This window comes from Miscanthus floridulus, chromosome 12, assembly GCF_019320115.1.
Source record: "Miscanthus floridulus cultivar M001 chromosome 12, ASM1932011v1, whole genome shotgun sequence".
Lineage (NCBI taxonomy): Eukaryota > Viridiplantae > Streptophyta > Magnoliopsida > Poales > Poaceae > Miscanthus > Miscanthus floridulus.
This window is the reverse complement of record NC_089591.1, coordinates 18,254,312-18,326,400: the sequence shown is the minus strand read 5'-3', so window position 1 is coordinate 18,326,400 and position 72,089 is coordinate 18,254,312. Positions and strand designations below refer to the sequence as shown.

Below are 72,089 nucleotides of genomic sequence, written 5' to 3'. Positions count from 1 at the left end.
TTTGCCATAAGTATGTAGCATCCGGTTTTAAGAACAAAACCAGATACACACCATATGTGAGCCCATGAAGTCAAATATCACATATAGCGACAAATAAGGGTAATATCAATAGACAATGCTCATTATATAACATACTTAGTATAAAGAATATAATCTTAGACAGCAAACAGTGGAAAGACAACCCCGATCTTCGGGTGAAGACTCCAATTCCACAAGGACAACTGACCGGTTGATCACAAGCCTAATTCCTCTAAACTCTAGCAATCTGGTACACATCCGAGATTTTTCCAAAAATTTAAAAAGTAAAGCAAGCGTAAGTATATGTCATAATCAACAAATATAGCATAGGGTTTATAAGGCTTAACATGCTGACACTGGTTTAACTACGATTAGCTTTTAATGAGTCATGATTTTAGCAATTGAGTAGCAACAAGTTTATCGCAAGCCATATAAACACATGATTAGGTAAACATGAATAATAAATAGCATAAACAATAATCATTAATGAGCATATTCATCATCAGTATCATCCATGTTCATCATCATTAACCATTAGTGATCGTCTATTCCGTAAGGGTTCCAAGGCTGCTCGTGACCATGAGCATAGCTAATATACTAGTTTTACACTCTACAGAGGTTGTACACTTTCACTGTGAGTCGTGATTTACCCTTTCACCTAAGACGGCCAACCTCTTGACCCACTACCAAGGAAGGTCGGCAGGGTTCACTATGAAGCCTTTCAAAGTGTCGACAGAATATCGTCGGCAGTCCTCCGAGGGGTATCCCACAAAGTTAGATTGATCGGCAGAGGAGCGTGAGATCAAAAACAAGAAGGCAACAGAGACACATGAGTTAGACAGGTTCAGGCCGTCAGTATGACGTAATACCTTACTCATGTGGTCTATTAGTTTGTATTAGCTATCGTATGATATTGCGTGTGTTTGGTTGGGGTCCCTACCCGCCTTATATAGTCCGAGGAGCAGGGTTATAAGTCGGTTAGATCTAAGAGATAACTGAAAGGATCTAACAATGCCTAGAGGGGGGTGAATAGGCGTATCTAAAAATTTACTGCAAAGGCTAAGTTCAATTCTGTCAGTCACTGTCGGAAGTCCCGACGTTTGGGTCGGAACTCCCGACGTTGTCAGAAGTTCCGGCGCAAACGTCAGCAGTTCCGACGCCTACGTGAACTACAAAAGCAGTGCCAAATTTAACTTTGCGGATAAATGAACTTACAACCTCACTTCCTAGTGGTTTGGTGAAGATGTTGGGTCACTCCCTTGACGCCGTAATGCCTCCAAACCGTAGATCGAGTCCAAACCCTAAAATGGAAATTTGGGAGAGAGAGAGACAAACACATACAAGTAATATCTAGCAATCACAACAACAAGCACACGGGACACAAAGATTTATCCCGAGGTTCGGAACCCCACTAAGGAGCTCCTACGTCCTCGTTGTTGAGGTGACCACAAAGGTCGGAGTCTTTTCCACCTCCTTGCCTCTCTCTAAGCGACCACAAAGGTCACTTGAGCTTTCCACTAAGAAATCGAGGGGTAATACAAACTTCCCGAGGCTCTTCCACAAGATGGAAGCTCTTGGGCGACGCCTAGCCGGCTAGGGGTAAAACCCCAAGAGTAATAGACGCAAAATCAACCGGCTTGATGAAGAAATCAAGTGCTCAAGCTTTCCAAAGTGATGCTCTCACTTAATCCACTCTCCTTTCAATCAAACCCTAAGGGAATCGAAGATTGGAGCAAAGGGGGAAGGAGAGGGGCGCTTTCAGTTGCTTGGAGCTGTTGAGCACGAAGTGGGTCGCTGTAAGTGAGTCCGTAACGGTTAGAAGTGAAGAGAGGAGTATTTATACTCCAAGTGAAAATCTAACCGTTCAGATCTACGTCGGGAGTCCCGACGCAGATCCCGGGACTTCCGACGTTAGCATAAAATACTGTTCCCAAAGGGTCAGAAGTCCACGGGTGAAAGTCAGTGTCGGAACTCCCGGCAAACGTCGGGACTTCCGACGGTCGGAACTTCCGACGATCGTCGGGACTTCCGACGTGCACAGTTAATCAAACAGCCAGCACTGCTGAGGCCGGGAGTCCCGGCTTGGGTCAGGTCAGTGTCGGAACTCCCGGCGAACGTCGGGACTTCCGACGGTCGGAACTCCCGGCGAACGTCGGGACTTCCGACGTGCACAGACAGCGAGCAGTCAGAAACACAGGTGCCGGGACCCCTGGCTTAGGTCGGGACTTCCGACTGTCGGGAGTTCCGACTTACGTCGGGACTTCCGACACCGAAAGTCACAGAAAATTATTCTATGTGCTCGTGAAGTGCTAGAGTGACACAATTTTGATTTTATTTAAATGCTTGAGCACTCTATCTTCTTCAGACCAATTAAATTTGCATCCCTCTTAATAGTGCGGCGGATCCTAAACTCAAACTTAAAATTAAAACCTTTGAAGATCGTTTTGAGTTCGCCCGCCTTTGCAACTTGAATAATTGAGGGATACCATTACATCTTTATCAACTCTTTGATTCTTTCACGGGACTAATAGCTGTAACATATCTCATTAAGATCACATTAGTCCCTAATTTGGATGTCATCAATACACCAAAACCCACGTAGGGGGCAAATGCACTTTCAATCTCCCCCTTTTTGGTAATTGATGACAACCAACTTAGGCTTTTATAGGAATGAAAGAATTAAAGCTTTTGAACCCCAAAATTTATGAAGAGCTCCCCCTTGATGTATGCAAGAATTTGAATTTCATTTAGAGTCATCTATACATGATTTGCATACATCAAGACAAAAGCTCCCCCTAAATTTTGCAATCCGTGGGGTGCAACAAGTGTATGTGAACAAATAGATACGTGTGAAGAGAATGCAATATGACATGTTATTTCACTCAACAAATAAAAAGAATACGATGGCCACGATTTCAAAGTAGAAATGTGAAACAACACATGGCCATGTAGATTTCATTCACCATCATAAGTAGAGACAAGTAGAAGCTAATTAGATAAATAGATGACCATAACTTTGTCCTACAAACATCCATCAAACACATATAGATAATTGTCCATCATAAGGTTGCCACCACACGACATAGTTCATACACGCTAAAGTTTTAAAGTTCCAAAACATAAAGACCAACTAACTTATTACAATAAATCAAAGCCTAACACTCCCCCTTTGTCAACAAGTGCCAAAAGGGGTAGGCCGCATGAGAAACCAACTACTCGTCGTCGTAGTCATCATCGTCGCCTTGGTCACCTTCGTCACCATCGTCGTCGTCTTCATCATCTTCTTCCTCTTGATACTCGTCATCATCTTCAGTTGCTTTCCCTTTGCCATGCGGGCGAGAAGTGGCATCATCTGCGTACGCCGCACAAGCCTCATCATATAGAGCTAACGGATCACGAGGAGGCACAAACGGCGGCGGAGGAGAAGATACAATCCCGGCGTGCTGCTCCAAACGATATAGCCTCTCTTGCATGTCGTGCTCACGCTGAGCACTAGCACAACACTGTCCAAACATGTAAGTCATCAGAAACTTGAACTTGTTGGGCTTCTTTCCGGAGGAGGACGAAGAGAGGGGCTCGTCACTAGATGAGCGAGCAGCAGTGGTGGCAGCTCCACGGCGAGAGCGAGAACCCGAAGGACCTTTCCCTTTACCTTTGACTGCCTCAGCTTTTTCTTTTAGTTCTCTAGCAGCAACGATGGAGGTCTTGTTGGATATCTTGAGTAGCTTATGCTCAGAGTCAGAGGGAAACCGGATGCCTGATACATGCTCAATGATATGCATGATGTACAGAGCATAGGGAAGATGCTTTACCGGATCCTCGGTAGCATCATGAATCTTGTTCCAAATGTATCTGCTGATGGAAAATTTCTGGAACTCATCTCCAAACCGCTGAAGCACCTTCTGTGAATCATCTCGAAGGAAGGTGGAGTCACCGACCTTGGGATACAAGATCTGTCTCAAGATGTTGTTTAGAACATAATAGTAGGGCTTCAGAAAGGTGGTCTGTCCATCAGCTCTGTGGCCCTCAAGATACATGTGTTGGTATTCCTCTAAAGCAAGATCCTCATACTCAGTCAACTCAGTGGCAGTCCGGTCGCTGTGACCCAAACCTAGAAGGCGAGAGAAATTGACGAAGTCTACCTTATAGTGCGGTGAATGGAACAAGCTGAATTGTCCCTAGCAGACCTCGAGTCGGGGTGCGATGCGGTGGAACAGCAAGGGTGCGTCCGGCACGGTCCAGCGCTTCCTCTTCTTCATCAACCACGGGCTCAGCCCCAACAGGAGCAGGAGCAGGAGCCGGAGGAGGGGCAGCAGCAGAAGACCCCTGGTCGCCACGGCCACGGCCACGGGAACCACCAGCACCACCACGCGAGTAAGACGCCTTGGTGCGGCCGGGCGGCTTAGGAACAGCAGCACGATCTTGATTCTTCTTGGAACGCTTTTCCCGATGGCGCGAGGGACTGCCACCACCCTCCATGGCTGCGAAGAATACGAAGGGGAACTAAGAAACAATACACGGAGACACGAACGAGCATTGAGAAGTGAAGAAACATGAATGGAGAGGTCATCCTAGGGTCGGGAGTTCCGGCTAAGGTTGGGACTTCCGACAGTCGGAAGTCCCGGCCTGACGTCGGGAGTACCGACGGTCAGAACCACCGACGGCCACCGGAACCTCCGACGCCCAAATTGACCATCCCATTCATGAGGCTTCAAAGCACAACACACATCCAAACAAGGGAGATAGAGGAGTAGAGAGGAAGAAAGAATAGAGGCAAAACAAGAGGTACATTGGAGTTAGGGTTCGACGCCACGGTAGTACCTTTGATCGAGAACGGAGGAGACGCAAAAGAACGAAATCGCAGGCGAGGAACCAATCCACAAGCGCAAACACCTCCACCAAGGGAATCTTCTCCACAGCAACTTCAAGTCCACAGCCGATCCGAGGAAACACAAGGGCACAGGGCGGTGGAGAGGGGTAGGGGCGGGTGGAGAGCGGAGCGGGACAGGGGGCGGACGGGACTACTAGCAGGAGGACCGGCAGGGCAGAGCGGGGAGGAGCGAGGGCGATGGTGCAATGGCGGCGGTGCGAGGAGTGATGGCGGCGGTGAAAGAGGGCGACGGGGTGAATGAGAGGATAAGTGACCGGGCCGGGTAAAAAGGAAACGGGCAACCAACAGGCGTGGTCAAAAAAACGCAGATCTGCTCGGCGTCGGAACTCCCGGTGAACGTCGGGACTTCTGGAGGTCGGGACTTCCGGCCGTCGGGACTTCCGGCGTAAGTCGGGACTTCCGACGCAGGAGAAACAGAAAAACCCTCAGCCTGCACTCACACTGCTATGTGGGGCAAAAATACGATGGACACACACATTTTCATAAGGGACTAGATTTCATTCAACCATCACAAAGCAATAGTCACTTATGAAAATTACAAAAATAGATTTTGAAAATGACACACAATGTTTTCTAAGTCTTTTCGCCTAACTAGATGAAACAAAATGTGTGTGCAAGGAATCAAGCCACGTTACAAGAATTAATGATATTTAGTTCACTCCTCAAAGCACAAAATCTTGACTCATCTAGAGGCTTGGTGAAGATATCGGCTAATTGTTTTTCGGTGCTCACATGATGAATGGCGATATCTCCTTTGGCTTCGTGGTCTCTCAAAAAATGATGACGGATGTCTATGTGCTTTGTTCGAGAGTGGTTTACAGGGTTGTTTGCCAACTTAATGGCACTCTCGTTGTCACACAAAAGTGGAATCTTGGTTAACTCACATCCAAAGTCCTTTAGTGTTTGCTTCATCCAAAGTAATTGGGCACAGCAAGCGCCGGCCGCCACATACTCGGCTTCGGCGGTGGACAAAGCAACGGAATTTTGCTTCTTAGAGCTCCAAGACACCAAGGAACGACCAATAAATTGGCAAGTTCCGGTAGTACTCTTTCGGGTTACTTTGCAACCAGCATAATCCGAATCGGAATAGCCAAGTAACTCAAAAGTGGAGCCCTTAGGATACCACAAGCCAAGATTAGGAGTGTGCACTAAATACCGAAAAATTCTCTTAACGGCCATCAAATGACATTCTTTCGGATTAGCTTGAAATCTTGCACACATGCACACGCTAAGCATAATATCGGGCCTAGATGCACAAAGGTAAAGGAGTGATCCAATCATGGAGCGATATACCTTTTGATCGACGTCCTTTCCTCCTTGATCAAGATCAAGATGTCCATTTGTTGGCATGGGTGTCTTGATGGGCTTGGCCTTGTCCAAGTTAAACTTGTTCAACATGTCATTGGTGTACTTGGTTTGACTTATGAACGTGCCATCCTTGAGTTGCTTGATTTGAAATCCAAGAAAGAACTTCAACTCTCCCATCATGGACATCTCGAACCTATTTGTCATAATCCTACTAAATTCCTCACAAAAAGCCACATTAGTACTACCAAATATTATGTCATCGACATATATTTGGCAAACAAAGATATCATTATTGACTTTGCGAGTAAACAAAGTAGCATCGGCCTTTCCTATCTCAAAACCTTGTTTGAGTAGGAAATCCTTTAAATAATCATACCAAGCTCTAGGGGCTTGTTTGAGCCCATAGAGCGCCTTGTCGAGCTTGTAGGCGTGGTTTGGATACTTGGGGTCTTCAAAGCCCGGTGGTTGCTCCACATACACCAACTCGGATAGGGGGCCATTGAGAAATGCACTCTTCACGTCCATTTGATATAACTTGAAATCATGATGGGCGGCATAGGCAAGTAAAATACGAATTGATTCTAGCCTAGCCACCGGTGCATAGGTCTCCCCAAAATCCAAGCCTTCAATTTGAGTGAATCCTTGAGCCACCAACCTTGCCTTGTTCCTTGTTACCACGCCATGCTCATCTTGCTTGTTGCGGAAAACCCACTTGGTTCCAATCACATTTTGCTTGGGCCTTTCCACCAAGGACCAGACTTCATTCCGAGTGAAGTTATTCAACTCCTCTTGCATAGCTATCATCCAATCTGGATCATCAAGTGCCTCTTCCACCCTACGAGGTTCCAAAGGAGAAACAAACGAGTAATATTCACAAAAACTTGCTAAACGAGAACGTGTAGTTACCCCTCGTCGAATGCTCCCCAATATGTTATCAACGGGATGATCCCGTTGAATGGATTGATGCACTCTAGGATGTGGCACTTGTGTTGATCTTTGGATAGGGCCATCATCATCATCATCACGGTCATGATCGATTGGAAGATTACAATCATGAGCTAGTGGAGGGTTGACTTCACTTCTTTCTTCATTGTTGAGTTGTGGTTGAGCTCGCTCATTGTTGACACCATCTTCACGAGAATGATCTTGTGCTTCATTTGATCTCCCATCTTGATTATTTCTTGTTGCGGAAGCTTCACCATGTTCATTGGATGAAACATGATGAATGGTTGGATCAAGATCATCATGCACAACATGGTCTTCATCTTCGTCTTCAACGGGCTTTACTTCACCAATAGCAAGCTTCTTGATTGCTTCGTGTGGAGCTTCTTCATTACCTACATTCTCAATATTGACTTGCTCTTTTTGAGAGCCGTCGGTTTCATCAAAAGTCACGTCTACCGCGATTTCAATCAAACCGGTGGTTTTATTGAAAACACGATATCCATGTTCATTAGTACCATAACCAAGCATGAAACCTTCATCAACCTTTGGTGCAAACTTAGAGCTTTTGGATTTCTTGTTAAGTATGAAACACTTGGATCCAAAGACTCTAAAGTAATGCACCTTAGGCTTTTTACCGGTTAGAAGTTCGTAGGCGGTCTTTTCTCTTTTCTTGTGAAGATATAAGCGGTTGATAGCATGGCATGCCGTGTTGACCGCTTCCGCCCAATAGTTGGTAGGAGTCTTGTATTCATCCAACATTGCTCTTGCGGCTTCTATGAGTGTTCGGTTCTTCCTCTCCACAACACCATTTTGTTGTGGAGTGTATGGAACCGAAAACTCATGCTTGATCCCTTCTTCATCAAGAAACTCTTCAATGTTGGTGTTCTTGAACTCCGTCCCATTGTCACTTCTAACTCTCTTGATTTTGACATCAAACTCATTTTGGGCTCTTCTTGCAAATTTCTTGAAGATACCTTGGACTTTACTCTTTTCACGCAAAAAGAATACCCAAGTGAAACGAGAATAATCATCAACAATTACAAAACCATATTTGTTACCACCAATGCTTATATAAGCGACGGGTCCAAATATATCCATGTGAAGCAACTCTAATGGCCTTTCCGTTGTCACAACATTCTTGACGGGATGTTTAGCTCCAACTTGTTTTCCCGCTTGACATGCGCTACAAATCCTATCTTTCTCAAAAGAAACATTTGTTAGTCCAAGGATGTGTTCGCCTTTTTGAAGTTTGGCCAAGTTCCTCATCCCAACATGGGCAAGTCGACGATGCCATAACCAACCCATGCTAGATTTTGCCATTAAACAAGTCTCGGGATTTACTCTATTTGATGTGAAATCAACTAGATAGAGTTTCCCTTTTAAATGACCCGTAAATGCAATAGAGGAATCCTCCCTTCTATAGACTTCCACACCCTTATCCGTAAAAAGACAATTGTAACCCATCTCACAAAGTTGTGAAACGGACAACAAATTGTATTTCAACGAATTCACAAGTAAAACATTGGAAATTGAATTATCATTTGATATAGCAATTTTACCCAAACCTAGGACTTCTCCTTTTCCATTGTCACCAAACACAACGTTTCCACTTTGATCATGACTTGGTTGAAATGATGTGAACATGTCCTTCTCTCCGGTCATATGATTGGTGCATCCGCTATCCAACACCCAACTTGTTCCACCGGAGGAATATTCCTACAAAGACAAATTAGGCTTTTGTTTTAGGTACCCAAAGTGATTTGGGTCCTAGAGGGTTAGTCACATAAAACTTGGGCACCCAAACACTCCTCATTATTTCCTTTCTCTTTTGGGCACCAACATATTTAACCACAATTTTGCCATCCTTGCCCCAACAACACATGTAGTCACTAGCATAGCACCGTGGAAGTGGTGCTTGTGGCTTGGGGACATCGGATTGCTTCGTCTTAATTGTCTTGTTGCTTGTAGGTTGTATCTTTGGGATGTAGATCTTGTTGTTGGCCTTGCTTATTAGCTCATCAAGAGCAACGCCCTTGTTGAACTTCACACAAGGCACACCATTTATCATGTTCCTTCCATTGGCCTTTCCATCATACCTATTGTAGCCAATGCCTTCCTTAATTGATGGGTGCCTTGATGACTTGTATATTGTCTTGTTGGATTGCTCTTGACACTTGCACCCATTCTTCAATATTATCTTCAACCTATGAATCTCCTTGTCTTTCTTCTCTATCTCAACAAGGTTAGTTGTATATGCATTCACATCAATTTTATAGCATCTTTTACAACCATCACTAGTGGAGACATTAGAGTCTTTGGTTGCCTTAGGAGAAGTTGAAGTGCTAGCCCAAAGAGTACTATAGTTTAGCTCAAGATTTCGATATTTTTCTTCCAAGCTTGTGAGGCTTTCTTGAGCTATACTCTTTTCATTTTTTAGGCTAGCTACTTGATCATTAATCGAAGAATGTTCTTTAGTCAATTTCCCAAATGAGTTATTGGCTAAAGATAATTCAACGGTTAACTTTTCAACCTTCATCTTTTCCTCGGCGATAGATGCTTCAAGAGCAAGATTTTTCTCTCTTTCTTTTGTGATTATGTCTCCTTGCATCTCTAAGCATCTATCCCTCTTCTCTAATTTCTTCATTAGTATTTTTATTTTAGTGAAGGCCTTTTTACCAAATTTCTTTATCATAGTTGCTTCAATTTCTTCTATGTTCTCATCACAACTATCATCATCATCACTAGAGGAAACGGGTGTAGTATGTACCTTCTCCCCTTTTGCCATGAGACAAGTTGGGGTGTAGTAGTCGTCGTCGATGAGGTTGGAGAAGAGCCTCGGTGGTGAAGATAGGTTGGGGAAGAGTTTTGGTGGTGAAGTTGAGTCGGGGAAGATCATGGTCGGTGAAGAAGAGTGGTGGATGGCGATGTTTGCGGTTCCCTTCTTCTTCTTCTCATCATCACTTGAGTTACTATCACTTGACTCCCATTCTTCCCCAAGATGAGCTTCACCTCTCTTCTTGCCTTTGTTCTTCTTGTCTTCATCCTTGTCATACTTGTGCTTCTTTTTCTCATTAGGACAATCGGCTATGAAGTGACCGGTTTGACCACATCCATAGCAAAATCTCTTTTTGAACCTTCTCTTTCCATCACCATAGGTCTTGCGGTTGCTTTTCTTCTTCATAAACTTTCTAAGATTTCTAATCACAAATGCAACCTCCGCATCGGAATCTTCTTCTCCACTTGAGGAATCATCCTTCACTTTCTTCTTCTTTTCTTGACTTGAACATTGAACTTCATGTTGTTGAGTTGCTTTAAGGGCGGCACTTTTGTTGAATCCCATTGCATTAGGATTTTGATTGTGAGCATTGATTGCATCTTCATCTAGACACTCATGATGCTTGAGCTTTGAAAGGACTTCTTGAGGTGTCATCTCATCATAACCGGGCCTTTCCATGATCACGGATGCTAGCATGTTATTCTTGGCTCTATAGGTTCTCAACATCTTTCTAGCAACTTTGTTGTCATCCCATTCGGTGCTTCCAAGAGCTCTTATGCGGTTGACCAATGCCATGAGCCTATCAAACATAGATTGTGTTGTTTCATTTTGCAAGAATACAAATCTTTCCAATTCACCATGAAGTAACTCTATGTTGCCTTTTCTCACACTTTTATCTCCTTCAAATGATACTTTCAAAGTATCCCAAATTTGTTTAGCACTTTCCATTCCATTCACTTTTCTAAACTCATCCGGAGCTAGGCTTGACACAAGCAATGCTACGGCTTGTGCATTTTGATGGAGGTTGTGCACTTCTTCCGGAGTTATCTCTCTATCTTCATCGGTAGGAATCATCACACCAACATCCACAACTTCCCAAAGTCTTGCGGCAATGAGATGCATCTTCATCTTGTATGACCAATCGGTGTATCTTGTTCCATCAAAGTGAGGTGGCTTGCCAATGTTGACGGACGGTGTATGTAGTGTTGAGCCCTTCATGAGTTGTCCATAGTCAAAACTCATGTTTGAATAAACTCCTTTTCCATGAGCATGCTCATCCGGCTCCAATATCACTAGCGGCATCTTTGTTTGCTTCATTCTTGTCACGAGTATCATTCTTGCCACTTATTGCATCTTCTACTTTCTTGCTCAATTCTTCCTTCATTTTGCTCATCTCATCTTGCACCTTTTTCATTTCATCTTGAAAGATCTTGGCTTGAGTACTCATCAACTCTTCAGCTATTTTCTTGGCCATTTCGATGGCAATGGCTTGCATCTTATCGGACTCCGACATTGTTTCTTCTCACGCGGTGAAGCGCAAAGAGAAGACCTTGCTCTGATACCAATTGAAAGGATCTAACAATGCCTAGAGGGGGGGTGAATAGGTGTATCTAAAAATTTACTGCAAAGGCTAAGTTCAATTCTGTCAGTCACTGTCGGAAGTCCCGACGTTTGGGTCGGAACTCCCGACGTTGTCAGAAGTTCCAGCGCAAACCTCAGCAGTTCCGACGCCTACGTGAACTACAAAAGCAGTGCCAAATTTAACTTTGCGGATAAATGAACTTACAACCTCACTTCCTAGTGGTTTGGTGAAGATGTTGGGTCACTCCCTTGACACCGTAATGCCTCCAAACCGTAGATCGAGTCCAAACCCTAAAATGGAAATTTGGGAGAGAGAGAGACAAACACATACAAGTAATATCTAGCAATCACAACAACAAGCACACGGGACACAAAGATTTATCCCGAGGTTTGGAACCCCACTAAGGAGCTCCTACGTCCTCGTTGTTGAGGTGACCACAAAGGTCGGAGTCTTTTCCACCTCCTTGCCTCTCTCTAAGCGACCACAAAGGTCACTTGAGCTTTCCACTAAGAAATCGAGGGGTAATACAAACTTCCCGAGGCTCTTCCACAAGATGGAAGCTCTTGGGCGACGCCTAGCCGGCTAGGGGTAAAACCCCAAGAGTAATAGACGCAAAATCAACCGGCTTGACGAAGAAATCAAGTGCTCAAGCTTTCCAAAGTGATGCTCTCACTTAATCCACTCTCCTTTCAATCAAACCCTAAGGGAATCGAAGATTGGAGCAAAGGGGGAAGGAGAGGGGCGCTTTCAGTTGCTTGGAGCTGTTGAGCATGAAGTGGGTCGCTGTAAGTGAGTCCGTAACGGTTAGAAGTGAAGAGAGGAGTATTTATACTCCAAGTGAAAATCCAACCGTTCAGATCTACGTCGGGAGTCCCGACGCAGATCCCGGGACTTCCGACGTTAGCATAAAATACTGTTCCCAAAGGGTCAGAAGTCCACGGGTGAAAGTCAGTGTCGGAACTCCCGGCAAACGTCGGGACTTCCGACGGTCGGAACTCCCGACGATCGTCGGGACTTCCGACGTGCACAGTTAATCAAACAGCCAGCACTGCTGAGGCCGGGACTCCCGGCTTGGGTCAGGTCAGTGTCGGAACTCCCGGCGAACGTCGGGACTTCCGATGGTCGGAACTCCCGGCGAACGTCGGGACTTCCGACGTGCACAGACAGCGAGCAGTCAGAAACACAGGTGCCGGGACCCCTGGCTTAGGTCGGGACTTCCGACTGTCGGGAGTTCCGACTTACGTCGGGACTTCCGACACTGAAAGTCACAGAAAATTATTCTATGTGCTCGTGAAGTGCTAGAGTGACACAATTTTGATTTTATTTAAATGCTTGAGCACTCTATCTTCCTCAGACCAATTAAATTTGCATCCCTCTTAATAGTGCGGCGGATCCTAAACTCAAACTTAAAATTAAAACCTTTGAAGATCGTTTTGAGTTCGTCCGCCTTTGCAACTTGAATAATTGAGGGATACCATTACATCTTTATCAACTCTTTGATTCTTTCACGGGACTAATAGCTGTAACATATCTCATTAAGATCACATTAGTCCCTAATTTGGATGTCATCAATACACCAAAACCCACATAGGGGGCAAATGCACTTTCAATAACCGGAAAGTAATATCTGATTACAGAAAACTTAAGATCATACATATCCTAACAGATCTCGTAGTATCTTCAGGATATCCCCCCGGTGTCTTGCAAGAGGCGCCGAGCAGAGTCGTGCCCACAAGGCTTCGTCTTGTGGGCTGGGCCACCCCTGGGGGCGTAGCCCATGTGGTCTGCCATGGGTATCTGAGGTTGTACCCCCCACAGCTAGTTCCAGAGCGCCTTGTACTCATTATGCCACGACGTCTTGAGCTCGTCCGAGCAGGTGCGAATAAAGCCGAGCAGCGTGAACCGTTGCCGAGCAGCATGACCTATCGCTGCGCCGTATGAACCGTCGCCGAGCAGTGTGACCCAAGTACGACTTGCCATAAGGGTGTAAGGAGTTTAAGTCCAGAATCGAAAATATCTTCGTAGTGGACCAAGTGTGCCCACTTAGAGTCCGACCATGGAAGTAGGAGTCAATCTTCTTCCATAGTCATGTAGTCTTCAAGAAAAAATCTCACACAGTCACCGCAAGGTGAAGTGTGCCCACTTAGTCTCTAAGCCTGACAGTAGATGATGTAATCATATGGTGCCAGGGTCAGAAAATAGAAGAATAGTAGAAAACCAGCCGAGCAGACAGCCAGTCCCTGGGCATGGCCCAAGAAGAGACAAAGCACATTCACTGCAAGGTGAAGTGTGCCCATTTAGTCCTCGAGCCTAACAATAGGTGACGTAGTCACGTGGTGCCAGGGTTAGAAACAGAAAAACAACCAAAGTCCAATCGAGCAGGCAGCTAGTCCCAGAGCTACAAGCGAAGGTATCGGAGAAATCAAACCATGGAGAAAAAACCAAAGTAATGGCTGTATAGTGTCGGTTACTGAGCCTCAATAAATGGCGAAGGAGTCGGTAATTATTCGGTGAGTAGCAACTGACGACGGTGTTAAATGGGCTATGTGGGCTGCATTTGCGCAAAAGCCCACGTTAAGACCAGCCGAGCAGGCAACCAGTCCCCGGGCGTAGCCTCGAGATGAGAACAAGCACATTCACCGCAAGGTGAAGTGTGCCCACTTAGTCCCCGAGCCTACTAGAAGATGAAGAATGAATCTTGTAGCAGGGTCAAAGAAGTCTGAAAGCTTGCCGATGTTGTCTGACATGCGCGTATCAAGACCCTAGACGTGCTGCCCAAGATCAGCACCCTAATCCAAACAGCATAGAGCAGCTTCATAGCACACCGACGAGATGCAGCAAGATCCGAGCACTGAGGAGTCCCCAGCGTCGCCCGCGATGACCGAGCACCGAGGAGTCCTCGGCGAAGCGGGCGATGTTCGAGCACCGAGGAGCAAGGAGTCTTCGGCGTAGGCGGCGATGTCCGAGCACCGAGGAGCGAGGAGTCCCCGGCGTCGCTGGCGATGACTGAGCACCGAGGAGCGAGGAGTCCCCGGCGTAGCTGGCGATGACCGAGCACCGAGGAGCGAGGAGTCCCCGACGTAGCTGGCGATGTTTGAGCACCAAAGAGCAAGGAGTCCCCAGCGTCGCTGGCGATGACCGAACACCGAGGAGCGAGAAGTCCCCGATGTCGCTGGGGATGACCGAGCACCGAGGAGTCCCCGGCGTCACTGGCGATGACCGAGCACCGAGGAGCAAGGAGTCCCAACAACACTGGCGATGTCCGAGCACCGAGGAGCGAGGAGTCCCCGACGTCGCTGGCGATGATCGAGCACCAAGGAGCGAGGAGTCCCCGGCGTCGCTGGCAATGTCCGAGCACCAAGGAGCAAGGAGTCCCCCGGTGTAGCTAGCGATGACTGAGCACCGAGGAGCGAGGAGTCCCCGGCGTCGCTGGCGATGACTAAGCACCGAGGAGCGAGGAGTCCCCGGCGTTGCTGGCGATGACTGAGCACCGAGGAACGAGGAGTCCCCGGTGTCGCTGGCGATGACCGAGCACCGAGGACCGAGGAGTCCCCAGCGTCGCTGGCGATGACTGAGCACCGAGGAGCGAGGAGTCCCTGACGTCGCTGGCGATGTCTAAACATCGAGGAGCAAGGAGTCCCCAACATCGCTGGTGATAATCGAGCATTAAGGAGCGAGGAGTCCCCAGCGTCACTGGTGATGTCCGAACACTGAGGAGCAAGGAGTCCCCGACATCACAGGCGATGACCGAGCACCGAGGAGTCCCCGGCGTCGCTGGTGATGGCTGAGCACCGAGGAGCGAGGAGTCCTCGGCGTCGCTGGCGATGACCGAGCACCGAGGAGCGAGGAGTCCCCGATGTCGCTGGCGATGACCTAACATCGAGGAGCGAGGAGTCCCCGACGTCGCTAGCGATGACCGAGCACCGAGGAGCAAGGAGTCCTCAGCGTCACTGGTGATGTCCGAGCACCCAGGAGCGAGGAGTCCCCGATGTCACTGGCGATGATCGAGCACCGAGGAGCGAGGAGTCCCTAGCATCACTGGCAATGTCCAAGCACCAAGGAGCGAGGAGTCCCCGGCGTTGCTGGCGATGTCCGAGCACCGAGGAGCGAGGAGTCCCTAACATCGCTGGTGATGATCAAGCACCAAGGAGCGAGGAGTCCCCGGCGTCGCTGGCGATGACCAAGCACCAAGGAGCGAGGAGTCCCCGGCGTCGCTGGCGATGACCAAGCACCGAGGAGCGAGGAGTCCCCAGCGTCACTAGCGATGACCGAGCACCAAGGAGCGAGGAGTCCCTGGTGTTGCTGGCGATGACTGAGCACCGAGGAGCGAGGAGTCCCTGGCATCGCTAGCAATGTCCGACCACCGAGGAGCGAGGAGTCCCTAGTGTCACTGGCGATGACCGAGCATCGAGGAGTGAGGAGTCCCCGGCGTTGCTGGCAATGACCGAGCACCGAGGAGCAAGTAGTCCTTGGCGTAGCTGGCAATGACCGAGCACAGAGAAGCGAGGAGTCCTCAGCATCGCTGGCGATGTCAGAGCATCGAGGAGCGAGGAGTCCTGGTGTCGCTAGCGATGACCAAGCACCAAGGAGTCTCCGGCGTAGCTGGCGATATCCGAGCACCGACGTAGCTGGCGATGTCTGTGCCGTGAAGTGTGCCCACTTAGTCCTCGAGCACGAAGAATCCGAGGGCCAAGGAGTAACCGACGTAGCTGGCGATGAAGCACGAGCGACGAATAGTTTGGTCAACTGGTCAATGATGAAGTGAGCATTGAATAGAAGCGACCAGCAAACAGTCCAATCAATTGGTCGGCGATGAAGTCCATGAACCTAGCGGTCTGACCAGTTGATCGGTGGAGAAGTCCGAGCACCAGGTGATCTGACCACCTTGACGAAGATCCTGCAATACAAACATGTAGAACGGGTAGTACATGATGTAAAAATATATGAACTTCGGAGAAAAATAGTGTATATAGCTTGGCGATCAGTTAGCATGAAGATATATTTATATTTAATATAAACCACTCGAACAATTAGTGTGTAGCTAAGTCTCTAGCCCTAGCTAGCCCATAGTCCATAATGTCGAGCGCGGAGCCCGTGCACGTGTAGGAGGAACAGGCGTGACCAAGGAGCCGCTGCCGACCACCCATAACGCAGAGCAGTGGAGCCCGTAGCACGTGTAGGGAGGAGCCAGAGACAGGGCCGTCTCTAGAGGCATCCGAGCATCAACATGACTGTTCAGGGGTTTGAAAAATCATTTGGAGAGCAAATATGGAGAAAACAGCTCGAAGAAACATTATAGCGATTAATGAAGATTGAAGAATATTTAAAAGAATATTAAAGCATGACTCAACTTTAAGCAAAAAGTCTGGTCAGCGACGTATGGCATTATCTGGTCAACGAGAGGATGGACGTCTTTAACTTGGTCGGCGAATCTACCCCTGTGGGCATGTTGATAAGCGGTGGCGGCGTTGGTGAACCTGAAGTATAGAGCTACAACTCCCAGAGTCTTCCGAGCAGGCTTAGGGAGATCTAGATTGGTGGGAGGTCAGTGCTGAACAAGGGTGTCTAGAGTCGACTCGGCGATGGAGAGGCAATCGGCGAGCTTGTGACCAACCTGATCGATAGATGCGATCAGATCATTACTGTTGATCTGCCTCCTCTGGTAGCGAGGAAGCAGGCAGTGGGTTGTTGACGAAGGCGACCTCAGAAGTGGTTCCGAGATCGGATCTGCAGTCGTAGGTGCAGGGGGTGATCGGCGTAGAATCGATCTACACCGGCTCGAGGAGCTCTCCGACTCCATCAGCATTGATGATCCACGAGATCGATTCGACCGTGAAGATCTGGCCTAGGCTGTGGGAGGGACGAAGAGTCTATGGAAAAAACCATCTTGTTCGACAAGGAAAACAGCACGCACAGCCTCTACCTGGCACGCCAAATGTTCGACAGAATATCGTCAGCTAGTCCTTCAAGGGATATCCCACGAAGGTAGATTGATCAGCAGAGGAGCATGAGATCAAGAACAAGAAGGCAACAGAGACACACGAGTTAGACATATTTAGGCTATCAGTATGATGTAATACCTTACTCCTATGGTCTGTTGGTTTATATTAGCTATCGTATGATATTTGGTGTGTTTGGTTGGGGTCCCTGCCTGCCTTATATAGTCCTAGGGAGCAGGGTTATAAGTCGGTTAGATCTAAGAGATAACAGGAAAGTAATAAATGATTACAGGAAACTTCGGATCATATATATCCTAACAGATCTCGTAGTATCTTCAGGATATCCCCCCGATGTCTTGTGAGAGGCGCTGAGCAGAGTCGTGCCCCGCAAGAGCTTCGTCTTGTGGGCTAGGCCACCCCTAGGGACATAGCCCATGTGGTCTGCCGTGGGTATCTAGGGTCGTACCCCTCACACAAAGGTTCATCTAATAAGTTAGGGCCACTAAGGTTTCCCCATCAGTAAGCATGAATCCCCCTCCAAGGAGTGACTAACAAAATACAAAGAAACCAAAGTGCACCTTCTTGGCAGGCCGAGATCATACAAACCGGAGCCCCTCTTACGCCATAAAGGTAACCTCTAACAAGCTAGAAAAAGGTCCTCATACTGAGCTAAAGCCAGAGTCATATAGCCCTCACAGCTGTATTGTAAGTCCTGGATAATCACTTACAGATAAGTCCTTAGAGAGATGAATCTAAGCACCATAAATAGTCCTAATGCTCTAGCCCTCTTGTTTATATTGCTAAAAAGCATCTTTTAATGTTTATTGCATATTACATTAGTCAAGTTATAAGATCATGATTCTAGTTGAGCATTAGCATCATACTACCCACTGCAATAACCCAAAGGTATCAAGGTACAAGGTAACAAAGTACTAGGAAATCCTTAGCGGTAGTCAAGGTAGACACATGCAATATGAATTAAATGATTAAAGGTGTATAGGACAACAAGGAAGATCACATACTATACTTGCCTTAAACTTAGATCCTTCTTCAAGTCCAAAACTTCAAAGATCTGCTTCTTGATTCACCACGTATGACTCACCGACTGGACAAGATCATAAAGCACCACACAAGCATCCATGTAATCATACACGAAGCAAATAATAGATCTAAATTAGAACAGTACACCAAACATAAAATCAAGATGAAAAGTTTATAAAACGGAATCTATGTCTCACTACGAATACACAGACTGCGAGACCACGCTAATCGAAGCTACGGTTAAAAAGATACTTCTACCGATAGATTTACTTTATACGCGGAAAAAGAAAACTATAGACTTAATTTATTTTAACTGTATAGAAGCTTATATAATTTGAATTAAGTCAAATTTAGATTTGAATTATAAAACTAAAATAAAACAAAGTCATATTTTATTTATAAAATCCAGTTGCATAATTATTAATCAAGATATAATTTAAACCATGAAATTCTAGAAATAGTAATATGATAAGCATTGTTACTAATGCGTAGATCTTATCGCTATGAATCTAACGCAACTTGAATGGGTCAAAACGGAGTTAAAACGTAGAAGATATGAAATAAATAAGATTTCCTTTAATAATATAATATATTAAATCTAACCTTGAATTTTAAAGTTCAAAACATACTTAACAGTAGTATGAACATGTAGATTATGAAATTACGAACCTAACACAAGTTGAACGGGTCAAATCGGAGTTAAAACGAAGAAGTTATGGCTATAACAAAATCAGTGGCAAATCTGTAAATAATTGAAAACGTATTTTAGATCTAAACCGAAACAAAGTACGCTTCCAAAAGAAGATAATGGAATCGGGAAAGACGTTTTGGATTGCGGGTTAAGTCTGAAGTATTTGTAAGGGCTCTTTTACAAATCTAGCAGCGAAGGGGTATGAGGAGATCTGGACCGTTAGATTAGAGAGGAGCGGCTCAGATTGGATTGGCAGGGGGAGAGAGAGAGATGGCCGCCGAAAAGAGAAGACGGCGACGGTGGTGGCCATTGCCGACGATAGAGCTTCACGCGGAAACAGTGATTCTGGCGTCGGTTGCTTCAACAAAAGGATTTGGGAGGTGGAGAAGAGAACGGCGAGCTCACCTAATTGCTTCCCGCGGAGGAGTGCGGGTCCATGGTGGCGTGGAGAGGACCGAGGTAGCTTCGGCGGCATCAAGCTTCACGCGGCGGCAGACGGCGGACGCGATCCCCTTCGGCGGCTAGCGGGCGCTCGGGCGATGTGGATGCAGCGTTGGTGCGGGATAGGGAGGCGGTGCAATGTGCGGCTCGGCTTATATGGGGCCGGGAAGCGTAGGGTGCACGACACGCGCGGCGTAGTGGAGCCGAACACGGCGGCGTCGGCGTGATCGTGTTCGGAGCGGACACGGCGCGGAGAGGAAGAAGGCGCCCTGACGGGCGGGCCAGCGCTGTCAGCAGGATGGAGAGAAGGCGTGCGTGCGGCGCGACCTGGGCCGTGCGGGAGGAGCGGCGGCGACGCTGGACCGGTGCACACAGCTGGGCCAACGAGGGAAAATCAAGGCCGCGCGGAAAAAAACAAACACGCGGATTGGGCCTGCGATGGAGAAGGGAGAAAGGGAAGGTTGCGCTGGACCGGCGACAAGAGGCCCACGCGGGTGAGAGAGAGTTGGAGGCGAGCGGGCTATGGCCCTGGGCCAGCAGGCCGAATAGAGGGAGAGGGTGAGTTTCCATTTTCCCACTTTCAATTTTTTTCCTATTTCGTTTTCAAAACCAAATTCAAACATGACCAAGTCAAATTCAAATGAGATTTCAAATATACCTTTTCAACTCAAGTAAAAATGAGGAAATTTTAGTAAGTTTTCCAAAAATAAATTTTACAACTTTTTAAATGCTCTTATTTTTCTGATTTTTTTCTTTTATTTTAAAGCCAATTTCAAATTTACTTTTAAAAAACATTCCAAATTACTTTGGAGTTTTGAATCAACACCACTCATCACAATAAACTTTATGCACCAACATGTATGCACAACTAGTTACTAAACCTTATGATAAATTTTAATTTAATGAAAAAAAATTATTTTTCTAGATTTTTATGAGCACAAAATTCATAAATAAATCATTTTAATCCTATTTTTAAAAGTGCAAATTTTAGGGTGTTATAAAGCAGCTTATAAGCTGTACCAAACAGGCCTACGAGTGATAATAGGCGCATCTCTTGTAAACATATGCTTTTCCTTTTGAGATTGTGGGATATTAACCATGAAATGATATAAACGATTTGCACGAGATATAGCTAGCAAACATTAGTTTTTTAATAGGGGTGGAACAATCTATTTGACATTAGCCCTCGGACAATACGCCTGGACGTCAATTACACCGTAGAGTAAAATACGATCATAATTAATAAAGATACGTCGTGCACGATATATAAAATGGGCTTTCTATCGAGTGTACATGAGACAGAAACTTCTATGGTTCCGGTTCGCTTCGCTGAAAAAAATACGAAACACTATTCCGACAGATTTGTTGTGAGAGAAAAATATTATTTCGGCTTAAAAAAATAAACTGAAAAAAAACAGATTACAAAACAGGCCCCATGTGATAACATAATTTGGAAACAAACAAGCCGCATCACATGCACTCGCGCTGCCTGTTTGCTTGCATCCGAAGGAAAAAAACCCTCTTTCCTTCCGTCCTTCTGGAACAGCTCAACACGCATTCGGCCTTCCTCCGTTCAACTTTTCAACCGCGCTTCTCTTCTGGAACCATTCGAGCACCCCACCCCGTCCATCACACGAAGATCTAGGCCTCAATGACGCGTGGGTCTAGAAACCTAACAGCGCGTCGCGGTCCCATCTGCCATAGACCCACTCAAAACCCCACACCACACGACTACTCCCGTCTGGTCGTCAATGGAGAAAACTGGTCGAGCAGATTCCTTGTCCTTGTTACTGTAGTACCCCGTCCAACCCCCACAGCGGCGGCAACCACTGCCCGTAAATTCCATTCCTCCGCGTTCGGCCTCCCTCACCGCGCGACCATTCACCATTCCCTCCGCTCGAATCGGCAAGCCCGCATTTCGAGTCCCGGAGGCGGCCGCGAACCCTAACCCTACAGCGAGGGCTCGCCGGCGAGGAGTGGGGGCTCCGTTGGCCATGTCGATGGACTCGGACAGCTCGTCGCACAGCGTCGCCGACTACAGGAGCTTCCGCCAGATCACCCGAGACCGTAAGTCCGGTTCCCATTCTCAGCTTGTCACTAATCCTTGGCTAGCGGGGATGAGGTGGTCACTGTCGCTGCGCTTGTGTCTGGACTGAGGGAGGGGACGGAGATTGGTTTTGATTCCTGGGAAATGTTGATACGATGTTGGTATTTTTTTTATGTGCTTGCTTGGACAATTAGTTGGCGTGACGGACAGTATTTTTTTGTTGCTGCTAGGACTAGGACTTCGTGTCCGTATCACAACGGAGGCATATTTAGTGTGAAAAACTGCAGTGGAATTGAACTAGCGCTGTGGGCGACACAACACCACTGTTGTAGTTCAATAGAGTTTGTATGCATCTTCCATGCCCAAGACTGAGCTCATATTTATGACTTTATTTTCCACTTCATGCATGCACTGGATGAAAGGAAATACTTCCATTCACTTTATTGTAATCAGGCACTGCAGTTGATTTGATTGGCTTCCTGTATTAAGAATACAATTGCTAGCATTATTGTTGGAAAGCTTTTATGATCCTGCAATCAGATAATTTTATTGCTATTGCAGCACGGTTTCATGAGTTCAAGACTGCACGCAGTTTCAGAATCTCCAATCCTTAAATTTTCCTTCTTTGCCTTTTGACAGTTTGGAGATTGATCTCCAGTAAAAGCACCTATGACCACCAATTCAATGATTTTTCAAATATAAAAATATGAATCAGAGTACTGTTTATAGTTACTTATAAAAAATTATAGCTGGCAACTTGTGTATATTTTTATTGTCACATGTTTTATCTTTACCATTTGCCTAGAACTCTTATGTGTTTTTGTACAATCACATTTTGTTTTTACCACTTCTCTTTTCTGATCCTATATTTCTGTGTGTGTACACAATTCAACTTAGCTTAATATGGTGCGGGCCTCTAAATCTTGGCCTACTGATACCACTTCTTTATTTACTGTAGACTACCTACCACATTTATAAATTAACATTTGTTTGTTTATTATTGTTGCAATCATATAGGTTTGTTACTTGAGATGTTGAGATCGACGCGGAAGAGTTCAAAATCAACATGGAAGGTATTCTTGGAGAATGGAGGAAGATGATCTTCTAGTTTCAGATGTTCCATTTTCATGCACATAAAATTGTGTCATGAATTTCAGGTTCTAATCATGGACAAACTTACGGTCAAGATAATGTCATTTTCATGCAAGATGGCAGATATCACAGAAGAAGGGGTTTCATGTAAGTAGACTCATCTAAATATGTTACGTTATGTGTGTTATATACCTATTTCTTATGAGATATTTGTTGTATCCATCGTTCAGAATTTTGTTTTTTACACTCAATAATGTGGCACCTAGACATGAAAGTAAATCTGTACAGTACATCTCAGATCTGTATAACAATAATATAAGTAATTCTGTTATCTTCTAAAGCATTTCTTATGGCATCTCAGATTGTGTTCATAATATGGTTTCTTTTGTGTAAACCTTTGAGCTGGCATCATGTGGTGTTTGGAGTATAACTAGTTTATACTTGAAACTTGAAAGCGTACAATTTATCTGAAACCACAATAATTCTAAACTGACATTAAACTGCAGTAGTTTCTAATGGAACTATATTGTTGTGACAAACTGTAAAATTAGTAGAGTTAAGTCTGAATTAGTTGTGTAGTATCTGTTAGTCCCTCGGCTGTCCCTACACTTGTAAGCAGTAAGTTTACTAGCACACTCACTCACTATGGCTAGAGGTAGAAGAAGATATTGAGAACCGCTCACACACACATAACACAAGCCCAGCGCTGGCTGAAAGCTCTGCTTCTGGATGTGGCAAGCTGAACTCTGTATTGCCTTTGGATAGAATATATACAACTCTAGTTGTACCTCTACCAGGTACATAGTTGTTGGTGAATACGCCAACCACCTACTACCGGAGTACAGAGTACACCAACTACCTACTCCTAAGGTACAAGGGTAAACCAACTACCTACTCCTAAGGTACAAAGCTTAGCTTAGCCATCTCCACTCTTCATGGCTGAAGTATACCACTACTACTATGGCCTACTGCCTTACTAGCTACAAGAGCTGGTCGGCAGAGTCGATCAGTCTCCAACTCCCAATAGGGAGTGGTCGGCCGAGCCGACCATTCTCCAACAATGGAGAAACGGGGGGCAACAGATTATGTCTTACAATTCTTCCCCTATTCCTGCTGCTAATCCGATGCCTTGACCTCATCCATGCCAATCATCTTCCTCAGCTCCATGAACCGCAAGCGCCCGAGTGACTTGGTGAGGATGTCAGCGAGATGTCTGCCGGTCTCGACGAACTCGATGACGATCTGCCCTCCATCGATGCAGTCCCGGAGAAAGTGAAACTTGATGTCAATGTGCTTGCTCCGGTCGTGGAGGACAGGGTTCTTGGTGAGGGTGATGGCGGGCTAGTTGTCCACCATCAGAGCTGGCGGGTGAGCTTCCTCGCCGGTCAGCTCGCCCAACAGCCGGTGCAGCTAGACAGCCTGGCACGTCGCCATGGCCGCTGTGATGTACTTCGCCTCACACGTCGATAGCGCCACGATCTTTTGCTTCAGCGACTGCCAAACAATGGGGGCCGCTCCAAAGAAGACGAGCACGCCGGAGGTGCTCCGTCGCCCATCAATGTTGCCCGCCATGTACGCATCGCTAAAGACAGTGAGCTTCGGCTCACCTTCCTTTGCCTTGGGGGGTGCCTCACTGAACACCGAGAGCCGCAACCCACCCTTGCCGCCACTCTTGGGGAAGATGATCGCTTGATCGAGCGTCCCCTTGACGTAGCGCAGCAACCTTTGCACTGCCGACAAGTGATCTTCGCGCGGGTCCTCCATGAAACGGCTGACGTACCCAACCGCGAACGCAATGTCCGGTCGGGTATGAGTCAGGTAGCGCAGCCCGCCGACGATGCTCCGGTAGCGCGTTGCGTCCACCTTCGCAACAGTGCTGTGCTTGCTCAGCTTCAGCCGCTGCTCCATCGGAGTCGCGCACGGCTTGCACTCCGCCATGCTGCCACGCTCCAGCAGCTTCTCCGCTTAGGCGCGCTGACCCAGGGAGATGCTCTGTTTCTCCTGCCTCACCTCGATGCTGAGGTAGTAGGAGAGCGCGCCAAGATCGCTCATCGTGAAACGAGCCGCCATCTCGCGCTTGAAACCGTCGATGTCCTCTGCTCGCGCTCCGGTGACGATTAAGTTATCCACGTACACGCCGACGACGAGCTCCTTCCCCGTCGCCGCGTGTAGAGCGCATGCTCTGTAGCGCAGCGAGTGAACCCAAGCTCGCCCAAGGTGGCGTCGAGCTTGGCGTTCCAAGCCCGAGGGGCCTGCAGCAGCCCGTAGAGCGCCTTGCGCAGCTTGATCACCTTGTGCTCAGCGCCCTTGACGGCGAAGCTCGGAGCTTGCTTGACGGAGACCATCTCCGCGAGCTCGCTGTTGAGGAACGCAGACTTGACGTCGAGGTGTGGACGCGCCAATCCTTCGCTGCTGCCATGGCCAACAGCAAGCGAACGGACTCCATTCACGCCACCGGAGCAAAGACTTCCTCGAAGTCGATGCCCTCACGCTACACGAAGCCGCAGGGCGACGAGCCGAGCCTTGTACTTGACAATGGCGCCGCGCTTGTCCCGTTTCACCTTGTAGACCCACTTCAAGCCGATCGGCCTGTAGCCCACCGGTGGATCTACAAGCTCCCATGTGCCATTGTCCTCGATGGCCTTCATCTCTTCCAACATCGCCCGTCACCAATTGGCGTCGCGTTCAGCCACTGCAAACGTCGGTGGTCCTCAGCACTAACAAGGAGCAGCTTTGGGTCATCGAGCAGCTGACTCGCCAGGCCTGAGGCCCCTGCATTGCCGACGATGTTGTCCAACCTGCGGAACCGCACCTCCTCGTCATCGTGGAAGGCATCCACGAACTCGCTGATGTCGCTCGGAGGGGAGGTGAACTCGAGTGGAGGTGTCCCCTGGCCTCCCTAGTTTTGCCGGAGTGGTCGGCATCGCTTCTGGATCGCTCGGCACCACTGCTGGAGTGGTCGGATCCACTACTGGAGTCAGTCGGCACCACTCCTGGAGTGGTCGGCTCCACTGCTGGAGCGCTTGGCACTGCTGCTGAAGTGCTCAGCACCCCCTCTGGAGTGGCCGGCATTGCTGCTGGACCGCTTGGCACCACTCCTGGGGTGGTCGACACCTCTTCTCCAGTGTCTCCACCACCGTGGATGACTAAGTGTTCAACGACGAAGGTACTACTCAAGGTGCCAGCTTCCCCCGTGCCTGGACCCTCCTAGTCCCAGGCCGCCATCTCATCGAACACCACATCCCTAGAGATCACCACCTTGCCTCTCATGGGATCATAAAGCCGATAGGCCTTGCTGCCCTCCTCGTAGCACAGGAGCACCATCGGCGTGCTCCTATCTTCTAGCTTGCCGAGGTGAGGCTTGGTGTTCTTCACATGGCCGACGCAGCCAAATGTTCTGATGAAGGACACATTCGGCTTGCGTCCATGCCAAGCCTCGAACAGCGTCTTGCCCTTCAGGGCCTTGGTGGGCGCGCGGTTGAGGATAAACACCGCCATGGTCACCGCCTCTCCCCAGAACTCCTGTCGGCATCTTCTTAGCCTTCAACATGGATCGAGCCATGCCGACCACCGTCTGGTTCCGCCGCTCCACCACGCCATTCTGCTGTTGTGCGTACGGCGCGGTGTGGTGTCGCACCACACCCTGATCTGCGTAGTATGCAGCGAATTCGACCGAAGTGAATTCGCCGCCGCGACCAGTCCACAGTACGCGCAGCTTCTTGCCGCTCTCTGCCTCCGCGAGCGCCTTGAACTTCTTAACCACTTCCGCCGCCTCGGTCTTGCTGGTCAGAAGCTGCAGCCACATGTACTGGCTGCAGTCATCCACCAGCAAGATGAAGTACTTGCGTCCGCTGGGCGTCGCCGGCGTGATCGGCCCGCAGAGGTCACCGTGGACCAACTCGAGAGCCTCTGCCGTGCGGTACTTCGCCGTCTTCGGGAACGGCAGCCTTCTTTGCTTCCCAGCCAGGCAGCTGTCACACAGCTTGCCTGCGTGCTCAATGTGAGGCAGCTTAGTAACCATCTTCTCCAGCCGACCAAGAGCGTCGAAGCGGAGATGTCCATATCGGCCACGGTTCCTCCGTGCGCCGTGCAGCCAAGCAGATGGGCTGCTCCACCTTAAGGTCGAGCAGGTACAGCCGGTTCCGGGACCTCTTCACCTTCGCAAGAAACTGCTGCTCTCGGTCCCTGATCTTGAGGACGTCGTCCTTGATCAGTATCTCGTTGCCGCGCTCATCTAGCTGGCCAATGCTGATGATGCCTGAACGCAGCTGCGGGATGTAACATACATCCGTCAGCGCGTTGTGCTCGACGTTCTGGCACCTGAAGATGATGGTGCTGCGCCCTCAGATCGCCACCCTTGAGCCGTCACCGAACTTCACCGTGCCGGTCACGTTGTCGTCGAGCTCGGAGAAGGCTTCGTTAGAGCCCGTCATGTGGTTGCTGGCGCCGGAGTCCAAGTACCACCACCGCTCCTCGTTGGGCGTGCGGTTCGTCGAGGTTGACAGCCTTCAGAGCCTTCTTAGGCCCTTCCACCGCCATCACCTCTTCCTTCTCCTTGGGCTCAACATCGTGCAGGGCACAGAACGTCGCCATCATGAGAGTGGCCTAATCATCATCATTAGCCTGCGCCAGATGAGCCTCAACCTTCTTCTCCTACTTGCGATTTGGGCATTCCTTTGCCCAATGGCCCGTCTCCCCGCAGCGCCGGTAGGCGTTGGGGTCGACCTTCTTCTTCTTCTCCGAAAAAGCCTTGCCGTGACGCTTGCCATCGTCACCGCGGTTGGAGGAGGCTTCCCCGGACTTCTCCTTCATCCGGGTAGCCCACTCCTCCTTTGTCAGCAGCAGCTTGCCGCTGTCCGTCGTTGCTGTGGCCTGCTCCATGCTCTCGTCCACCGCCCGCAGACGGCTTGTCATATCCTCAATGGTGAGGGTGGACAAGTCCAGCATCGTCTCTATGAAGAAAGCAATCTGGATGTACTTCGCCGGCACGGAGTGGAGGTACTTGGAAACCGCCTCTTCTTTCGTCGATGGTGACACCGTAGTTCCACAGCTTGCTGATGAGCGTTTGCAGGCGGAGGGAGAAGTCCACCGACTCTGATGGATAAGTCTTTGTGTAGGTCTTTGTGGGGCAGCAGCAGCATGGTGGTCTTGCTGTCCAAGGATAGCATCCTTGACTGGAGGACAGCATCTTAGCATCTAGGACTAACATCTAGGACAGCATCTTAGACTAGCATCTTGGCATATGCTTGGCTGGTTAACAGCCTATAAATATGTATCTCCAACCCCTCAGGTTGGTATGGTATTTGTGTGAGAAATAAACCAAAAAATTACCCCAACTCCTAGTGTCATCCTCTCTCGATGAGAGTAAGAATTCTGCTACTATCAAGAGTAAGAATTTAGCGACTAACAACTGGTATCAGAGCTGTACTATCCTGTAGCCTGAGCATCTCCTGCTCATCTCCTTTCCCAGCCGCGCAACAGCCCCTAGCTGGGAGCAGCAGCAGCTCTGGCCGCTCCTGCTCACTCCTCTCCCTCTGCGCACTCTGAAGCAGCCCTCTCATGCAGCAGCCCCCTGGTAGCGCGTTATGTCCACAGGGTAGTCTCAGCGCTCGGTCGCCTCGAGCACGCGGCGTCGGCAGGAGGCCGAACTTGCCGAGGAACGCGAGCGAGCGGCGGCAAGGGCGTCGAGGCTGGCAGCAGCCAGAGCGGAGGTGGAAGCGGCGACTGATGCAGCGCGTGCGGCGGCAGCAGAGGTCGAGGCTCTGCGCGACAGCATCAGCAGCTCCGTTTCTGCTGACGACAGCGTCGACGCGGACCTCAAGCTGCTGGGGAGGGAGGTAGCGCGAGCGCGGGCGGCGCAGTGGGTAGCCGCGCACGCCCACGAGCGCGGCGGCAGCCTAGACAGGCGCGGACGCGCCGGCGGCGCTCTTGGAGGAGGCGCGCACGGCAACGGTGGCGGACGGGTCGATGGAGAGCGCGGCCGTCACAGGCAGCGTGGCTCTCTCCTCGGATCGGTACCATGGTTACCATGGGCTTCAGGTTGTTGTCAGGGACGTCGGCCGCAGGTGCGGCACATGTGGGAGGCAGTCCGGTACGGCAACGTCGACTACGACCAGGATCGACGGGCGCTGGATGCCCTCATCGCTGCAGTCCCGTCCGAGATGCAGTTCTCGCTTACCAACAAGCGGACTTGCCAAGGAGGCTTGGAACGCCATCGCTGCGGCACGCATCGGCAGCGACCGCGCCTGCAAGTCCACACTGCAGGCACTTCGCAAGGAGTGGGAGAACCTGGCCTTCAAGCCATGTGAGGACGTTGATGACTTTGCTCTCCATCTCAACATTCTGTTGCAGAAGATGGTGCAGTTCGGCGATGACACTTACGGCGAGGAGCTGTCGAAAAGCTCTTCCGCTGCGTCCCCGAGAAGTACAAGCAAATGGCTCGCTCGATCGAGTTCCTGCTGGATCTCTCCACGATGTCGATCGAGGAGGCAATAGGTCGCCTCAAGGTCGTCGACAGCGATGAGCCACAGTCTCTCTCGGGGCCCATCACCACTGGCAGGAAGCTCCTCACTCGGGAGCAGTGGGCTGCCTGCCAAGGTGACCGGAAGAAGGGGGAGCCTTCTTCTGCGACAGGCGGCTGCAAGCGTGGCAAGCCGTGCAAGGCGCGCAGAGATGCCCAGGCCGGGGCGCGAGGACGTGCCGAGGGTGATGCCCACGGAGACACCAAGGGCGGCGCCTTGAAATCCATGAAACATTAGTTCCTTTTACTTCTACCAAATATATACATTCATTTTCTTCTAAAGGAAATTTTACAGTCTCTTACCAGAAGTACTATATATACATACAACCATACAAGTTCAGCCTTGGCAACTCTTTGCAGTGGTTGAAGACCTATACAAACGGAGGCAGCCATTGCCTTCAATGGATGCAATTTATTTCATGCAGCCTACTAAAGAAAAGTAAGTTTTGCTAATTAATTCTCATTGACATGGTTGGTTATGTCAGCCTGTAAGCCTCTTCTGCTCTGTAGTTCTGTGATCTTTTAAAAGTTAAAACCATATCTTGCTAAACTTTACTTAAACATATAAAATGCTTCCCTAAGAATAGAATTATGTAACCGTCAGTATGATCTTTTTTCTTTATATGTTGCCGTGCTGCATTATGATCAGAATTTCAGAAGTATGTGGGTGGTGTGTTATTTTTCTTGTCTTACTTTTGACTTCCATCATTGTGTCCTTGATGATTATGAATGATTCAGTTTATCACTTGGGCTGGTCCCTTATGCACCTCCGATCGTCTTTAGGTGGATAAAACAGATTTCAAATATGTTGGGAGAATAGCTTCTTCTTTTTGTGACTTTGGGAGAATAGCTTCTATTTGGTTCCAATCAACAAGGCAGTAGATTGCTGTGGCATATGTACCTGGTATTTCTCTGGTAATGGTTGAAATTTGGTTTGTTCATCCAGTTCTATAACCATTTTTTGTGGTGATAATGCAGTGTTCGTATATTCATGTCCGACATGTCAGGAAAAAATTCATTGTACAAGAAGTATGTGATCAAAACAAACTTTTTTGTGGCCATCTGTTACAGATTTAAGTACTAATAGCATGATGTGAAACCTGGTGCAGAGCTTATGTTTTTTTCAGTTCTCCCGTACAGAGAGAATTGGTAGCTCATATAAAAAAGGATTCAACTGTACTAACTCGCATCAGTGCACTCAGTGAGGTTATTTGGCCACCATCTATTTATTGCATGTTCATTCTTTTTAACTTCACACTTATGCTATATCTGACTTTTGTTCCATGCTTCAGATGAACTTGGAATACTTTGCTATTGATAGTCAGGTACTTGATACTTCTGCTTGTAGTAACCCTTTTTGATTGCCTATTTGTTATGAACTTGTTAGAGTGATACTTCAAACAGAAACTGAATTTATCTCTTCTCTTAACATTCATTTTGAAGTTTTGATAATACTTAAATGTTGTGTCTAGGGCTTCATAACTGACCATGACAAGGCCTTGGAGGAGTTGTTTAGTGAAGATGCAGAAGGCTCACACAAGTACAATGCATGCCTTAACACAATGGCTACAAGAATTGCTACAGTGTTTGCATCATTGAGGGTACTGTCTTCCCATTTTATGCTGTATGTAGAGTCTTCATACCTTCATGTTTGTTTTGATTTTATACTGTAAGAGGAAATCATGTATAGTGTGCATTATTGTACAGCCACTGAATAAGGATTGGAAAAATCTTTGCGCCATGTTAGAGCTCATCAGAGTAGTACCTTGGGTTATATCTCGTAGTTTGCTTTATTATTGTTTATTGAGATGAAATCTTATTATGTCCTTTGTTTAGTGATAAGATGACACTCTTTATATGGGTAAAGATAGATATGGTTGTTATGGCCAAGGCCCTTGTGAGGAGACAACTTTAGAAGGAAGCAAGATAAATTAAGCAAGTCTCCTAGTTCACAAAGTCTTACTGTGATCTTCCTCTTACAGGCTATTTTATATCCATCCCTTATCTAGTTCCCTCGTTCTAATTGCTGTTCTACCTCAAGTTGTCGGACATGACCTCTCTCCAATAGCTGTTTATCCTCCATATATAGTAGCAGACGTCACATGTTAATCGTATATCATTTCTGGAAACCTGCGGCCTATAAAAGTATTTTACACTGCAACACACAAGTGACATGGTGTTGGATTGGCAGTAGTTCTGCCACCATAGAAAAACTAGCAACAAGGAACATCAGCTGCAATGTTTTTGCACTGAATGGAATCATGCATGGAAGGAAATTGATTGAAAACAGGATAAATTTGACTCTGAAGTATCACTACAATTTTACTTTCTTCTAACTGGAATGCTGATTCATAATGCTTATTTCAAGTTTTCTAAAGCTGAACATATTGAACTATTCTAGGAATTTCCTCGTGTGCACTACCGTGTAGCCAGAACAATCGATGCATCTACTCTGACGACACTACGAGATTTGGTCCCAACAAAGCTTGCTGCTGCCGTGTGGAATTCCCTTGCTAGATATAAGTCGACGATACCTGAATTTCCACAAACAGAAACATGTGAACTACTTATTGTTGACCGATCAATAGATCAGGTAGGAAGTGAATTCCAGTTTACACATTTCCCATATTGCTGGTGCATCCTTTGATATCATGTTCTCTTGAGCACTGCAGATTGCACCAATTATTCATGAGTGGACATACGATGCTATGTGCCATGATCTACTGTGTATGGATGGCAACAAGTATGTGCAAGAGGTGAGTACAACAGCAGCATACAGTCTTACACTGTACCTCACTAGTTTACCTTATTCAGTTCTTGCTATGTTTTTATGCATGACTCTTAAAATTCATGGCACCCTCAAACAATAGGTTCCAAGTAAGAATGGTTCAGCAAATGAGAAAAAGGAGGTTTTGTTGGAGGATCATGATCCAGTATGGCTTGAGCTGCGGCATGCGCATATAGCTGATGTAAGATTGTTTCCACTTTCATCTTTAACTATAGTCATATGCTTTGTTGACTTAATGATGAAATCAACATTTCAGGCTAATGAAAGGCTGCATGAAAAGATGACCAGTTTTGTATCAAAGAACAAAGCAGCTCAACTACAGCAGGCAAGGTTTGTTCAGGAAATGCAACTTTTGCAGATTAGAGGGGTAATCGAGTGTTAGCTGAAGGGTATTTTTTTTTGCAATTGTTAGAATAATTTTTACCGCTGTTCGTACTATGGACAGTTCTGTTGTTCTGTCTGATCAGCAGAGCGTTGTTTGCTGCACAGACTAAGCCCTGGGTGGTGAAGGGCAGGCCTGGTGCAGTGGTCAGAGCTGTCTCACTGAGTCACCAGGTCGTGGGATCGAAGCAGCCTCTCCGCAGATTTGCGGGGGGAAGGCTTGCCTCGGTTTTTCCCTTCCCCGGACCCCACTCATGTGGGAGCCTCCGGCACTTGTGTCTGCCCTTTCCCTTTAGACTAAGCCCTGGGTGCTTAGATGTGTGTGCAATCTTTAAATTTGGTGGTTTAGTGGATACTCGAAATGGTTAAATTTGCTTGTAATTTCGTTGCTATGAAATAATAAAATTCAGGCTTCCCTGTTGTGGAAAAAAAAAACTCTCTGTACACTAGAAAACTATAAATACTTTACAGAGGTGGTTCTGCTAAGTGTCCCTATGAATTGCTGTTGCCAGTTATGTCTAAAAAGTAACTAAAGGGGCAAGCAATGATGTTAGCTAAGGTATTAGTTACTTGGTAGCTGTGTCAATGAATATGGTTAACATTTATTCATAGGATCTATTTTGGGTGTCAGATCTGGTGGGGAGTTATCTACCAAGCAGTTGCAGAAAATGGTTCAAGCTCTTCCACAATACAGTGATCAAATTGACAAGCTCACCCTTCATGTTGAGGTTAGATGACATGCGTCTGCAAACTCAACAAAGACTATTTCTTATAACTGTTATATCTGCTTCAGTAGAATTGTCTGTTGATATATTATAGTGACCGCCTTTAGCCCATCATTTTTTTTTTTTTGCTTTTGGCTCCTTGGAAATTCTGTAGTTCAGATATCAATATACAAATGTTGATAATTCTACAAGAAATACTTGCATAGTTTTTCGTTGCATGGTGCACTCTACAATGGGGCAGAAGTTTGATTTGATAGGAGTAGATATGCAAACACATTTAACAGCTACTCTTGCTTACTCACCATGTGGGCCATCGGATTACATTTGGATGCATTCACTTGGGGTGGGGAACATGTCCACATGAATCAGCATTTTGAATAACACTTACTAGAGGAAGAAATCATAATCTGGTGTTTTCTAGGAAGAGAATAGCAGTATGACACAAAATACAATATTTATCGCTTCATGTTACTACAGATTGCAGGAAAGCTTAATAATATAATCAAAGAACAATACCTCAAAGATGTTGGACAGCTAGAGCAAGATCTTGTGTTTGGTGATGCTGGGACAAAAGAACTAATCAGTTTCTTACGAACCCGCATGGTAATTGTTGTTTGAACTACAGCATATAAGATACTGCACTTGTCTCTACACCGCTTAAAATATTTTGCTTAACTAATGCAGGATGTAAGTCGTGAAAATAAACTGCGTTTGCTGATGATTTATGCTTCCATCAACCCAGAGAAGTTTTTCGAAAGTGAGAAAGGTGCAAAGCTGATGCAGGTAACTTTGGTTTCATACTTTTATTATTTCACTATGAGTTCATTTTGTGTGTCATCTTCAGAAGTACAAGCATTTATTTTTGCCGACTTGAGCATATTTTCTCCAATGTCTCTAGCAGTATTATATCTTTATATAAGTGGTGTTATGTACTAGTTGAATGGTTTTGTGTCTTACTCCCTTCATCTAATCAGTTAGTTGCTGAGATGTTGTGAAGTACTTCTCAAAATATGATACCCTGAATAAAAGATTGCTTTGGTGCATCCAATTTTTCTGTGGTAGCACGACTGGTAACATGATATTTAGTCTCCACAATGCATGGAATGCAAACCAACATTGAAAAATAAAGTATGAGCATTATGAGGTTGATACTATTATTATACAATGGATAGTTTTTTGAATATTAGGGCCAAAATATATGGTAAGCCAACACTGCCAGGTTAGAATTCTGAGTGAACAAAGTTGTTTTTCCTTTTTAAAATTGTGTGTTTGTTATCTTGGCTCTAGGTTAGTAGCTAAAATCATTTCAATACATGTAATTTAAACCCTGTCTGTTTAGCAGTATAGCTGTCGAAGCTATGATTGCCAGCTGTTGATGAAGAGGTCTTTGTAATTATCTAGAATGCCCACCTGAAAGTTATATGTGTGGATAGTACTTTGAAAAATAAAGCATCATTTGCTTAATTGGACCATTTAACTTGTAGGTGCTTTTAACAAAGGCATGCCCTTCTACTTTAAGGAACTGACACACTGCCAAGAATATGCCTAAAATGCCCTTTAATTATATTTTAGGCACAACTTGAATTGAAAAGTGAAAGGGTGACTTGAATTAGGAAAACATGCCTTGGGAATAGTTAGGTAATAGTCATACATGAATTAAACTTTTGTTCAAAATATTGTCAAATATGAGAAAATGGAGGAAGCACCTCTAATATGTTTGTTCGAAAACAATTTAGCCAGATTTCCATGAGTGGTGACCAGTATAAAGTTATAGTTTGTGGTGATCCTTTTGGGATCCCTGTTGCTCTGTTGTTTTTCATGTAGATAGTCTCCGAGGGCTATCTGCTTGTAATCTCTACTATATCAATAGAAACAGACAGTGTCACTGTCGGTTTGTTCAAAAAAAAAAAAAGTAAGTTACAGTCTGTATAAAGTTATAGTCTTCCCGGTCACAAGTATTGTCTATTGTTTTTCTCCAGTAAAGTTACAACAGCTAGTCACAGATTGGAGGCTTCAGATTATTTAATGCTATACAATAAAATCATAAAGTGGCCATTTACTATAGAGTCAAAGTCTGTCTTGCCCCCCTGAACTCAAATTCTAAACCAGACAAATCCCCCCCCCCCCCCCCCCCCCCCCAACAACAACACACACAAACACAAAAAAAAGAGTTCAGTGTGGTTTCGAAGGTGGTTTGTTGATGTGGTGCATAAGCGGCATATTGAGCCCCACATTTTTTTTCACAACGCTAATACCGAATTTCATTACTTATGCAACGAAATTACAAAAGTTCGATACTTCAGCATCCCAAACCTCTAAAGCAAAAAAACCATGTGACAGATCACCAAGGGATCCGCCCACACGTGACCAGAACCAGCATCGTCCAGCAAAATACCCCAGTTTACCCAGCATATACATACACAAAAAGCAACCACAAAGTACAAGCCAGAGGCTCCAGCAGCACGCAGGCTGAAACAAACTATAGACACAGAATCATCCTGTATATGGAATGAGCTGATGTTCATCCTTGTTGACCGCTTCCAAGTCCTTGTGGAAGCACAGCACGACTTCCTTCAAGCCTTATATTGAGCCCCACATGTCATTGGTTTTAGCCATGTCATCTTTTATTGAATGTTGGGGCTCCTAAAAGACCTGAAATGAAAACAATCTTAACTCAAAAAGTTTTTGAGCTCGTCGAGCTCTACAAATTTGGTATAGAATGTGTCTACATCCGAGGTCATCTGAAAAATTCAATAATTTCAATTTTAAAATATAAAAATTTAAAACGTATATTTGGGCCTCTAAACGGTCTCAAATCTAAAAGTTGTCAACCACAAAGTTGTGGATCGCGTTGAGAGGAACTTTGGTATAGACCATGTCAATATCCAATGTCGTTTGGAAAGTGCAAAATTTAAATTTCAAATTCTGAGAACATGAAAAGAACATTTGGGCCTCTAAACAATCTCTAATAAAAAAAGTCGTCAACTACAAAGTTGTACATAGTATTGAGAGCTACAACTTCGGTTACATCAGTGATCGTTTGAAAAATTCTAAAATTTGCATTTCAAAATTTGATAGCTTAAAACAAATATTTGGGCCTGTAAATGATTTCAAATAAAAAGTTGTCAATTACAAAGTTTTAGATCCCATTGAGAGCTACAACTTCTCTTTACTATATTGCTTTTTTGTTACATTTTTACTTCCCCCCTTTGGTCTGTGTGTGGGACAACAGGCTTCATTGTGGTTGCTGTTGATGATCATTTTCTTTGACAGCTTGCAGGATTATCTGCTGATGACATGATTGTAGTAAATAATATGCGCTGCTTACGTGGATCTGATACTAAAAAGTCTTCAGTTGGGGCCTTTACTTTGAAATTTGATCTTCAGAAGGTAATTAGATTGTGAAACTTTTATATCAATTTATTTTTTGAAAATTTTAACTTCTCAGTGGCTTCAAAGTTTTAAAACTTTTACATGACTATCAGAAAAAGCCTGGTATCAGAAAGGAGCGGATTGGGGAAGAGTCAACATGGATGCTATCTCGATTTTATCCCATCCTGGAGGTGCAGAAAATTCAAAACTTACAGTCTAAGTAGTCATCTCAATATACTTAACGTAATGGCAATTTTTTTTTTACAAAAAAAGTTCCCTCCAATTGTTGATGGCATGATATTTTTGTGTCGAAAATGTACTGTGCTATTTTAGTCATCTTTATTTGTTAACTATTTTGCATGTTTTAGTGCACAGAGTATCACTTCTTGTGTTCTATTCTGGAGGTGTGTGTATCCTTTGATACGACTGTCCAATACCTATCGTCATTCACTGAGGCCAATCAACTGATGATTGGTCCATTGGTTTCAGCTATATCAGGCACCAGTCTTTTCTCCCATCATTCTTGTGCTGTCATGCGAGTAGGACATTCCTATTCCATGCGATCTCTGTAGTCTAAGACTTAAAGGGAAAAGTTCAACCTTTAAGCACTTCAATTTTATTGAAAAATCAGAGCATTTTCTTAGTTTCAACATAGTTTATGCAGTTTGGATGATATGGTCCCTGCAGTATGGATGACCATAAGCATGCAACTGTTTTATGTCTAGCTGGCTTCTGTAAGCAAGTTTTCTATATTGAGCTGGTTGCTGTAAGGTCGGCCATTCTTGCAACTTAACTGTTAAATCAGTATTTGCACTGATAGTGGAAAATCATGTCCTCTTGCTCTGTTTAGTTGGTACTCATTTTCTTCTGTATTTACGGGTGCATCTTTTGCTTTGTCTGTAGGACTTGATTGAGAAACTTAGCAAGGGTGAGCTACCAAAGGATGAGTACCACTGCATGAATGATCCTAGTCCTAGTTTCCGTGGAATTCCAGGAAGCACATCTGCTCGAACGAGCCCAGCTCATCAGCCAGCCCAATCCATGAGATCTAGACGAATAGGTGGCACATGGGCTAGACCTCGGAACTCTGATGATGGTTATTCGAGGTTAGTAAAGGCAACCTGGTTAGCCTTCTTTTATATCTGTCAACCATGCATTTGTGTTCTGTGCTCAGTGTCCTGATGTCCTGATGGACGTGGGCAAGGTAACTTGTTTTCTGTTGTCTGATGGGAATTCAGGTTTGTGCAACTTAGATGTGTGAAACATTATCTTCTCCAGTTGTTTGCTGTTGTATCTATACATTAACAGTGTCTTGCGCTTCCAATAAAAAGTACATTCCAAATTGTAAGTTGATTTTTGCTTTGTCCTAAGTCATACTTCTCTAATTTTGACCAAGTTTATAGAAAAATGCACAAACATCTACTACATCAAACTATGTTCATTAGATACACCATGAAATACATTTGATGGTGGATTCATTTGATATGTAGATGTTAATATATTTTCTATAACCTTGGTTAAAGTCAGACAATTTAACTTAAAACAGTCAAAACGACTTATAGTTTGGAATAGAGGGTGTATATATGACTTTGATTTGCAAAAGCGGAACTCTTTTAGGAAGTCCATGGAGGGCTCTCGCCAAAATTGAAACCCCCTGTACCCAAGTCACAATAGTGAGCCTTTTTAGGTTATAAAATTGTGCGCTTCACAATGTTAATTTTCCTTTAAATTAAGATCAGCTATGGATTGGACATCAAAAATTTAATTCAAAGTTTCCCCCCTTTTTGGACCAAAGGCACTTCAGCCCTGCTTTATATTGAGCAAAATACTCATGCTCGGTTTGCCAGCTTACAGAGGTTTATCACACTTAGTCTAGTACACAGGGACAGTCGTCAATAGAAATGGAGTAGGAGTTTTGATTGATAAGAGCCTCAAGAATAGTGTGGTGGGAGTGAGAAGGCAAGGAGATAGGATTATCTTAGTCAAGCTTGTCATTGGTGATATGGTCTTGAACGTAATTAGTGCGTATGCCCCCTAAGTAGGCCTCGACGAGAGTGCAAAGAGATAGTTCTGGGAATACTTAGATGGCCTGATTAGAGCTGTACCTAGTAGTGAGAAGCTTTTTATAGGAGGAGATCTTAATGGGCATGTAGGTACTACAAGCGTAGGTTTCGAGGCAGTTCATGGAGGTTTTGGGTATGGTAGTAGGAATCAGGAGGGGGAGGAAGTTCTGGACTTTGCGGTAGCTTTTGACCTGATGATAGCCAACACTTTCTTTAGAAAGAGAGAATCCCATCTGGTGACCTTCAGTAGCGGACAACACTAGCCAGATTATCTGTCCTCGCAAGAAGAAAGGACAAACGAGCATGCTTGGGTTGCAAGGTGATACCAGGGGAGTGTGTTGTTTCTCAACATAAGCTTTTGGTGGCAGACTTTCGTTTTCAGGTCCGTGCCCATAGGGATAAACAAGCTAAGATTGAAAGAACAAAGTGGTGAAAACTGAAAGGGGAGACGTCAGAGGTATTCAGAGAAAGGGTTATCAAAGAGGGCTCTTGGAAGGAAGAAAAGGACATAAACAACATTTGGGAGAAGATGGCAACCAACATTCGGAAGGTGGCCTCAGAGCTGTGTGGAGTAACCAAAGGAAGTGGAGGCGAGGCTAAAGATACTTGGTGGTAGAACGAGGAAGTCCAAAGGGCTATTAAGGAGAAGAAAGAATGCTATAGACGCTTGTACCATGACAGGAGTATGGACAACATAGAGAAGTACAAGGTGGCAAAGAAGACTGCAAAGCGAGTTGTAAGTGTGGCAAATAGTAGAGCGTACGAGGATCTTTACCAACATTTGGGTACGAAGGAACAAGAAAAGAACATTTATAGGATGGCTAGGGTTCGTGAGAGAAAGACAAGGGACTTCAACCAAGTTAAGTGCATTAAGGATGAAAGGGAGCATCTCTTGGTGAAGGAGGATGAGATCCGACATCGATGGCAAGAGTATTTTGACAAATTGTTTAATGGTGAGAATACGAACACAACCTTTCAGTTGGATGACTCTTTTGATGACACCAATAGGCGCTTATGCAGAGAATCCAAGAATCTGAGGTCAGAGAGGCGTTGAAAAGGATGAAAGGAGGTAAGGCGATGGGACCGGATGGTATCCCAATCGAGGTGTGGAGATGTCTCAGGGACATAGCTATAGTATGGCTAACCAAGCTGTTCAATCATATTTTTCGATCGAACAAGATGCCTGATGAGTGGAGAAGTATATTGGTACCGATCTACAAGAATGAAGGGGATATTCAAAATTGTACTAATTACCGGGGAATTAAGTTGATGAGCCATACTATGAAGCTATGGGAGAGAGTTATCGAGCATCGCTTGAGAGCAATAATGCAGGTCTCTATGAACCAATTTGGTTTTATGCCCGGAAGGTCAACCATGGAAGCCATTTTCTTAATAAGACAATTATGGAGCGGTATAGGGAGAAGAAGAAGGATCTACACATGGTTTTTATTGACTTGGAGAAGGTTTATGATAAAATACCAAGGAATGTTATGTGGTGGGCGTTGGACAAACATAAAGTCCCAACGAAGTACATCGGACTCATTAAGGATATGTACAACAATGTTGTGACTAGTGTTCGAACAAGTGATTGGAGACACGGATGACTTCTTGATTAGGATAGGACTACATCAAAGGTCAGCTTTGAGCCCTTATCTATTTGCCTTAGTGATGAATGAGGTCACAAGGGACATACAAGGGGACATCCCTTGGTGTATGCTTTTCGTGAATGATGTAGTGCTAGTTGATGAAAGTCGGACAAGAGTGAATCAGAAACTAGAGTTATGGTGGGAGACTTTGGAGTCCAAAGGTTTTAGACTCAGTAGAACTAAAACTGAGTATATAAGATGTGACTTCGGCACTACTACTCAGGAGGAGGAAGATATTAGTTTGGAAGGTCAAGTAGTGCTTAGGAAGGATATCTTTCGATATTTAGGATCAATGCTACAGAGAGATGGGGATATTGATGAAGATGTTAGCCATAGAATCAAAGCAGGGTGGATGAAGTGGCGTCAAGCATCTGGTGTCCTATGTGACAAAAGGGTACCACAGAAGCTAAAAGGCAAGTTTTATAGGACGGCGATTAGACCTGCTATGTTGTATGGTGTAGAATGTTGGCATACGAAAAGACAACATGTTCAACAGATAAGTGTCGTGGAAATGCGTATGTTGCGTTGGATTTGCGGTCATACAAGAAGGGATCGAGTTCGGAACGATGATATACGTGATAGATTAGGGGTAGCACCAATTGAAGAAAAGTTTGTCCAACACCGGTTGAGATGGTTTGGACATGTCCAACGGAGACCTCTAGAGGCACCGATGCGTAGTGGAATCCTAAGCCAGGATAGTAACGTGAAGAGAGGCTGAGGAAGACTGAAGTTGACTTGGGTAGAGGCAATAAAAGGAGACTTGTAAAGATGGAATATACCCAAAGACTTAGTCTTAGATAGGAGTGCTTGGAAAACAGTTATTCACGTGCTTGAACCTTGATTGCTTCTGCTGGGTTTCAACTCTAGCCTACCCCAACTTATTTGGGACTTAAAGGCTTTGTTGTTGTTATTGTTGTTGTTGTTGTTGTAGTAGTCTAGCCACCCTTGGTTTGCTCTGATTTAGGCGGGAAGGGCAGGTCTGGTGCAGTGGTGAGAGCTGTCTCACTGAGTCACCAGGTCGTGGGTTCGAAGCAGCCTCTCCGCAGATTTGCGGGGAGAAGGCTTGCTTCGGTTTTTTCCCTTCCCCAGATCCCACTCATGTGGGAGCCTTCGGCACTGGGTCTATCCTTTTTTTTTAGTCTGGCCACCCTTGGTTTGCTCGGTTTGCCATCTTACAGAGGATATATCCGACTAAATCAGATATTTGATGGACAATGGTTAAGTTGTATTTGTGTTTGGTATCTTAAAAACTATCGGTATTTGTATTTGATATCTGAAGAAAATTGCAGATATTCAAAAAATGTATTTTAAATAACTATTCGACCCTCTTCGGTCAGACAATTGGTTGGAAAGTATCTGTAAAGTTTACACTCTACTGATGACCAATGTGGATTTTTACAGTGACTCTGTACTGAAGCATGCATCAAGTGACTTCAGAAAGTTGGGCCAGCGCTTATTTATCTTTGTAATTGGGGGTGCTACTCGGTCTGAGGTACATTCGTCTACTTAAAACCAATCAACACAGAAATGATGATTTTTTTGTTTCTAACTCTCAGTCTGTGTCCTCTGTGAACGCGACTTCTACAGTTGCGTGTTGCCCACAAGCTGTCAGGCAAACTGAAGAGAGAAATTATCCTTGGCTCCTCTAGTCTCGATGACCCACCGCAGTTCATCACTGTAAGTTCGTCGGCTAATTTTTGGAGTCTTTCTTGTGTTCATTAGTCATACTTGGTAACTTGTTGTGTCTCGCTGTGCAGAAATTGAAGATGTTATCAACCGAGGAGCTGTCGCTGGATGATTTGCAAATATAACAATGCCAAGGACGATTGGCCTTGATATTCTCCACTGTAATTATTTACTTGCATCACTACAACAGGTTTAGTTATACTCCCTTAACCTTGTACCGAACCACAGGCTCTCTTACACAGGCTAGAGGGGCATGATATTCATTCGGTAGTCACCGTCAGATACTCACAATCCATACTCACAATCCAGTGTACATACATGACAGCGACCAGAGACTAATATAGGTGGCAACTTTATTAGATTGGTGGATCAGCGAAGTTCAATGTCCCGAGGACTTCTATTTGTCCTCAGATTGCTGTTATTTTGCGGGGAAAATAGATCTATGTATATTTTTTTAACTCAAACCGGAATTCGTGTCTAATATATAAGAGCAAAGAACGCACAATAGCAGGAGTCCGGCTGAACACCAAGATACACAGCATGCCACGAGCCGGAACATAGTACTCTGCTTAGGCCCGCTTCATTGGTGGAGCAGGGTTTTTTTTTTTTACTTCAGCTTCACAAGTAGCTTCGTGGGCAGAGTGAAGCTGTTTTGGTAAAACAACTCCGTGGTGGATAAAAAAGACAAAATGCTTAATCTTTTTTTTTCCTTAGTACCCTTCTTTCTTGCTTATTTTTCCCCTTCCCTTCTTTGTTCTTACCTTTTAGGGGTACTTTGGCAGCCTAGATTCCCGGCAGGATCCTGGCCTTTCCCCTAGGCCAATCTGCCTTGTGCCAGTCTCCTGCGCGTCAAAATTTTTTGCCCTTTGGCAGCCCACCAAGCCGACACAGCCTGCTTCCCTTCGTTTTCCACGTGGAAGAAATCCTTGTCATCCCTTAGGCCACGTGGCTCCACGCCTCGTGCTTCCCCTCGTTTTCCACGCGGAAGAAATCCTTGCCGGCCCTTAGGCCACATGGCTCCACGCCTCGACGTCCCTAACGGTTTGCGCAAAACTATGTGAAACAGCGGCTCCTCCATGCTCAGCCGCTTGGTGGGTGCGGCCGTGTACCCTAGTTCGGTGGCTCCTCCATGCTCAGTCACTTCTACTCTGCGCTCGGCGAAAGAGCCCTTCCTTGCACATGCCTGTGTCCATGCTGGGGCAAATCCGTCCAAGGTCTGTAGATCTTAGAAGGAACAGGGTGAAGCTATATTTTTTGGCTTCGTCTCCCTTCCCACCTTCTCTCAAGGGGCTTCTATTGCAAAGCTAGAGCCTTTGGAGGCGTTTGGTTGGTGGAGTGGAGAAGTTACTGGGTAAAGCTACCGTACAAGCGTAGCTACCCACCCCCTTGCTCTCTCCCTATCAAATTATAAGGGGTCGTTTGGTGCATATCTCTCGCTCTACATGCTTCCGTACGGAGTGCTTCTGGTCACGCTCAGCGGCCACTTTGCAACCCGAATGGTCTCGCAAGACTATAAGCCCTTGGTGTACAAGTAGTGGTGCACGCAAGCATCAAGTAGCAAGAGGCATACAAACACCACTAACACTAGGGCTAAACCTAGAGAAAGCGCTTTTAGCAGTGGGCTAACTAGCCTAAACACTTCGCAAAAAATACCTACACTAATCACCGAGTGATTTCACTAAGCACTATGGTGACAAAGAGTACTATAGTGGAGCCTTAACTTTCTTGGTATGTTCCTCAACTCCCACACAACTTAAATGGCTGCTTGTGGGGTGGGGGAGGGGGGTATATATAACCTTCCCACTTGAAACTAGCCATTGGGAAGCTACGTACTCACCAAAAGTACTGGTGGGGTCAGTTAAGGTTTTTGGTGCCTCTCCGGAGACTAGCCGTTAGCTGAGATCGTTAGGCAACCATTTCTTCTGTGCCATTTTTTGGTGCCATCATGGGAGTTTCCAGTGGCACTTTGAAGATGTCAGTTTGTCCTTAGACAACATTGGAGAACCCTTTTCTCATGAGGTCATGCATGTGCCATTTTGAGGCTCTCGGTCTTCTCTGTAGAACTCTAGGCTGAACCTTATTTTCTGATACGCTCCTTCCCATCACCATTGGAGATTCCCGGTGGGTCTTCCTGTGTAACACCCTAGGTGTTAAGCATGCATTTGGCATTGGCATTGCATGAGCACAAGCATCATTGATCATTCATGAGCATGAGCATCTCAAAGTTTATCTCTATGATTGCTTATATCACATGTGTTTGTTACTCAATGCTTTACATATGCTAGGGTTTGCATGTGGCTAATGTATAAAATGTTTGTGGGACCCTAGGAGTACCTTTAACATGTTTAGAATGCCATTTGGAACAACTTTGGTATTCATGACTTGGACCAACTTGGCCTCTAAGTCATGGTTATAGTGTAAGTTATCATTTTCAAGTTGCATGATTGACCTAAGTTGAACTATAGCATAGAGTGTTTGCATGGCAGTGCACCCTTAAGCAAAGTTGTAGTACTTGACTTGAGTAACAACTTTTATTTTTGGGTCAAGACCTAATTCGGTGCATAGCATACTAAAAAACAATCCACAAGTAGCAATAGCATTACTGTTCTCAACTTTGAAAATTTTCTAAGTCTTAGAGTTGGTTTACCGTTTCAATGAACCTGTGTTTGACGCGCTGTAGTTTGTAAACTAGGCCGATCTAGACTAAACTCATTTAATCAAAGTTGTAGATCTCGTGTAGCTTTACAATTCTTGTTAAAGAAGTTTTTGCAAAGGACGAACGGTTTAGGAGTAACGATCGCGTGAAATCGCTCTGTCAGTCGAGTTCATCAGGGCCAGATGTTGTTTCGACGCCGGTGTCAGTGGCCGACCGGGGGCAGGCCAGGCACGCCATGTGGCGGCCGTACGTCAGTGCCGGCCCGGTCGGTCAGGCCAGTGCGGAGGGATAAGGCATGTGCCTCTGCTGCTCGTTCCATTTCACCCTCGCACCCTGCTCTCTCTCACCCACGCCAGGGCACAGCGGAGCACCGTGCCACCACGCCATCACCGTCGCTCGGCCGTGCCTGCTCGTCGCCATCGTTGCACCACCAGCCCAATCCTAGCTCGCCAGCAGCTCCGCCATCGACACCTCTTCCACCCCGACCCGCTAGCCCCACTTGCTGAGCTAGGGTAAGGGCGCATTTCGCTTCGCCGCCACAGCGCCATCACCTGGAGCTGCCACCACGCGCTCGGCTCACCGTAGCCACGCCATTCCATCATAGCCGATTTGTGGTCCATATGCTTAGGCAGGAACTAGGTTAGACATTACTGCGCAGTCATGTGGGAACACACCGTCCGCTCTCGTCGTGAGCTTGAGCTCACCATAGTCGTGCGGGAACACATCGCCGCTCCCGCCGTGGCCGCCATGGCCGTGAGCTTGAGCTCACCACGGCCAGCCATCTTGAGGTCACTCCAGTCCCCGCTCTTAGTTGTCTCTGCACGGCCTTGTGACCTAGATCTAGTAGGCTAGACGAAGACTCCTCTCTCACTGCCGGCTAGCTAGAACGGAGAGCCCCTCCACAACTGCATCGTGCGCTGCCGCTTGGCCATGCACGCGGCCAAGCTTTTCCACTACGTCACCATGGTCTAATCCTCATCGTAGTGCTGCGCCAAGCCACCAGGATGGAGTAGCCGTCAACACATGGGTCCTACTGACCAACGGGCCCCATCTGTCAGTCTGTGTAGTGATTAATTTCTTATTTGTTTTCACAAATTTGAATGCATGTTTCAAAAATTCATATCTAGAGCTAGGAGTGTCCAAATGGGGTGAACCAAATTTTGTTGGATTCATCATGAAGTGTAGTATTTGATAAAAGTATGCAATGCACTATTTCTAGTATTTTTCTAGGAGAATAAAATGGAGCTAGTTAAATGCTTTTTAAATGGTTTCTATCTTGAAAAATGCATAACTTGAGCTAGGTATGTGCAAAAATTGTGATTCAAATTTTGTTGAGTTTGTATTGACATGGTCTAGCTAGGAAAAATACTAAACTTGCAGTAAACTTGATTGGAGTAGGGTCTTTCTATTTATCTTTTAATAAATGGTGTTTTCTGAGGAAATTCATAAGGATAAAAATAAGTAACATATTGCCATGCAAATTTTTGTGAAGTGTTAGTGGGTTTTTGGGAAGCTAAGAAAAATATGAAATATGTTGCTTGACACTTTTCAATAGGCTAAACTATTTTTGCTAAAATAAACCTAAGCAACTTATCATTTTTGTATAGAGGGCTATACTTATCCAATTGGCATGAAATTTGCATAGTAGACTTTTGGGGTCATATGTATGCTACTGTAATTTTCTCAAAATCTATGGATCACTAGAAATATTTATCTCATAAATCACCTTATTATATAAAGAAATTAATAATGGTATCTAAATACATTAGTTTGGCATAAACATAATGTTTTCTGTAGTCCTTGTGATGCATATGATCTGCTGATAATGGTAGTTGTGCTTGAAGTTGATTGGTTATAAGCAGCTACTTAATTATTGCTTTATAATTCCGCTAGATGGTTGTAGGAGTAGTTTCTGTTATATTGATAAATTCATGATGATAATTACATTTTTTGTGAAACTTGTTATTAACAAAGTTGTAGATAACTTACTTATCTTACTTGTGTCAAATTTCATGGTAATATACTAAATGGTTTGGGAGTTATAGCTATTACAAGTCTGCTGTCAGAATTTGCTTGTCTACTGAATAGATCTGGATGATTGAATTGTTTAACCTAGATAGCTATTAAATCATCTTTTGATGACTAAATGAAAGTTGTAGGCAATTTTATGAGCTTTCCAGAAAGTCCTAGATCACAGCAATTGGTTGAGTAAAACTCCAGTTATGATCTAAACTTATAGCTATTGTGTTGTGGTCCAGAAATGGACTTAGTGTGGATTCTTGAAAATTCTAGAGAAGAGATATGCACCTACTCAGTAAATAAGAATTCAACTTGGTTACATCTAAGTAACTTGATATAATCATCAGCATAGAATCATTCATGTTCTCATGTCATATCATTCACAATCCTTATGCATCCATGATACTTACTTTGTGCATATACATGCAATAGGTGCAGCGGAAGAAATCATGTGGGTGGAACTCGAAGCCGATCCATAAGAGGAGATCCAGGAAGCTCAGCACCAAGAAGCTCTAGGCGAAGGCGAGTCTAAAGTTGATCATCTCCTAGAGTGCCCTGACCACCAATCGGCCATGTTTGTGAAAGGCAAGCCCTAGAGCATTCTAACATCCTATGTGTTCTAATACCAACTTGAGTCTTTTTTATGTTAATGCATTAAGTACTAGGAGTTGATTGGAGTCACTTGTTGCATATACTTTCCTTAGTCCAGAAATATCTATCTTGAATCCTATGTAGGTCTATGATCGACCTTTATGCTTAGCCATGCTTAGACCAGTAGAAGTCGGGTGATTTTCCTTTCACCTGTGAGCTATAGGTGGTGACTTGATCACGGTTGGCTATATTGTGCTATCAAGGAACATAACCGGGTGATGTTGAATAAGTGGAGACCTGGATGGAATTTTATATGTTAGGTGTGGTGACTTATAGTGATCCCAGTCTGTGTCATTTAAGGATCGGCCATTGGAGGCCCTCTTGTCATGTTGAACACATGGCTCTCACATAGTTGGCAGGATAAGTCGTTCCGACCACGAAGTCGAGTAGCTCAACTTAGGCCTGGGGACACGAGCAGTTAAAGTGCACACATTGGAGGTAGTAAGGATGTGCAAAGAGCCAATGGTGTGAGTCCAAGGGCGGGTTCGAGTCCCGAGCTTCCTGGTAGATTGGTAGTATCTTTGAGGGTACGACGCTGGTCTTACCCGCGATTTGGACCTGAGTTGTACCAAAGGTGACCCGATGCGACCCTGACGGGGAGAGTATGGTTGTGTGTTAGGAATAATTCCCTAGCTAGGGTAGGAATTGATTCGAATCGTCGTCTCTCTCCGGATAGTGAGAACTTGACATGAGCCCCCTTCATCGTAGTGACTGATGAAACTAATGGTTATGTGGATTATGGAAATGCTCAACTTGATATGGTTACTATTGTGATGATTTAATGGTACACAACATGTTTGGCATAGGATAGATGCTAATCTAGAATGGGACATGAATAATAAACTTGTTATTTCAAAGTTAAAAGATACTAGATAAATATTGGCTTGTAGGCAAAGGATGTCAACTAACTCCACTTATAAGCCTTGCATGATCCTTTGTGCCTCTTATTTTTGGTTTATGATGGGTAAGTCTAGTTGAGTACCTTCTCATACTAAGGGTTTATTTCCCTATTGTTGCAGATAATGTGATGTACCACGGCTACTGTAAGCACTGCTTTGCTCCTACAATGGATGAGGAATAAGACCATGGGCAGGGTCATTCTATATATCATCTCACCCTTGTGCTTTTAGTTGGAGATGACTAGTGAAAACTAGCTATGTATCTAAACTATTGTTGATGTCATTTAGAACTATGTTGCTTCCACTATTGTTAAACTGTTGTTGTAACAACTGTGATGGAACTCCGATGTATGACAAACTATTTGTGAACTTGTTGTAACATGTGGCTTGTATGTTGAATCATGTATGATCTTGGCTTGTATATTGGTTGATTCGAGATCCTTCGTGATACTCGACAGACTACCAAATTTATATGGGCTCAAGTGTGATGGTTTGACTGCCTAGGTGGTGGCTATTGTACTTGTGCTCTTATAAATTAGACGGTTCTGTTACTACTGGCATCGGAGTAGGATTCAACTCTAAACTTATCACATGTGTAATTAAAACAAAGGTTTTTGTTTTATAAACTTAATTTCTACAACTGTAGTAATAAGTTTAGAGTGTTGAAGACTGAACGTAAAACTATGGTGTGCTAGTGGTCATCTCCTTTATGCCTAGTTAAGGACTATTAGGTGGCTAATTAAGTACTAATATGGGTTTTTTTGTCCATACGGTGTGCTATTGTATGGATGTCATTTATTTGAGTGGTAATGTATGGATTGAATGCCTCTACGCCCAGGTAAGAAGGTAAGTTGATAAGTGGTAGGACCGCAAGATGTGAGCGTGAGATCGGGGAGAGCTAGCTGTGATACAGTTGTATATGCATGCTTGCATGTGTGTATGGTGCGTATTTAATTGTGGGTAGTGTAACTGATCATCGGGTAGCTTTGATACAGAAGTATATATATGGAAGTATTTAGTTTACTGCTTTCTTAGATACCTTGCTATCCTTGATATTCAACTTAGAGCCTAGATTTAGCTTTCTGTACATATAATTGTTGGGTTGGGCTAAAATGAATCTTCTGCAGGTACACTAACAATGAAATATGTAGCTCATTTAGTTACGATTATATTGAGAGAACGTATGTATGCCACCGCATATGTCATAGGATTTATTTTTTCTAAGTTTATGAGGACGTATGAAACGAGCATACATCATGATACATCATTCATTCATATCATTGCATTGTTCCTCCCCCTTGCAAGATCTTATTGTTAAGTAACTCTTTTCTATAATTGCGTTTTCTCACTAAATTGTAACATTTTGCTACAGATGGTAGCCCTAGGAGCCCCTGTTGCAAGCGACACCTTTTTGGCACTGTTTGGGACTCCCACCTTGCTGTGGAGGGTACTGCACTCTATCGGGTATGCTGAACCGCCTCGCTACTTTTGGAGTGAAGTGGTAACTAAGGGACAACGATGGTGTGATGTGCGGGTCACTGTCCCCACCCATGTGGACAACCCTCAGTGGTAAGGCTGGAGTATCGAGTTAGATGGACAGACCCCTTGGGAGGGTGCCCAAGTGACTGCTTTTGAAGTTCTCAGGCAAAATCTGTTAGGAATTCGGTGATGAGCTTGTCAATGGGCCCATTGGATCTTTCCCTCGAGTGGATACATCACAGACTGCTTGGACCCAGCTAGGTAGTAATGCTTTGGTAAGAGACCGGGATGAAAGAGCAGGAAGTAGTAATGCTGCCATGAGTGCCATGTACGCAGTTATGTGGATGTTTTACTCTTGCTAGGATAGCTACATCAGCTGTATGCAAGAGCTCCAAAGAGCACAGGCTGCACAGCGTAGGATGCGAGGATGTGTGCGTAGGCATCGAAGGGCAGTTAGAGCAGCTCAAAATGAGATAGGTAATTATATGACAGCCTTGAAAGCTTGTCGACGATAGTTTGTCCATGCTATTGCCGAAAGAGATGCAGCTAGGGCTGAGTTATAGGATGTCCGTGCTAAGAGGGACGAGGTCATTCACCTTGCTGAGACTAGGGAGGCAGCTAGGATCCAGACTGTGTTTTAGGCTGCTAGGTAGGCAATGGAGTTTGATCGTAGAGAGCAGGAACTTATACCCCAGATTGAGGAGCTTCAGCTGGATGTTCATCATCTCAACAACATGGTGAACCCAATTCTTCCTCCAACTCCAGCGGTGGAAGAAGATCCCAACATGTTGATTACTGAGGACGATGGCATGGAGGTGGACGCCGAGGACGAGCTTGAAGAGGAGATTGAGCCTTTTGAGGATGACCATAGTGATGGTGTGTCCGACATCAACAGCGACCACCCCGAGGAGTAGCTTAGCTATAGTATCTAGCTAGATGCGATAGCTCTCTATCTTCGATCCTTATGTAATGAACTTGTAATGTAGGTTTCGATTTCATGATGTACCCCTTTGATGTTATTGGGACTGTGCATGTAATATGTGTGGTAATTGCATTTTTTAATGAATTCCTAGTTGTTTTTGGGCAAAAAAAATTTGGCATGTACGGAACGCGTTGCGAGTACGATAAGTGGTCCAATTGGTGATGTTATGTTGAGGAAATGAATTATTGTGCCTCTGTGTTATTCTACGAATTTGAGATTCTCTCCAGTAATTACAGTATGGCATGATTATACAATTCTTCTGCAATCTCTTGATATCATCCAATAATTACTTGTTGTTGCAATTTTGCAGATGACTCGCACTCGTGGATGGGCCGATACCAGTCATGAGGGTGATGATGATCTCCCACCACCACCGTACCCCACGCCAGCAGAAATGATGGCCTAGCTCCTAGAGACCCAATGGTCTATGGGGGAAGTACTATGTGGGCTTACGCAGAACACCGATCGTGGACGGGGATGGGACCAACCTTAGGGACCCAAACCAAATCAGTACAGTGATTTCAAGGACTTTTTGGACACTAAACGTCCTATCTTTAAGGAGGTAGAGGAGCCATTGCAAGCCAATGAATGGCTCAATACCATTGAGCAGAAGTTTCATCTCTTGAGAGTTACAGAGCATATGAAGGCTGAATATGCCTCACATCAGTTGGATGGTCCAGCAGGCATTTGGTGGACTCATTACCTGTCTGCCCTCCCTGCTAATGCTTAGATTACATGGAATGAGTTCAAGGCTACTTTTAGGGGGCATCATATTCCCCCAGGTCTTATGAGCATGAAACATACATAGTTTATGAGGCTTACTCAGGGCACCAAAAGTCTCACTAAGTACTTGCATGCCTTCAACAACCTCTCTAGGTATGGGCCTGAGTTTGTGAATACCGATGCTAAGAAGATTGCAAGTTTCAAGAGTGGACTAGGTTCAAAGTTGATGAAGACTCTAGCAAATAAGAAGAGTGAGACCTACAATGAATTTGTGAGTGATGCGCTCACACAAGAGAATCATAATAATATTTATGCTGCATCCAAGAGCCGCAAGAGGGCCTTTGAAGCCAGTGCATCTCAGTAGAGAGCTCCAGTGGTGGCAAGAACCCAATACCGCCCACATGCTCCAAAATACCGGCCACCTTAGAAGAAGGTGAAAGGTCCTAATGGCTAGAGGGGGGTGAATAGCCTATTAAAAAAATTCTACAACAATACTTAACAAACTGGTTAGACAATTATGAGGCGAAGCAAGTATTGCGTTAGCCTACTAAAAAGCAAGCCACCTACCACAATTCTAGTTTATATAGTTTCTATCCACACAATAGATATGTCACTACACTAAGTTAGTGTGCTCTCAAAGGCTAACTAAAGAGCCACACTAACTAAACTAACAAGCTCTCACAACTAGCTACACTAAAGAGCTTGATAACTAGTTTGCGGTAATGTAAAGAGAGTGAGCAAGATGGTTATACCGCCGAGTCGAGGAGTGAACCAATCAATCACAAGAATGAATACCAATGAAGACCAATCACCTCGGAATCAAATGATGACACAATGATTTTTTTCCGAGGTTCACTTGCTTGCCGACAAGCTAGTCCTCATTGTGGTGATTCACTCACTTGGAGGTTCACACGCTAATTGGCATCACACGTCAAACCCTCAATAGGGTGCCGCACAACCAACACAAAATGAGGATCACACAAGCCACGAGCAATCCACTAGAGTACCTTTTGGCTCTCTACTAGAGAAAAGTCAAGAACCCCTCACAATCACCATGATCAGAGCCAGAGACAATCACCAACCTTTGCTCGATGATCCTCGCTGCTCCAAGCCATCTAGGTGGCGGCAACCACCAAGAGTAACAAGCAAAACCCGCAGCGAAACACGAACACCAAGTGCCTCTAGATGCAAACACTCAAGCAATGCACTTGGATTCTCTCCCAATCTCACAAAGATGATGAATCAATGATGGAGATGAGTGGGAGGGCTTTGGCTAAGCTCACAAGGTTGCTATGTCAATGCAAATGGCCAAGAGAGTAAGCTTGAGCCGACCATGGGGCTCAAATAGAAGCCCCCATGAAATAGAGCAGTTGTACCCCTTCACTGGGCACTGCTCGGGGTAACCGGATGCTCCAGTCAAATTGATCGGACGCTGGTGTAACACCCTAGGTGTTTGTCACCAGTTAAGCAATGGGTTTGAGCTCAAACATGACATGTCGAGTGGTAATGAAGGTGTCAAGATCAAATCTACATGATGGAGCTCCAACTTAAACTTAGGCCACGCACATTTGCTTATATATGGACCCTTGTTAAGATTATGCAAGAGTAATGTTAAACATGCTTATTCCATGTACATTACATCCACAGGCATCCATCTAGACCCGTGGAAAAGTTTCATGAAGTTTGGAATCAAAAAGTCACATGAAATGATAAGTCATATCTTTGCATGAATTGCTTTATCAAGTGGATGGAAACCTATGAAGTCAACCAAACCTTGGTACCTTGCTCAAACAATTCTACTTGCACTCATGAACAAATGTTATGAAGGGTTCATGTTGAGCAGGTGGCCAGAAAATGCTCCAATGGATCAAAAAGTATAATTTAAGCTTCATCGTGATCCTACTTTGGTCAAAGTAGAACAGTAGGTTCTATACCAGTTTTGAGGTTGGACCTTAAATGAAAGTTGTATTCCATATCATGTAGAACAAACTTGGTTTTTGGACTAAGTGCTAGATCAGCTTGGAAGTAAGTCAAATCGAGGTCACAAGATTGAATTTGCTGTTGTTTTCAGCACTTAGAATTATTCTAAGTCTGGAATTTCATTAACATCAGCGTTGGCATTCCGCGTTCTCCAAATTTTGCTAAGCAACTTGAGTTAGTCCAAAAATAAAAGTTGAAGGTTATATTATGGAGAAAAGCATATAAAAAGTTGGGCTAAGTTTGACTTCGTTTTGGTCCTAAATTTTGCGTTTACTTAACCGCTATCAAGGCACTGACACTGTCATTTTGGGGCTTAATTAGCCACTAACCTGCAGCCCTAATGGCCAATTACCCTTAACGAATGTTGGAGAGGACTTAGAGATCAGCCACTTTGCTTAAGGCGCCTAGAACCGAATATGCCCCGAAGATGCTCAAAACTTGGTTCTAATGTAGCCACGTCATCGCCTGCCAGGTGCTCTAGGAAATTCCCCAAAGGGAGAGCGCGTGGCAGCCATGCAGAGCTCGCATCCCACCATGGCCGTGCGCCGCTGCTGCGTGCCCTGCCACTGTCGCGCTCCTGCTCCTCCATAATCGCACGCCCGAGCTCCTCTGTCCCTCGCTCACTCCCTCCCCTCTCTCTCGGTCCACTCTCTCGCCCCCTCTCCAGGCTGCGCGCGGACGCCGCCATGGCTGGCTCCCGACAGAGCTTCTCCCAACCACCACCTGGCCCCTCTGTGGCGCCATGCCTTGCTGCTCGCTCCACCCCGTCGCTCCCTTCTCCCTTCTCCACCATGGCACGCGTGCTCATTCGACCCAACACTGCCGACCGCTCGTCGCCGTGGGCAGCCATGGGCGCAACCCTCCCTGCGTGCGTGGCTGGGCACAGCAGGCCCCTACTGGCCGAGACCGGGCCAGGGCGTGGCCAGGGCGTGGCCGCGGCCACCGGCCCCCCTTACCGCGGTGCCCTTTTCCCAGCCAGCTGAGGCAGCCGCTGGCCGGTCCGACGGCCGCAGCGCTCTCTGCCTCTCGTCTGCTCGATCTGTAGAAGAAGAAGGGTCTGATCGTAAATAGAAAATTTTTAACGTGTTCACTTTGTAAAATAGCTAGACACAAGAAGTTACATTTACGGGCTTGGTTGATTTGAGTAAAGTCCAGGGTTCCCAATGCAAAAGCGTTTTCTTTTCGGTTTAATCTTTTAATGGCAGATTTTGTGCTGAACTTTGAAAATTCATAGTAATTTGTAGAAAAATCGTAAAATAGTAAATGAGGACTTTTTGGAATCCTTGTGAAATTATATGTGCACTAGATCTATAATATTACATGTTTTAGTTTAAAGGTTTAGCTGTAAAAATAGATTTATGCAGTTAGGTTCTTAATGCTAGTCATGTCTTGTCTTTTTTATAACTGCAGTTATTTTACTCAAATAAATGTGAAATTTTTATGGAGTGTTACTGATGTGATTAGTGATGTCTGGTAAAAATTTCAGTATTTTAGGCTTGATATTTTAAGATCTATAAAAATAACAATTTACCTATATTGTCTTACCCCTATTCTGAATAGGTCTGCAAGATTAAATTAATTGGCTTAGTTAGGTTATGAATCATTACTTTATGATAATACATGAGTTGTAGTACTTTTATTAAGATTTTCAAAAAGCTAAATGTCATGATTTTTGGTTAAGTAGATCTTGAGTTATACTTGCTTAAATATCAGTGGCTGTTTCTGCCCAAACTCTGACAGGGTTACCTTGTTGGTACTGTGGGACCTTCTTAGTATAATTAGCTTTAGGTGTTTACAACAAAGTTGTTTAGAATTTGATAAGATTTCTAAAGAGTCTAGAACCACATTTATTGGACATGTATAACTCCATTTATAACTGTTTAAAGTGGCATGTCAGTTTCTGTCTATGTTTTGGACAGAGATGCAATTATTGGATTAATTGACCCTTATAACTATAGAATCATTTTAATATGAGAATAAGAAAGTTGTAGGTAACTTCCTAAGATTTTTAAAAAGTTATGGTTCATGTTTGTTGGGGATCTAGAACTCCAGTTATGCTTCTCTTAAGTTCCTATCAGTTTTCTGTACCATTGCTGATTGGATTGCATTTGCAGTTTTGCTTGTGCAATTATTTTCGTGGTGTGAATGATGTTTGCTATGGTTGTAGTGAATACAAAAGTTGTAGAAAATTCCATGGTCTTGCTTGTGTTCAAATTGTAAGGCCATAGGCCTGATAGTGTAGGAGTTATATGACTTTTAAGTCTCCTGTCTGGTTTTGATTGTACTCTGAGCAGATCTGAAAGATGCTAGTGTTTGATCCAGTTAGGATTTGAATGAGCTTTTGGTGATAATAACAAAGTTGTAGATAATTCATGTATCTAGCTGATGTTAAAATTTGGTGGTATTTGGTCCTGTGGTTTGTGAGTTATGCCTGTTGAAAGTTGGGTTTCAGAAATGGCTGCTCTCTGTCAATTGTGGACCAGTTTCTGTAAAGGTATAATTTTGACCTACTTAACTTGGGAATCATGCTGTGATGGTTATAGATGAAATGTATGTAATTTCATAAGCTTTCCAAAATGTCTTCTTGCAAGTCATTTGGATTTGTGTAACTCCAGTTATAGCTAAATCTTGTAGCTGCTGTTTGCATGTCCAGAAATTGGCAGATTCCAATTATAGTGTTTGCTTGTATATTGTTAAGTGTGACTTATGCCTTCAATGATGACTGAGTTAGAGCACCTGAGATCTTGGGAAACTTGTGTCATGCTTGGTGTTGTCATCTTCTTTGCCATCTTAGCATGATAGATTGTGTGATGTTTAAGTTAAGCATCACAAAGTACTTAAGTGTGTTAGTGTAAACTATGCTTGTCTTGCTTGCTATTTTGTGATGCGTCTCATGGTACTATTCTTCATATTTATGCACTTGCATATTGCATCTCATCTAGGTACGCTAGATGCACCACATGAAGGATGCGATGTTGGAGCCAAACCCGAAGATTTGGTTTGGTGGATATATCCCGAAGATGGAAGGACGAAGCAAGTGCTAGGACCTGAGATGTCACCAGGACGGTGCAACCTAACCGAACTGACTTGTGTCGGATCCCAAGCAAGCCCCGGAGCATATTAAGCCTCCTAATTTCTGAAATGCAGTTACAATATTATTGTTACATATATATATTGTTGCATTAAGTTTAGGTGTTGGATGCAAACAATTGCTGCATTGGTTATCCAATCCTTGTCCAGATATTGTTACCCTGAATCCTATGTAGCTCAGGCTCGTGTAGTGCTTAGCCCTGCTTTAACACGGTAGAAGTAAGGTGATTTCCTGTCACCTATGAGATATAGGAAGATACATATGGCATGGTTGGCTATATTTGCTATCATGGAAAAGAACCAGTTTTAATTTAAAATGAAGACCGGACGGAGGCTTGCCGGTTTGTAGTGACTCCGTATGTGTCGCTTAAGGACTGAATCTTGGAGCCTTTCCTGTTCATGTTGAACGCATGCCTCTCTCTTAGTTGGCCGTGTCCGAAGACCGACCATGAAGCCGAGTAGCTCACCTCAGGCCGAGAGTCGATAAGTATTGTCGCAGAACCGACCAATTTATAAGAATACAAGTATAATGGCAATCCGCAAGCGGTCGCACGGTCATACTTGAACCCATATAAACCCGGTAGTCCGTCGAGTACCGCGACGGGTCTCGATAAACGATTTACAACAACCAAGATCGTACAGGATTCAACCTACATGCCACATATTACATAAAGTTCACAGATACGTTTCATCATCAGAGTACGAATAAAAGTTATTACAAAACAAGTTTGATAAACAAAGCGGAAGCAAATAAGTTTGAGATAAAATTTTCCAACATAGTTTAATACAGTGCCAAACCAGATCACGGTCCACAAAAGCAAAGATAGGAATTACTAAGGAAGCCTGCCCACGGCTTACTCCTCATCCACAGCGGGATAGAAGCAACTCTTGCAATAACCATGATACACAGTGCCATCTGCAACAATGGGAAAATAAACCCTGAGTACGAGAAGGTACTCAGCTAGACTTACCCGTCATGAACCAGAAATAAAATGACTCCAAGGATTATGCAAGGCTGTATAAGTGGACGTAACTTGACAACATTTTTGCGAAAAAGGCAATTAACCTTTGTACACTTGTGATTCTTTTATCAAGTTAATTATAACTATCCATTTCTAGGTTAGCAACTATCCTATGCCAAACATGTGGTATATTATTTAGAATCATACAATAGTAACCATAGCAAGTATTATAATTCCATATTCATCTGAACCATCATGTTTCATAACACAGTTACTACGATGTTGGAGCTAGCCAAGTTTCTCACTATCCGGGAGAGACGGCGATTCGAATCGATTTCAACCAGCTGGGAATTTATTCCTAACACAAACCCAGATCTATCAGCCACGATAGTCTTAGGTCACCTTTGGTACAACTCCGGTACACATTTCGCGGGTTCGTACTGCGCCGCACAATCTGGAACACCAGATGCCAGGATGCTCAGGCCAAGCCTGCCCTTGGGCTCAGTCTGATCGTTCCCCGGAAGGAGCGCACAACAGAACGATTCCCGGCCTGAGTTGAATTACTCGGCTTCGCGGTCGGAACGAGTTATCCGGCCAGCTAAGTGAGAGGCATGCGTTCAATCTTGTCAGAAGTTCCAACAACGGTACGGTCCTTGATCGACACAGACGGGGATAAGTCCACACCCAAGACCTCCATGCCTTGTTGCTTCCCTATCGACCTCCCGTCCGGTCTCAATTTACTTTTACCACATGGTTCTGTTCCACGATAGCAGATATAGCCAACCGTGCTCCGGTATCCACCTATATCTCGCAGGTGACAGGACATCACCCGACTTCTACCGGTCTAAGCATGGCTAAGCATATATTCGATCCTGGACCTATACCGGTTAAAGGGTTAATATCTGGACAAGGAATGTACATGCATCAAGTGGTTTCATTCAACTCTTATAACCTAATGCATCAATCATAAATACGTAAGTAAACATTTGTAAATTACTGGGAGACTTATAATGCTCCGGGGCTTGCCTCGCAGAAAGGAAGTAGGGCGATGGTCAGGGCACTCCGGAAGCTCTTCAGGGTTCTGCTCCACGCCTTCGGGAGCGGGGACTTGCGGATTCTCCTGCGGGTTCCCTTCCTCTGCTTCTTCGAATTCCAGCAACGTGATTTCTTCCTCCGATCCTAGATGCATGAGTATGGTATGAGTATCACGAATGCATAGATGTTAACAAGTGCATCGCGTTGTTTGAGTAGGTGCATATCTCTTCTCAATTATTACTTAACTATTTCTATAATGCATCGACTACACCATAACCAGCAGCTACTTGTTTCACTCATAACTGGAGTTCTACAAATTCAAAAATAGTGATCCTGGACTTTCTGGAAAGCTTATCAATTTCTCTACAACTTTGTTATTAACCATTTTTACAGTCTACACTTGTTTCAACATGTAACTCATTACACTCTAGAATCAGTCCAGAAATGTGTTAACATGCAATATAAAGTAAGAATATTTCTACATCAGGTAATCATTCAAAATTTAACAACATATAACCTACCAACAGTGTAAGCATACCAAATACAGTTAAGATGATATAATGGTGAAGCCCAAACTATTTATTAAATTGCCTTTATTATTTTATTTAGATATCTAGGCTAAATAATAAATGTATATCAAATGTGCTTAATAAATTCTCAAAATTTTACAGAGTCTTACTAATGCTATCAAAGGGCTACTATAAAAATTTCATGTCATTTTACTAAGTAGAACATCCTATACAAAAATGATAAGGAAGCAAGGCTTGAAATAGCATAAATGGAAAATCCTATTGAAAAGTGTCAAGCAACAGATTTCTTATTTTTCTTAACATCCATATGGTACTAGTATCATCTCCAACAAATTTCATGAATTTTGGACTTATAATTAATTTATAAAAATTCATGCAAGGATTAACTATTTATAAAAGAAAAATCTATAACTATAGATCTACACATGCACTGGTTCTCAAATTTTTATCCAAGCTCATGTATGACAAGAATAGCCTACCACAAAAATTTCATAATTTTTGGAGCACAGGAACTCTAGATATAAAATAAACAAATTTAAATGCATTCAAAAGCACATTTGAAATCCCTATTTAAATCTCCAGAAATTTCTACTGTTGAAGCCAAGAACATATTTTTCCTAAATACTACACTTCCTAAGGAACACTTACAAATTTATTTCACAATTTTAGGAGCTACCAAACTAAAGATACAAAAATAACAAAACAAATCAAAAACTAGAATATTTGAACTAGCCTACAACGCTACTGTCGCTGACCGGTGGGACCCGCTGGTCAGCAGGGCCCGCCTGTCAGTGAAACCGAAACAGAGCCGGCGGCGCTGAGCAAGCTCGCGCGGCCACGGCTCGTCGACGGCGAGCCCACCGGCGGTAACGTCTTCACGGCGTGACCTACTCAACCTAGCGCTTCTATTGAACCCCTTGGCCGACCCTAACGTCGACGGTAAGGACGACGGCGGCGGCCATGGCGGCTCGGCGAGGCGGGACGTCGGCGGGACGCCGGTGAAGGCTACGGCGGCTCAAACAAACGCTACGCCGAGCATCTATAGACTACAAGGAAGCCAGTGCGCGCGCTCTCGTGGCCTGGGGTGGTCTGGTTAGGCCTGGCCACGGCGACGGAGGGTGGTGGCGGAGCTCCGGCGAGCATGTGCGCGCGGCGGAGGCTTACCAAGCGCGAATGGCGGGCACGGGTGGAGGCGGTGAGACGTGGGGGTGCTGGTGGAGCAGTTGCTGTGGAGGAGAACCGACGAGGGTGACTGGCGTTGGCTATGGCGACGGCGGCTCTCGGCGCGGAAGAGCTGGGCTGCTGCGGCGAGGAAGGAGGGCCGAGGCGAAGCAAATGGGGTGCGCGGTGGAGTGCGGGCGGGTGTGGGCGACTTGAAGGCGCGCCCAGACGCGGCGTGGCCCGCGCGGACAGAGCAACGGCGACGCGCGGCCGTCGCCGGGGACACGCGGCGCGCGAACTCTGCCGGTGTCGGCCACTGACGTCGCGATTCAGTTCGTTCAGTGGCCCGATGCAGTGCCTGACGACGGTTTTTCATGGAGCTAGATCTTCTAATCCGTGAAGTATTAGTGCTCACAATCTTCACAAAAGTTGCAGCCCTAAGTACCATCTGTAATTCGTCTTAAACGATCAAAACCTAATTCGCAACGGTTAAGGAGCAATGTCATCCCAAAGATCGGCTGTCAGGCTGTTAGTGAGCAAACACTTAGAAAAATTTTTGAAGTGTTGAAAACAGTGAAAAGCTGGTTTTTGTGAGTCTAATTTGAACATGTTAGAAGCTAAATCAGTCCATGACATAAAAATAAAAGTTGTTCCTTATGTCAAACACTACAACTTTGCTTTAGTGAACTCCTCCATGCAAGGTCTCTAACACCTAGTTCAACTTTAGTCAAACTTGTCACTTTGAAATCATGATGCACATTCAAACCATGGCTAAATGACCAAACTAGCCCTAGCACTAAATACCAAAGTTGTTCATGATGATACTCTAAGCATGTTAAAACAATTTGCAAGGTCATTTAAGCATTTCATGTAGTAGTCACTCATATAGCTATTCAGCCCAACACATGAAATAACACTCAAATGCTTGATCATGAAATATGGCCTTCATGAACAAGGTTCCTTTTGCTAACCTAAGTATAGCTAAGGTGTTTTAGTGACTAGCATTACCCACTTGCATTCATTTGTACAAGATCATATGCATATGTTCCAAGAAACATGAAATAACAAGAAATGTTTCATATGTTTTGATCAAATGTTTCAATTGTAATTGATGATTTATGAATGCTTGATGCTCATGCTCATGTTATGCAAGTCAAGTTATGCAAGGCTAACACCCGAGGTGTTACAGCCCCTCCCCCTTATAAAAATCTCGTCCCGAGATTTGCAAGACCTACCATTCTTGGAAAAAGGCGGGGTAAACTTCTTGCAGATAATCTTCTCTTTCCCATGTAGCATCTTGTTCACTATGATTGTTCCACACCACCTTATAGAACTTAATGATCTTACTCCTTGTTACTCTCTCCATCACTTCTAATACTCGAATTGGCTTTTCTTCATAGGTCAGGTCCGATTGGAGCTGCACGTTGGTGGGCGCAATAGCTTCCTCCGGTACTCGAAGACATTTCTTTAGCTGAGACACATGGAACACATCAAAGATTGCACTCATCTCTGGTGGTAGTTGTAGCTTGTACGCAACATTTCCCTTTCGTTCCAAAATTTTGTATGGCCCTACATATCTTGGTGAAAGCTTCTTTTTCAGCCCAAATCTCTTCACACCTTTCATGGGTGATACTCTCAAGTACACATAGTCACCTACTCCAAAAGTTAGTGGTCTTCTTCTTCTGTCGGCATAACTCTTCTGTCTTGATTGAGCTGCCTTCATGTGTTGTTGGATGATACGTACTTGTTCTTCGGCTTCATTGACAAAATCAATACCAAAATATCTCCTTTCACCGGGCTCAATCCAATTCAATGGAGTTCTGCACTTTCTGCCATACAAAGCTTCAAATGGAGCCATCTTGATACTCGCTTGATAACTGTTGTTATAGGAGAATTCAGCCAAAGGTAGCCATTTCTCCCATGAACCTTTTGAAGATATAACACAAGCCCTAAGTAAATCTTCTAGGATTTGGTTTACTCTCTCCGTCTGTCCTGAAGTTTGCGGATGATAAGCTGAACTCCTGATTAGCTTGGTTCCCAAAGCTTGGTGTAAGTGTTCCCAGAAACGAGCTATGAACTGCGGTCCTCTATCCGATATTATGGTCCGGGGTACTCCATGCAACTTCACGATCTGGGAAACATATAACTCAGAATATTTACCCGCGTGATATGTTGTGTGAACTGGTACAAAATGGGCTGACTTTGTGAGACGATCAACAATGACCCAGATTGAATCGTGACCTTGGGGCGTTGTTGGAAGGCCTGTGATAAAGTCCATACTGATCTCCTCCCATTTCCATCCTGGAATAGGCAATGGCTGAAGTAATCCAGCGGTTTTCATATGGACGGCTTTCACTCTGCTGCAGTTATCACATCTAGCAACATAGGCTGCGATCTCTTTCTTCATCTTAGTCCACCAAAAACGGTTTCTTAGATCTTGATACATTTTACTACTACCCGGGTGGATAGACAATTTGGACGAGTGAGCTTCTTCTAAAATCTGATTCCTTAGCTCACGGTCTTTCGGCACCACTAGCCGGTCCTCAAACCATAATACACCTCTTTCGTCCAATCTAAAGTGTTTTGTCTCTTGCTCTTGCATTTTTCTCTTGATGTGACTTATTCCTACATCTGTCTGCTGTAGCTCTATGATTCGGCTCTCAAGCGAACAACTGATTGTGATATTGTGGAGTACGGCAGGATGTAGCAAGTTGAATCCATCTTCCAATAGTGCTTCCATAGTGTTGCAATGGGACTTCCGACTAAGTGCATCAGCTACTACATTTGCTTTACCCGGATGGTAATGCACTTCCAAATTATAGTCCTTAATCAATTCCAACCATCTACGTTGTCTCATGTTCAGTTCTGGCTGGGTAAAGATATACTTGAGGCTTTTGTGGTCAGTATAGATATGACATACATTGCCCAACAAGTAATGTCTCCATATCTTTAGTGCATGGACAACGGCTGCAAGTTCCAAATCATGTGTAGGGTAGTTGGCTTCATGTTTTCTCAGTTGCCGAGAGGCATATGCAATTACTCTCCCTTCTTGCATAAGTACACATCCCAAACCTATTCCTGATGCATCACAAAATACATCAAAAGGCTTTTCAATGTCTGGTTGTGCTAGCACTGGTGCGGTAGTCAACAAAGTTCTGAGGGTGTGAAAAGCTGTTTCACATTCTGGTGTCCACTTGTATTTCTCATCCTTCTGAAGTAATCTGGTCATAGGCTTAGCTATCTTTGAGAAGTCTGGAATAAACCGACGATAGTATCCTGCTAACCCTAGGAAACTCCGAACTTCATGCACCGAAGTTGGGGCTTTCCAATCCATGACCTCTTGCACCTTTGATGGGTCTACTGAGATTCCATCTCTGGATAAAATGTGACCTAAGAAAGGTACTTTGCTCATCCAAAATTCACATTTGCTAAACTTGGCATATAGCTTATGTTCCCTTAGTCTGGATAGGACAATCCTCAGATGCTCTTCATGATCTGACTCAGTTTCTGAATAAATCAATATGTCATCGATAAACACGACCACGAACTTATCAAGTTCGGGCATGAATACCGAGTTCATTAGGTACATAAAGTAGGCTGGAGCATTTGTTAGTCCGAAAGACATAACCAAATACTCGTATAAGCCGTACCTAGTAGAGAAAGCAGTCTTCGGTATATCCTCCGGTCTGATCTTTATCTGATGGTAACCTGATCTTAAGTCAATTTTGGAGAATACTTTTGCCTTCGCTAGCTGATCGAACAAGATGTCGATGCGGGGTAACGGATATTTGTTCTTGATGGTCACAGCATTGAGTGGTCTGTAATCTACACACATTCTCAGTGACTTATCCTTCTTTTTCACAAACAATGCTGGACATCCCCACGGAGATGAGCTAGGTTGGATAAGACCTTTGTCCAATAGATCTTGCAATTGAACTTTAAGTTCTGCTAACTCATTGGGTGGCATTCTATAGGGCCTTCTGGATATGGGTGCGGTACCTGGCACTAATTCGATCTTAAATTCCACATCCCTATCCGGTGGTAGACCTGGTAATTCCTCTGGAAATACATCCGGAAACTCACAAACCACTGGGATATCACATATGGTGGTGGCTTGGATAGCACAGGCTAAATGTTGGGGTTCGAAATCGCGGGAGAGTGGAACTAGAAAAGCATTCCCTCCCGTGGGTTCTCTCAACATGATAGTACGGGTGCTAGTGTCAATAAGAGCACCATGATACTTCATCCAATTCATGCCTAAGATTACACTTATCGACAATCCCGGCAATATTATCAAATCTGTGGTGTACTCCCGCCCTTGTATCAAGATGAGTACATTTTTGACTATCTTTTTGGTAGTAACAGTTCCCCCTGCTGAACTTATGTTAAAACCCCCTTTACTTACTTCAATTATTTCTTGATCATGTCTAGATGCAAATGCTTGACTCATAAATGAATGAGAAGCTCCTGAATCAAATAAAACAACAGCGGGGTGTTTGTTGACAAGAAACATACCAGCCGTGACAACTTCTCCGGCGGGCACTTCCTCCACAGCGGTATAATGCACTTGTCCCTGACGTGCCCTGGCATTCATCTGCCTTTGATTGTTCTGATTTGGGTTGCCATTCCTCTTGGGGTGGGGGCACTCCTTGGACCAATGACCTAGTTGGTTGCAGTTGAAACAAGGTTGATTACTTTTGAATCCGGTGGAGCTGTCCTGATTACCATTCCCTTTTGGTAAGGCAATAGTGAACGCCTTACGAAACGGTTTCTGTGGCCTGTTATTCTGAGCTTTCGGTGGTGGAGGCCTGAACTTGGATGCAGGTGGACGAAATGGTGGCCTAGCTGCGATAGGCGCTTTTGACTGAAAAGATCCGGATGCACTGGCCTCATATGCCCTCTTGCGACCCTTAGCAACTGCATGCAGGTTGTTGTGGTTTTCTTGGGTCAAGGCATCACTAATAAACTCATTGTACGTGGCACATCGAGAATTTGCCATAGTCTTCATTAGTTTGGTACCCAACCCTCGCTTGAAACTCTCAATCTTTTTCTCTTCTGTATCCACGAAACCGGGAGCATATCTTGACAAGTTGTTGAATGCGTGCATATATTCTGTGAGTGACTTGGTTCCCTGAGTGAGCCTCATAAATTCGGCTGCTTTCATGCGCATCAGGCCCGGGGGAATATGGTGTCCCCTAAAAGCCAGCTTGAATTGATCCCAGGTCACTCTCGCATTAGCAGGCAGAGACGACAGAAAGTGCGTCCACCAGATTCCTGCTGGTCCTTGCAGCTGATGAGAAGCATATTCAGCTTTGAGGTGCTCGGTGACCCTTAGCAGACGAAATTTCTGCTCGATGGTATTCAGCCACTCATCGGCCTGCAGTGGTTCCTCAGCCACTTTGAAGATCGGAGGCTTCGTGTCCAGAAACTCCTTGAATGTACTGTGCTGATTTGGCTCGGCCCCTGGTTGCTGTGGGTGGCCACGAGCAGTGTTTTGCGCGATGAGGCGCAAAGCTTCTTCCATTGTCCTCTGGCTACCCAAGAACTGGGTAAAGAACTCCTGAGCAGACGGTGGCGGTGGGGGTGGCAAATCATCCTGGTTGCCATCCTGACCGCTACTAGCTCCAGCACGGGTGCGCGTCATCTGCGAAGTTGCAACAATAAGCGATTATTGGTCGATGCCAAGAGATTGCAGATGAATTAGGTATTCATGCCAAACTGAAATTACTGGAGAAAATTCTCAAAAGCACAATAAAAACAGAGGCATAATAATTCATTCTCGCAACATGACATCACCAATTTGACCACTTATCGTGCTCATAACGCATGCAATTTAAAGCGTGATTACCGACAAAGAACTGGAATTGCATTGACGTTTACCCAACGTGCGATTAACATTACATGATAGTCTGGTTACTAATGCCAATTTGGACTACAGGTCCATTACATAAATAAAGGTGATACATTAGTCTTCCCACTACACGCTAAGTGATCTAATCCTCATCATGATCACTATCGAGGTCAGATGCAGAATCATCTTCTTCCCCAGGTTCTATTTCTGCTTCAGGTGCCACTTCTTCTTCTTCCTCGTACCCTTCTAGATCCATTTCTGCGGCTCCAGGTGGTACATAAGGGTGGAGCTGATTGTGCAGTAGGTGAACCTCTTCATGCAGATTATCGTTGTATTCTTCCGCATTGGCCAGCTGCTGTCCCAGCTCGAACTGTCGGGCTCTCAGGACATCTTCCCTGGACCAGGCTGCATTCCGCTGATGAGTTAACCTAGTCATCTCCTCGGTGAGCCTTTCAATCTCGGCGTCGTGCTCCCTCTGAAGCTGACGTCGGTCCTCGCGGGCATGACCAAGAGCACCAGACACACGTCTGAGGCTACCTTCAACTCCATCTAACACCCTCATCATTGCAAACATGGCGCTCATTGCAGGGTTATCGCTGTTCTGCCTTTCTGCGGCACCAATTTCCAAGGGTCTTCCTCTTGCCTGCTGCCATGAGTCAGTGGAGGGGTTACCTCTTGGAAAGACTCCAACCAAAGCGGCTGCCAGCTCCTGAGGAAAACGATCCATGATATCCCTCAGGATCCCAAAAGCTGCCCTGCCAGCTGCTTCTTCAGCAGTCCTACCAGTCGACTCATAACACCAGCCTGTCCACTCAGAATCGTCACCTCGGGGGCGACAACGGCCTCCACAGTAACTAAGAGACCTTCTCCCAACCGCTCATTCGCCCAGAAGTAGCGGGGTTCCATTCCATCAGGATAGCCTACATAGCTGAGCACTCTCCACAAGAGGGTAGGCATCCCAAACTCTCCAAGGAACGTGTGACGTTGACGGGTACGTGGAGCAAGCTGATGGCTAGGAGCTCTGCCTCCGGTGGACTTGCGAGCAGTCTGCTTGGTGCGTGCCATCTGCACCATCAACATGTACCCTTTGGTGAGACAATGCCATAATGGATAAGAGTTACATAACCGAGTAAGAATCTTTATAAGGGGAGGAACAATTGTAATTATGTGAATGGTATTTTAACATGATGCATGCTCGTGCCGTACGTCCTCACAAACTTAGGAAAAATTTGTTTCTAACAGTAGACACGGTGGCATACATACGTTCTCTCATAAATAGCGTAACTAGTCGAGCTACACGTTTCGTTGTTAGTGTACCTGCATAAAATTTCATTTCAGCCCTAAACCCATAATGAATATGCAGAATGTAATTGTAAATACTTCCATATATGTATACCCATACATATACTTCCATATCAATCTACCCGACAAGAATTTAAACCCACAATTAAATACGTACCATATACACATGCAAGCATGCATACATAGCCGTACCAAAACTAACTCTTCCCGACCGCACGCTCACATCTTGCGGTCATACTCTCATCTTACCTTGGCGTAGAGGCATTTGATCCATACACTACCACTCAAGTGAATGGCATCCATACTATAGCACGCCGTATGGACGACGAAGTAAAAACCCCCATGTTATTACTTAAATAGCCACCTATTAGTCCTTAATTTGGGCATAAGGAAAGTGATCATTGGCACACTTTAGATTTCAAATACCTATTATATACTAATAGTTGCTAGAGAGGGGTTTTTGGAAAACAAAAACTTTTGTTTTTAAATACACTTGTGACAATTAACGTTGAATCTTGCTCTGATACCAGCTGTCGCAGAACCGACCAATTTATAAGAATACAAGTATAATGGCAATCCGCAAGCGGTCGCACGGTCATACTTGAACCCATATAAACCCGGTAGTCCGTCGAGTACCGCGACGGGTCTCGATAAACGATTTACAACAACCAAGATCGTACAGGATTCAACCTACATGCCACATATTACATAAAGTTCACAGATACGTTTCATCATCAGAGTACGAATAAAAGTTATTACAAAACAAGTTTGATAAACAAAGCGGAAGCAAATAAGTTTGAGATAAAATTTTCCAACATAGTTTAATACAGTGCCAAACCAGATCACGGTCCACAAAAGCAAAGATAGGAATTACTAAGGAAGCCTGCCCACGGCTTACTCCTCATCCACAGCGGGATAGAAGCAACTCTTGCAATAACCATGATACACAGTGCCATCTGCAACAATGGGAAAATAAACCCTGAGTACGAGAAGGTACTCAGCTAGACTTACCCGTCATGAACCAGAAATAAAATGACTCCAAGGATTATGCAAGGCTGTATAAGTGGACGTAACTTGACAACATTTTTGCGAAAAAGGCAATTAACCTTTGTACACTTGTGATTCTTTTATCAAGTTAATTATAACTATCCATTTCTAGGTTAGCAACTATCCTATGCCAAACATGTGGTATATTATTTAGAATCATACAATAGTAACCATAGCAAGTATTGTAATTCCATATTCATCTGAACCATCATGTTTCATAACACAGTTACTACGATGTTGGAGCTAGCCAAGTTTCTCACTATCCGGGAGAGACGGCGATTCGAATCGATTTCAACCAGCTGGGAATTTATTCCTAACACAAACCCAGATCTATCAGCCACGATAGTCTTAGGTCACCTTTGGTACAACTCCGGTACACATTTCGCGGGTTCGTACTGCGCCGCACAATCTGGAACACCAGATGCCAGGATGCTCAGGCCAAGCCTGCCCTTGGGCTCAGTCTGATCGTTCCCCGGAAGGAGCGCACAACAGAACGATTCCCGGCCTGAGTTGAATTACTCGGCTTCGCGGTCGGAACGAGTTATCCGGCCAGCTAAGTGAGAGGCATGCGTTCAATCTTGTCAGAAGTTCCAACAACGGTACGGTCCTTGATCGACACAGACTGGGGATAAGTCCACACCCAAGACCTCCATGCCTTGTTGCTTCCCTATCGACCTCCCGTCCGGTCTCAATTTACTTTTACCACATGGTTCTGTTCCACGATAGCAGATATAGCCAACCGTGCTCCGGTATCCACCTATATCTCGCAGGTGACAGGACATCACCCGACTTCTACCGGTCTAAGCATGGCTAAGCATATATTCGATCCTGGACCTATACCGGTTAAAGGGTTAATATCTGGACAAGGAATGTACATGCATCAAGTGGTTTCATTCAACTCTTATAACCTAATGCATCAATCATAAATACGTAAGTAAACATTTGTAAATTACTGGGAGACTTATAATGCTCCGGGGCTTGCCTCGCAGAAAGGAAGTAGGGCGATGGTCAGGGCACTCCGGAAGCTCTTCAGGGTTCTGCTCCACGCCTTCGGGAGCGGGGACTTGCGGATTCTCCTGCGGGTTCCCTTCCTCTGCTTCTTCGAATTCCAGCAACGTGATTTCTTCCTCCGATCCTAGATGCATGAGTATGGTATGAGTATCACGAATGCATAGATGTTAACAAGTGCATCGCGTTGTTTGAGTAGGTGCATATCTCTTCTCAATTATTACTTAACTATTTCTACAATGCATCGACTACACCATAACCAGCAGCTACTTGTTTCACTCATAACTGGAGTTCTACAAATTCAAAAACAGTGATCCTGGACTTTCTGGAAAGCTTATCAATTTCTCTACAACTTTGTTATTAACCATTTTTACAGTCTACACTTGTTTCAACATGTAACTCATTACACTCTAGAATCAGTCCAGAAATGTGTTAACATGCAATATAAAGTAAGAATATTTCTACATCAGGTAATCATTCAAAATTTAACAACATATAACCTACCAACAGTGTAAGCATACCAAATACAGTTAAGATGATATAATGGTGAAGCCCAAACTATTTATTAAATTGCCTTTATTATTTTATTTAGATATCTAGGCTAAATAATAAATATATATCAAATGTGCTTAATAAATTCTCAAAATTTTACAGAGTCTTACTAATGCTATCAAAGGGCTACTATAAAAATTTCATGTCATTTTACTAAGTAGAACATCCTATACAAAAATGATAAGGAAGCAAGGCTTGAAATAGCATAAATGGAAAATCCTATTGAAAAGTGTCAAGCAACAGATTTCTTATTTTTCTTAACATCCATATGGTACTAGTATCATCTCCAACAAATTTCATGAATTTTGGACTTATAATTAATTTATAAAAATTCATGCAAGGATTAACTATTTATAAAAGAAAAATCTATAACTATAGATCTACACATGCACTGGTTCTCAAATTTTTATCCAAGCTCATGTATGACAAGAATAGCCTACCACAAAAATTTCATAATTTTTGGAGCACAGGAACTCTAGATATAAAATAAACAAATTTAAATGCATTCAAAAGCACATTTGAAATCCCTATTTAAATCTCCAGAAATTTCTACTGTTGAAGCCAAGAACATATTTTTCCTAAATACTACACTTCCTAAGGAACACTTACAAATTTATTTCACAATTTTAGGAGCTACCAAACTAAAGATACAAAAATAACAAAACAAATCAAAAACTAGGAATATTTGAACTAGCCTACAACGCTACTGTCGCTGACCGGTGGGACCCGCTGGTCAGCAGGGCCCGCCTGTCAGTGAAACCGAAACAGAGCCGGCGGCGCTGAGCAAGCTCGCGCGGCCACGGCTCGTCGACGGCGAGCCCACCGGCGGTAACGTCTTCACGGCGTGACCTACTCAACCTAGCGCTTCTATTGAACCCCTTGGCCGACCCTAACGTCGACGGTAAGGACGACGGCGGCGGCCATGGCGGCTCGGCGAGGCGGGACGTCGGCGGGACGCCGGTGAAGGCTACGGCGGCTCAAACAAACGCTACGCCGAGCATCTATAGACTACAAGGAAGCCAGTGCGCGCGCTCTCGTGGCCTGGGGTGGTCTGGTTAGGCCTGGCCACGGCGACGGAGGGTGGTGGCGGAGCTCCGGCGAGCATGTGCGCGCGGCGGAGGCTTACCAAGCGCGAATGGCGGAGCACGGGTGGAGGCGGTGAGACGTGGGGGTGCTGGTGGAGCAGTTGCTGTGGAGGAGAACCGACGAGGGTGACTGGCGTTGGCTATGGCGACGGCGGCTCTCGGCGCGGAAGAGCTGGGCTGCTGCGGCGAGGAAGGAGGGCCGAGGCGAAGCAAATGGGGTGCGCGGTGGAGTGCGGGCGGGTGTGGGCGACTTGAAGGCGCGCCCAGACGCGGCGTGGCCCACGCGGACAGAGCAACGGCGACGCGCGGCCGTCGCCGGGGACACGCGGCGCGCGAACTCTGCCGGTGTCGGCCACTGACGTCGCGATTCAGTTCGTTCAGTGGCCCGATGCAGTGCCTGACGACGGTTTTTCATGGAGCTAGATCTTCTAATCCGTGAAGTATTAGTGCTCACAATCTTCACAAAAGTTGCAGCCCTAAGTACCATCTGTAATTCGTCTTAAACGATCAAAACCTAATTCGCAACGGTTAAGGAGCAATGTCATCCCAAAGATCGGCTGTCAGGCTGTTAGTGAGCAAACACTTAGAAAAATTTTTGAAGTGTTGAAAACAGTGAAAAGCTGGTTTTTGTGAGTCTAATTTGAACATGTTAGAAGCTAAATCAGTCCATGACATAAAAATAAAAGTTGTTCCTTATGTCAAACACTACAACTTTGCTTTAGTGAACTCCTCCATGCAAGGTCTCTAACACCTAGTTCAACTTTAGTCAAACTTGTCACTTTGAAATCATGATGCACATTCAAACCATGGCTAAATGACCAAACTAGCCCTAGCACTAAATACCAAAGTTGTTCATGATGATACTCTAAGCATGTTAAAACAATTTGCAAGGTCATTTAAGCATTTCATGTAGTAGTCACTCATATAGCTATTCAGCCCAACACATGAAATAACACTCAAATGCTTGATCATGAAATATGGCCTTCATGAACAAGGTTCCTTTTGCTAACCTAAGTATAGCTAAGGTGTTTTAGTGACTAGCATTACCCACTTGCATTCATTTGTACAAGATCATATGCATATGTTCCAAGAAACATGAAATAACAAGAAATGTTTCATATGTTT

General features: G+C 45.0%; 1 protein-coding gene across 2 annotated transcripts; it reads left to right on the top strand.

The window, feature by feature from the left end:
- Positions 1-21,260: 21,260 nt before the first annotated feature.
- LOC136496386 (probable protein transport Sec1a) lies at positions 21,261-42,311 on the top strand. 2 transcript variants are annotated; one of them, XM_066492045.1, is made up of 21 exons: positions 21,261-21,699; positions 22,697-22,752; positions 22,837-22,918; positions 29,652-29,730; positions 30,270-30,320; positions 30,401-30,497; positions 30,584-30,616; positions 30,764-30,892; positions 31,693-31,884; positions 31,964-32,047; positions 32,162-32,260; positions 32,336-32,409; positions 33,092-33,188; positions 33,663-33,788; positions 33,870-33,968; positions 36,459-36,575; positions 36,671-36,748; positions 37,461-37,663; positions 41,668-41,758; positions 41,854-41,943; positions 42,024-42,311. In XM_066492045.1, exons 1-21 carry the CDS (start codon positions 21,627-21,629, stop codon positions 42,075-42,077), a joined length of 2,004 nt encoding a protein of 667 aa, XP_066348142.1. In that variant the 5' UTR covers positions 21,261-21,626; the 3' UTR covers positions 42,078-42,311. The 2 variants fall into 2 exon arrangements, with proteins under 2 accessions (XP_066348142.1, XP_066348143.1); XM_066492046.1 differs by lacking the exons at positions 21,261-21,699; positions 22,697-22,752; positions 22,837-22,918; positions 29,652-29,730 and adding an exon at positions 30,115-30,195.
- The last annotated feature ends 29,778 nt before the right edge of the window (positions 42,312-72,089 follow it).

Bases quoted from the DNA above. Each gene is read 5' to 3' on its own strand.
- LOC136496386 (XM_066492045.1), top strand. From the start codon at position 21,627: ATGTCGATGGACTCGGACAGCTCGTCGCACAGCGTCGCCGACTACAGG. The intron at 22,753-22,836 runs GTATTCTTGGAG...CATGAATTTCAG, and splicing joins GTTCAAAATCAACATGGAAG to GTTCTAATCATGGACAAACT. The intron at 29,731-30,269 runs GTAAGTTTTGCT...GTGATAATGCAG, and splicing joins ATGCAGCCTACTAAAGAAAA to TGTTCGTATATTCATGTCCG.